Source organism: Mytilus edulis, chromosome 12 (genome assembly GCF_963676685.1).
Source record: "Mytilus edulis chromosome 12, xbMytEdul2.2, whole genome shotgun sequence".
In the NCBI taxonomy this organism is placed as follows: Eukaryota; Metazoa; Mollusca; class Bivalvia; order Mytilida; family Mytilidae; genus Mytilus; species Mytilus edulis.
In genome coordinates this window covers 50161706-50233794 of record NC_092355.1, presented here as the reverse complement: position 1 = coordinate 50233794, position 72089 = coordinate 50161706, and the positions used below count along the sequence as shown (strand labels likewise).

Genomic DNA, 72089 nt, shown 5'->3' with positions numbered 1-72089 from the left:
TTCTTTCATACTGACGATAGGTTATAATCCTAACAGTGTCGTAGTCACTTATAATAAGTATCTCATAATACTGATCCATTACAATAATTAATGATGGGTTGCACTGACATTCCTCTTTTATTATTTTCATGCTATAAAACATACACACAGTAGCTAAGCGTACCATAAACGGATGAAATTGTCCCCCAAAATAGAAACAAAATAACTTTAATCGTGTATCATTTTTGCACCTGAATGAATTCAGTGAAGGCATGTTGTTGTAATAAATTGAAATGTTACATCGGCGAAGATTATTTCTTTTGCATGTGTTGAACAAAATAATAAATTAATACTTGCGAGAAATGTCGTAGTTTATAAGGAACAATTCTCGTTTGAATTGTTTTACATTGTCATTTCGGGGCCTTTTATGGCTGACTTTGCGGTATGGGCTTTGCTTATTATTGAAAGCCGAACGGTGATCTATAATAGTTGTTAATTTCTGTGTGATTTTGATCTCTTGTGGAGAGTTGTCTAACTTGTCTCATTGGCAATCATACAACATCTTCTTTTATATATTAATTTATAGTATACAAGCTATAGTTAAGCAGCTTACCACACAAATCATTCAAATGGTGATACAAGCATGAAACTTTGTAAGAACATGCCTTTAGGTGTATGTAATCATATTAGGGGGGTAGCCACGAAAAACATTCATCCGATCATGGCGGCCATCTTGGATTTTCGAAATGACGTCTTCACAGGGAACAGACATCATATGTATGGCCCGTTTTGCTTGTATTGTATCCAAAATATTACAAAATGGAGTAAATCATTGTTATATAAGATAATGTATCACTTTCGGTCAAATATTGGTCGATAACCCACTCCTGATTTTTTAAATATCCCGAATATGACTGTTTTATAACCCAAATAATGTCAGTCGTTATATTCCACAAATCTTTGACTAATCTTCGATTGCTACATTAGGTTCAATAGGTAATGGACCAATAGAGGGAGTAATTTTATTCTAGTTAACCTTTTTGAGAGTGTGTGTTCTCATTGTTATAAGACGTGTCTTGGTACTTGTCTATCCCAAATTCATGTATTTGGTTTTGATGTTATATTTGTTATTCTCATAGGATTTTGCCTAATGCTTAGTTCGTTTCTGTGTGTGTGTGTGTGTGTGTGTTACATTTTAATGTTGTGTCGTTGTTCTCCTCTTATATTTAATGCGTTTCCCTCAGTTTTAATTTGTTACTCCGATTTTGTTTTTTGTTTATGGATTTATGAGTTTTGAACAGCGGTATTCTACTGTTGCCTTTATCTATCCACCGTTCATATTTTTAGTTACGAAGTGTTATTTGCACAATTATGATCGGATATTGATTTGAAGGAATTCTATTCCTATTACTAACACAGTTCTATAATAATACTGTTGTTAATACATCAATTAATGAATTAAATGCCCTCCCTATCCCTCTTAATATTCGGCGATTAAACCACGGAGAGGGTATTGAAAGCACAATGAAAAAAGAAAATGCCAAGTACCATAATTTGTGTAGGATAAAGTTCAACAATACTTGCATGATGAAAGATAGTTAGATTGTATGTACTTTCTTTGGATTTTTTAAGTATGCACATCTGATTCACGCCACCTCTAGAATAGGCAGTTTCACAATAACTTTGAAGCCCGGCTTTCATTGTTAATAAAATAGATCTTTAATTTAGAAAGAGGTTTCGTGGAGCACCCGGAAGACCCAGCAATATACCGTTGTTTATAAGGACAATTATGTAGTTTATGTATTCAATACAGTGAAGGAAGATCCAGTTATTAATCTTTGGTTGAAATTCAGTAGGAAAATAGAACAGACCTATGATTATCCAGGATTCGTCGTGAGGGTATAAGTTTCCAAGTGAATCGTCAATACCTAATTCGTTTATTAGACCTTTCTTACAAATTGACGAAAGGTACGTATGCTTGACGAATCCTACGTAAGACTCGTTTTAGGGATCCTTTATTTTGACATATTTAAAAAATAGTCGTGGAATTTCGGACAATTATCCTACATGCAACGACACTTATTAAATTGGACTTTTTTTTTAGATATATTTAGAATTTCGGGACGTACGATAGGTTAAAATTAATATCACCAGGTCGGAGGAGATAAATCTACAAAATATCCTGAATACATCTAGTAGTCAGACGAATAAAATGTCTCTAAAAGACTAAAAACCGACCCCTCCCCTACTCTTCAATATTACAATGTTGCACTGTTTAACCTCAGAAAATGCCAAAGCAAAGACATTGTCTTCTTCCCTTATATAAAAATAAGAAAAAATTAAAACACAAATACCTCCTTCATTCAAAATTTGCAACGCTCAAAAATAATAAAATGAAAATGAATAAAAAAGATGATCTTCATACTTTGCCATATGCTGGTGCTCGTTTAATAACTTTTGAATCATCGCCTCTCCTCTGGTAATATTCATTGCCCCCCCCCCCCCCCCCAATGTGTATATATGATACACCGCAGCAATGGAACGAATATTTTAGCGTATAATTGCGTTTTGCTTATAGTCCTGAACCGTGATTCATGAAATATTAGCCACTGGACGATAAGTGACAACTTCGCGTCTATCTTCCAAACTTGTACTGTTAAATCGTCATTATATTAAAATCTACAATGTATTTGGTGCAAAATTATAGATTTATTTTCTTGATATACAAAATCTGTTTTTCTAGATTTATTCAACATTACTTTTTAAAAACATTGTAGCATCATTTTTTTTAATCAAATCTCGATATTCCACTTTGCCAATTTGCTGAAAGTGTACTATACAAAATAAAAATAAATGTGTATCTTGTCGCTAAATTTAGACTAACGTACTTCAATAAAGCCATTGAAAAGTTAATCGTGAAACTCGTGCTTAAAAAATTCCCGCGGAAATGTGTGTACTTGTGGTTTACAGAAGTAACGTATCGGACGTAAGTGTATTTGACACTATTTTATTCTGTTTGATTATATTAAAATCGTTTATTATTTGCGATATTATAATTTTTGAAAAAATAAACTTGATTTAGAAAAGAATGCTGTTTTACTGGATAAAACAAAGACTCTTTAACTGTTATTGTGGAAATGAAATACGTGCTCCCTTTACGTTCGTTCGTACCTTTCGTCAATTTGTAAGAAAGCTCTATTAAGTAGTTAAAATAAATATAATGAGTTTAACACACAACATTGATGTTGTATAATTGTCATTGAGGTAGGATAAGTGTTTTCCAACATTTAGGTCTTTAAAGATTAATGAAGAATGGATATACCCATTCAGTTTCCTAATTCTTATTTTATCAACGTCCTCACAGCTTTATTCCATTCGGAAAGAATGTCCACGTCTTCTTTTTCGCGCTTAACCCATTGTCCGGCATAATCCGCGACTGAATCCATCAAGTTGTATTTCGATTTGATTGATTTAGGCTCACGATATTTCGGACTTTTCGATAACTCATTTCGCAGGGACAATGTTTAGGTCACCGGTAATGTTACACGATATTGATAAGACCATTGAAGTATTTGATATATCGTTGTCTATGTTTACAATGACAACATAATGGGTGTCTTGTTTAAACATTTTGATCTATGTTTTTATTGGGTTATATATAAACATGTAGTAGGGTAATATTGGAATGTCACGTCAAAAGATATTTTAATAAAAATGAACCCATATCATAAACGCGTTGAAGATCCTATCCTACCTGGTAGTAAACATTTAGTTAATTATCACTGATCTTTTATTTATTATTTCAATTTTTCGAATCCAGTGAAATAACTCTGGAGCAAAATTCATATGCATCTATCGTCTTTTGGTGGCACTGGATTGATATGATAATTTGTAAATGCAATCGTCGTTTATCATGACAAACGGTATGAAAAATAATACAGAAACAAATTGTATGTAAAAAATGTAAAAGACGAAATGTCAAAACGGGATGAGATTCATTTTATTTATGTCCATTTCGTGTAACCTTTGTCTTTGCATTTATGCAATATTTATACTTAATTATCAGATATAAGCACAAACCAGATATATATTCTAACTGTTAAGACATGTATCTATATACATTTGTAATCAAGCATTGTGTCAAATGATATTTTCTGAAATATATGTTTTGTCTGATGTTTATAAGGTAATTCCACTATTCTGTGGAAACAAGTTTTGATTTTATTGTAATCTAATTTTGTGTAAAAAAAATAGAAACTTAACATAATAAAGGACGGGGACCCTTGCATGAATATATGAATGTAGGTCCCGCCCTTCTTTTTAATGGGATACAGAGAGAGGCATCATTTAATATTTTTTATATCTTGTACATAAAACAATCTCCTAAGAGATAAAGACATATCCCTCACTGGGCGCTGTATCTTTTGTGCGTGTTTATTTGTGTGTTATTTTCGCTAATTGTATTACCCTCCGGAACTAAAACTAACGACACAACAGACACGGCTTCTTCCGCCTAATTCTGCAACTTGTACCTCAATTTTGATACAAGCGGTCACCATGTTTTGTGTCTATATGACCTTTTTGTGCTTCTTTGTTTAATATTTGTTTTTGTTTATCGTGATGAAGATTATAACACAATGTTAACTGTTGTACCCCTAATTTTGACGTGTTTACCCATTATGGCTGTTTGTTTTGTTTACACATAGTTTTCAATTTGATGCGTTATAAGACCAGGTTCAATCCACCATTTTCTGTAGAAGAAAATGCCTGTACCAAATCAGGTATATGACAGTTGTTTTTCATTCGTTTGATTTGTTGAAGCTTTTGATTCTGCCATTTGATAAGGAGCTTTTCGTTTTATTTTAGTTCTGTATTTTTTTATTTTACTTTTTTTCTCAAAAAATATTTTTCCTAAATAGTGAAAAATCTGTTCTCGGCAAGTGATTGGTTGAAATTTAATTGTGACCTTAAATTCTCTTTTTTTTCTCTTTTTTTCTTTTTGTGACGTCATAAAAAAAATGCGACCATGCCAGATGATGTCATATCAAAAGAACACAACTTTCCTTAAATCAATGAAAAGGAAGGATAAAACAGCGGGTCTCTACCACGGGTAGGTACGTGGTCGGCCTGTCGTGGGCTACCGCGGGTCTCTATCGAGGTAAGTACGAGGCCGACCCATCGATGACTACGCCGAAATTCTAGCAGGTCTCTACCGCGGGTAGGTACGTGGTCGGCCTGTCGTGGGCTAACGCGGGTCTTTATCGCGGTACGTACGAGGCCGACCAATCGATGACTACGGCGAGACTCTAGCAGGTCTCTTCTATGGGTATGTACGTGGTCGGCCTGTCGTGGGCCACCGCTAAACAGATTATACCACTGTAACTCGTGTATAACGATATTTCTCCGCTCTCAACAGTTAAATTTTAATTATTTAAAAACCTCGGCAAGCCCCGTGCTTTAGATATTAAAATTTAACTGTTGCGAGTGGAGACATATCGTAATACACTTGTTGCAGTTGTGGAATCTATATTTTTCAACTCATTCGGTATTCGAGAACCTGCTGCTACCCAAAAAATGTCATCGGAAATTACCAAGACCTTGTTGTTTAGTATTCTGCATCAACTGTACTAACGAATACTTCATGATATTAACCTTTACTGTTTAGTCTATTTTTTTTCCTTTTTGCGTGACTCGGTTCATCCCGCTTATGTTTCGTTGTTCTGTGGTATTTTATTGTATTCTGTCTTTTATTTTTACTGATTTACTGATTCTATATATATTTAAAATGAAGATTTGTTATGATCAGTTGTCAAAAGCCTGGTTTATCAAATGCATACAAAAGGAAATACTTTTACAAAAGCACAGAGTGGTCATGGCCGGGTACGTGTACTGCAGACTAACAACAGAAAGACAATATGCACAAATCTGAGAGTACTCGCTGTTACTGACAGCTAGTTCAAAGCCAATAAAACTAACAAAATTGTGTTTGCCTAAATGAATTATTTTTGCTTTGTCTATTAACTTTTTGTGCTTCTTTGTTTCACATGACAGATTCTGAATAGGTTTTGAAATTAATCACATCATTGGCTGAAAGTACCTAGTAGACATGATTATTTCAATGAAAAAAATAATCATTTCCCTGTACTGTAAATCTCCTTGACAAGCAGTTGTTATTGGCGCTCTATGGTCCGCACTGAATGACGTCAGCCTATTCCAATAGAAAATAAAATGTCACAAACACTTTCAAATGTATCACTTTACGTTATAGTTTTTTTTGTACATGAATGGTTGATCTTTCTTTAAATATATCAATTAAAAGCAAACCATCCAACTTTGAGCTTCACATATTTTATTTTTACTACCATCTGTAAAAACTTTGAGTCAACTTTTTAAATGGCGCTGTGTGACGATTCAAAATACTCAGTCATTTGTGAAAGCGTCTCACCGTTCAATCCTAAATGATATCACTAAGGAATTTAACACTCATACAACTGCAAAAGTATCCAGTCGAAATGTTCAATGAAAATCGTATGAATTAGTGTACACCACTCGATCTGTTCGGTAGACAGTTGGCATCAGGGTTGTAAATTAAAAGAAAAGAGTTGCTTATTGCGGGAGTAAACTGCATTTGAATGCTAACAATCAGTGGCAAAATGTTATATTTACAGACGAGATGATGATGATGATCAAACCTGAAGGTACACTTAAAATTTGGAGGAAGTCAAATGTTTGGAGACCTCATAGCCTAGGATTTTTTTGCACATCGACCATCCACCAATCTTACAATTATGGTCTGGGGATGCATAACATATTATGGAGTTGGTACTTTAGCTATGATAATGGTAATATGAACTCTGTCAAGTATATAGAAACACTGGACGATTATTTATGGCAAGTTGAAATCAACCATTTTGGCAATGAACCTTATCTTTTTCAAGATGATAATGCACTCTGTCATCGGTCAAGGGTTGTAGAAGAACCGAAAAGGCAAAATCAAATACCGCAACTTACCTTGCCTGCTCAATCACTAGACTTGAGCCCAATCGAAAATATCTGGCATCTGATAAAGAATAAAATTTTAAAAAGTGACTTTATCTGGTTCGTAACGTTGAATTACTACGTGCCTGATTAGAAGAGCCTTTATTTTATATTTAGAGACTTATTCAAGCCTTCCACGTCGCTGCAGACAAGTTCTAGTTCAATAGAGCGGCATACCAAAATATTAAAATTATAAAATTTGTTTTAGTTTTTATTCAAAGTTCATTCAACATTTAAATTCTTTTTGGCAGCCATTTAAAAAATTGACTCATTTAAGGCACTATGTATTTTTTCGACATGCATTGGTAAAGAATTTTAATTTATTACATTTAAATCGGATATTTTATATCAATGATCACCTTAATAATGTATTTTGCTGACAAATAGAAGTTTGGTGACTATGTTAACGGCATCTTTATAATAAAAACTAAAATTAATACAAAGGATACAATCAATACAGAATAGTCTGCCGCATATTTTGCATCTAGAAATTGACAATGAGGGTCAGTTGAGACACAAAAAATAAATATAGAGATGCTTTCACCTTTCAAATTGTGCACATCGTATTAATATGAAGCAACATTCAGGCAGATTATTGAGTAGATATCTCCCATTAAATACGATAAACCACCCCTTCGACAATTTAACGGAGTCTATCACGAGTTGGTTGATTGTCATCTTTGTTTACTCTGACTTTTATAACCTTAGACAACATTTTGGTAAACATTTAAACTGATAAAATCTTAAATAATGTAGGCTATGTATTTTTGACCCAGATCGAGTTTGACAAGTAAATAAAACAAATTTAAAGGTATACGTATATTTAATATCTACATTTACAACCTTTCATCTTTTCACCTGCATTTTAGATAATGATCGTTTGTTAATTAAAATTTAAACTTCTGCATAAGTGAATGAATATTGCTGGTATAAAGTTGAAATTTAAGGTTGACTGGGAAACTTGAAGTATACGTACATGATGTATTTGGTAAGTGCAATTTTATGTATAATTTATAATTGTTTTACTCCGCAACGAGATATAAATGGTTGTGTCCGACAACATATTTAAACTCATTTAAAGAAATATATCGACAATGCTTTTGATTAAGAAAACATATCAATGTCTGATATTATTCCTTATGATTTAATAAGTTATTTTATTTTACAGTATAATGAGGAAGGTTGGAGTAAAGGTCTAAAAACAAAAAGGTTTTTATTTTAAATCTCTATGTTAACGTTGCAGTAACAAAGGTATAATGAATGATTTGTTGAAACCGTAAACCACCTATAAATAAAAACAAACGAGTTTAATGTCATTTCCCTCCGGCCTTTTCTGTCAGAGGGACATGTACTAATAATCAATATCCTATTTGTAGAATTTGACTGTTAAGAGCATTATATTTTTCCAGAAGTGCTTTACATAAACAATTTTATATAGACAATAATGGTGCATTGACTTGACATATCAACGATACAAGGATGAGGTTTAGAAACTCAGAAATGCGAGGCTCTGCGTTCCGCTGATATTTCAAGTCAGATCACCATGCTCACCTTGACTTCATACTGTAATTTAAAAAATAAAATCTTACAAAAATATTCTCAATTGTTGTTTGTATTGTGTTATTGTTTTTTTATTTGATTTAGATTAGGGAAATAAAGGCATCAGTAGAATATCGCTGTTCGAAACTCATAAATCGATTGAGAAAAAAAACTAATCCTGGTTACAAACTAAAACTGAGGGAAATGCATTATATGTAGGAGGACAACATCAATCTTCAAAAGGCCTCATATCTTGCGAAGTAATATTATAGCACATTACAATGGGATCTGTTGAAACCATCCTATGCTGAACAAATAGGTTTGAGTATGGACCTCAATATCAACAATAGGAATAAAACAAAACATGTGGTTTAAAGGTTTTAAACAAATAATGTTAAGGCCACACCAATTTAATTCCTTGTTCGGCGGCGCGCCGGTACCGTTTTTTTATCAGAACATAATTTTTTTTCTTAATTTATGTTCCCGCTTCCCGCATCCGGAAATGTAATCATGTTAATTTCCCGAACCATTTGTTTTGTAAATATTATAAACAAATATCAATATATGTTTTTAAAATCACACTCTAACCTGTATGGCACGCGGGAACCACATAAATGAGATAATCACAATTTATCGGGGATAATGATAGATTATCGGTCGACCATTATAGATGTACACTTTATACTTTATACTTTTTTTTATGTGAAGTATACTTTACGGTTGTAAATGCATTTACGAAATTATTGTCGACAATCTATCATTATCGATCATAAATGCATTAACAGTCGACAATCTATAATAAAGGAACGAGGTAATCACATTATTGGATAATAACAGTTTAACGGGCGATTCGTAAATGCATTTACGCCATATTTTCAGTAGCAATTCATATGTACCCAATCACAATGGGTTATCGACAATGCTAAATAATTTCGTCCAATCATATCCATCGATTCAAATGACAAATTAACATATCTAATGTCTAAGTTATTTTATTATGCAAATAATTTTTTTTTCTTCATTTTTTAAGACAATAGAGTCATTTGCTCCACGTCTTGCGGTTCATCGATTTTTGGCAAAATCAAAGAAAAACCGACACGTTTAACATTGTTAAATACTTCATTTATTTTTTATTCTTTTTTGAAAAAAAAAATGAATTTATGCATTTAATATCAATCTCTAACCTGTATATAACGATTTTTAACCTATAAGCACCCAACCACACTGTGTAAATATTTGTTTCAGCATGAAACCAATTTATCTCAAGTGAGAGTGCTCCGATATAAATATATAACAACGGAAATACCTGTTCAGAACAAACCATTGGTTTCTTTCCCCCTTACTTATATTCCCTATCAAAAAATGTTTGTGTTAGAATAGGATACAAAGAACCTCTGAAGGATTTTCCTTCAACTGCAATCATATTGATATGCTGCAAAACAAAACTATCCATAGCCGCTGCATGTTTATGCACCTGTCTTGCCTGAATCAGGGGCCTGTCGTTCAGCAGTTATCGTTTGTCGATGTTGTTCATTGGTATTCTCTCATTTGGATATATACATTATATAGTTGGTTTTCCTGTTTGAATTGTGTACACTTATAATTTTGGGGTCCCTTATACATGTTATAGTTTGCTGTTTTGTCTGGATCAAAGCCCTGTGTAAAAGGCCGTACTTTGACCACTGTTTTTTTTTATTATCAAGTTGGGAACAACTCTTCCTCAGACAAGGGGTAATTTTACTGTAAGTTGTAGAAAAGAAAATAGAAATACCAAGGATTTGTATAGTGCTACTATACAAAACCTTTTTTCTAATTAGACTATTCACTATCTCATAAGCATCACGGCGAATGCCACATGTGGAGCAGGATCTGCTTACCCTCTTTCGGAGCACCTGAGATCACCCCTAGTTTTTGGTGGGGTTCGTGTTGTTTATTCCTTAGTTTTCTGTGTTGTGTCATGTGTACTATTGTTTGTCTGTTTAGCCATGTTGTTGTCAGTTTATTTTCGATTTATGAGTTTGACTGTCCCTCTGGTATCTTTCGTTTCTCTTTTAAAAGAGGGGTCCACTTATTTTGAATAATATTAAACTGTTAAAGTAAATGTGTTAACCATTTAATACCAGATAGATATATAGTTCTTTGGGAAAATATGAGCCCTTTTGTACGAAAAAGTATCTTTTACAAAAAATATATTATAACTTATATTGAACCCTCATAAAAGGGATATTTATAACATTAAGGGGTTGTTCCCAACCTGATTATGACTTGAATGGAGAATTGACGCATTGTCAGTCACACATACATTGACCAGATTTAATTATTTAATTAATTCTTGGTAAACAGGGAACTAATACTTCATAAATTAAAGAAATGTCAAAGTACAATTGATAAATCAAATTTTAATAATGTCAAAACCTACTGCTTTATATTAACAAAAGCAATTATGATTGCTCGCCTTTACTTTTCAAGCTACGACTCATAAATTTGCAAATTAAATATTTTTTATTAAAATTTTCAAATCGCTCGCTCGCCTAATTTTTTTGAGTCCAAAAGTCCGTAGAACAAGAATTTAAATTGGTGTGGCCAAACAATTGAAATATATTTGATGATGCTAATTGTAATTTTGGTACAGAAAGCTCTACAATGAAAAAAAAAAGAATTATTGCAAGCATCAGAAATCCCACAAAATATATTATGAATTATTAAAATGCTCTTTAATACAATTTGTACATTTTCGATAGTAATTTATTAGTGTCAAACCGTTGACTACTTTCTGCTTATACAAATGTATTTTTAGGAATTAAAAAACTCAATGATTTTAAAAAGTGGTTTATTAACGATAAATATAAGCAGACATTAATCATATTAATAGGGTAGGAAAATGTGAAATGTGCTTTGATTTGTTTTGTTCAATTCCTTGAGTACTGTCAAAAACCTCACACAAAAAAAATATTTCATTTTTAAAACTCAACTCGTTTGCACATGACATTTCGAATTACGAAAAATATATTGCTTGTGTTTGTGTCAAGCCTCATGGAGCTAAAGTTAAAGGCGATATTTGAATTTAAATATCGAAATATTACATAATGTTCAAATATTGAAACTCTCAAAGGGTCAAAACAGTTCAATTGTAACTGGCATATGTAGAAGAACAATTTTAACTTTACCATAATTGTCTGTTGGAAATCTGTACCACACTAATAAATAAAAAGTATGTTTTTTTGCATGATCTCCATGACTTAAATGTCTAATATTAGGCTTATTTTTTTCCAATCTGATAGTCTTTGGTGTTTAACTAATTCTGATTTGAAAAAAATGTAGTATTAACGAAATGGTTTTTAAAAAGTTTATTTTTTTACTTTCAGATTATTCCGACATTTGCATTATAGACATGATAGAGGAACCGTATTATGCAAACAAATAATTAGTATAATAATGAACATCGAGAAGGCAAACTATGTTCGTATACTACGACTCCTGCTTGACATTGGCACTAGTGTTTACCGTGAAATTTTCATAACAAGAATTCCATCAGTTTCCTCTTATGGAAGTTTTTTTAAACCTTTGAAAAGTAAGTTATGGGCATGGTTAAACGATAGTCAACGAGGTATACTTTTCCCATCGAACGGCACGTATGGAGGAGATTTGACAGATCTTGATATTTCAGTATTTTACGTACTTTTTAGAAATATATGCTACATTTCTCCTCCTACTAACGGTTGGGGAAAAGAACCAGATGATTCCGATAGAAGCATCGCCGCAAATATTGAACGAATTCGCATTATTAGAAATAAGTACGTCTCTCATAGTCCTTCTTCAAAAATAAGTTCGTGTGAATTCAATAAGGAGTGGGAAATTCTTAAAAAAAGTATTATAGAATTGTCAGGTAAAGATACCTATCAAACACAAATTGATGAGCTATTGACGACATCTTTGGATCCCGAGAGTGAACAGATATATAAATCTGCAGTGGAGTCCATGTACAAGAAAGAAAGAAGTGTGAAACAACTGCTACAGCTTTTTGAGGGTATTATTTTTTATTTTGTTTTATAATTCTTTTTTTTCATATTCATCATGGATTAACAGGCATTTACATAAATTATCTATAGTGGCACATAATAAAGCAAGCAAGAAAAATATGCATAATAAAGCAAATCAGAGTAAACAATAATAATAATAATAATACAATATGATATAACGGACTACAATATAAATGGATAAAGTATAACATTTTCATCAAACAATATATAGTGATAATGGAAATAATATTTTAAGCACATTTATACATAATAATTCACTATTAAATTAATTAATGACTTTATCCCAGTGGTTCCAGTACATGTTATAATTGTTCACTCTCATATTTTTTGAGGAAATATGTTTTTCTAAAAATAAAAAAATTGTATATAGTTTTTAAGTCCCTCTATTTTATACCCAATTGAATGTAGTGGTCTCTAATGAAGATTTATGAGAGAATGAAATACAATAGAAACAATCTGAGACACAGTTTTGGAGGTCACACTGTGTTGTGCAAGAATCTATAAATATTTTGGGATGCTATGAATAACAAAGAAGCTAAATACATTAAAGTATGGACATCACAATATAGCAACTAATAACATAACAATTAATTCATTAATTATTATGTCATAATGAAATTATAACAATTTAAAAAAATACTCCTTCTTTCGTTTGGTACCTCATTTATAAAATTCAAAGAAGGATGAGTGGAATTACATCAGTTTAAAGATGTCTGATTGGGGATGAAACATCTTTGTATTCTGATTCCTTAATTTTGCAATATAGCAGGGATTTTAATGAGTTTTTTTTATATCTGAAATCGAGATCTGTGGCGTCCTGGGTTTGTTTTGGTGAAATTATGAATTCTTGTATACATATCTAGTGTGTGAATTACGTTGTACGAAAAGACATATACATGTAGTAATATGGCAAAACACAGAAGCTGTTAATATTTTTATTGAAGTTGAAGTTTGAAGATTTATTGAACATTCTACATTTTATTTCATGAGAAAATAAAGCATTTCGTATATATTTTGTTTTATGTCTATGTTCTTTTTTTATGTATCTAAACTTTGTTTTCATTCTTGGTTATTTGCTATATGTGCGAATAAATTGTTTGATGTCATTGTCACTCCTTGCCAATTCTAGGTTTATGACACCTGTCATTGTTGTATCGTGTCGGTTCCGAGGAGTGTCTTATGATATCTGAAGAACTGGTGCGGAAGTAAAGTGCAGACCCTATTTACCAGTTACGTAATTGATTGAGCTACCGGTTTGTTCACGTGTACTTTGCATTAATATTTAAATATTAGTTGCTAGCACCCTCGACACTTTGAATGAAGCTTTAGATTAAACAATCATTTTTGAGTATGCACTTATTCAATTTTAGATGAGTGTTTTTTGTGATTATATAATAAAGGTAAAAATTGCAAAATTTGTTGTCGCATCAAAAAGTGGGTGCCAATATTCTAGTTGTTAGAATATTATACAGTGGCATTAAAATCTGTTCTTTTGTCCCTAAGAATAAATAGTTTTACACAAATCGAAAGCTCTCTCTATATATAAGTCTACGGTTATTAATGCTGATATAGATAACAACAACAAGCGACAATATTTCATTTTTGTTATTGTACATGCGTGATAATAGATTACTTTATACAACTAAGGATATTTGTTAAACATAAAAAAGAATAGAATTAAGTTTAACATTTGAAAATTTGTTGTCGCATCAAACACAAAACCTATAATACTCTTCATCTTGTTAGAATATTAAACAGTTATACTTACTTTCTGTATTTTTTTTTATTTTTGAGTTTTACAAAAAATAGGGTTTCTGTAAGTCTAAAGTACGAATAATTATTTCGATAAAAATAAAAAGTGACAATGTTTTACACTTTGCATACATGTATCACCCTCCAGGTTCAGTGATAATACTTTTTTCTTCAAAATGCAATACAACAATTAAAATAATTTTACTTTTTGATAAGCTGACTTTAATTACCAAATTTGAAACATGATCATTTATTTTGTAGTCATCAACTTTATGAGCAAAATCATAACTATGTTGGATTAATTAAATACTTAGATTTATGTTGAAAAAAGTAAAATCACAAAAATACTGAACTCCGAGGAAAATTCAAAACGGAAAGTCCCCAATCAAATGGCAAAATCAAATGACAAAACACAACTGTCATATTCCTGACATGGTACAGGCATTTTCAAATGTAAAATATGATCGAAAGATATCAAAGGTGTATTTAAACTACTAATAATAATAAAAAGAAAACCAAAGGGACAACGCCATAAGAAAACGAGAAAAACAGTATTTCAAACTCAACACAGAAAACTAAAGACAACGCGACATAAACTACTTTAAAAGACTCGGGAGAGATCTCATTTTCCCCGAAAATGTACGTAGACCCTGCTCCACATGTATCAAAAGTGGTTTTGATCATAAAAATACAAAACCGCTGCTCGAATGGTCACGTTAGTTGAAAAAGAGACGGGATTATGGTTTTAACAATTGCAATATATATTTGTCGTTAACGTGGTACAAATAATCTAAAACAGTTAATTAACTCGTTATTACATCCGTGAAATTAGTTTTTGCATTCTTGTATATCATTGTTGATTTTTGGTTTTTGTCTAACAAATGTATACATGCCATTTAAAAAAAACCAATTATTTACATATTTAATAATCTCTATAGCCATTTAAATTATCAAAGAATGTTGGCTGTTTTGTCAAAATTACTGACATTTTTACCTATCTATGTTTATTTTTCTCTCAAAGTGCTGTCAATGTAATGGAATTTGATGCAATTGTATTAAAAGTGAGAATTTTAACTTGTTATAAAACCAGGTTTAATCCCCCATTTTCTTAACAAGAAGTTAAATGTACCTAGTCAGAAATGTGACAGGTGTTTTTATTTTTGTTAGAAAAAAAGATTAGATTGCCATTTTATAACGTACCCTCATTGTAAATTTATGGCAGTATTTTTTGTTTTGTTATTTCACTTTGTAATAAATGTGTTTGTTGTTTGTTAATATAAATCTCTTTATTTTCTTGTTTTGCTCAGAAAAGTCTTCGGATATTGAGAAAGATACCAAGAATATAAGGAGGGAACAGAAAACAATTACAGGTATTCATCAGTTTTGATATCTTAAATATATATATATATATATATATATATATATATATATATATCATGTACTGTAGTACGACGCTAGATTAAAACTGACGAGGAAAGGTAACACACGGCCACCGAAAGCTTTATTATTGTGAAGCCCAGGTGGTCGTGTGGTCTAGCGGGAAGGCTGCAGTGCAGGCGATTTGGTATCAAAATATCTCAGTAGCATGGGTTCGAATTCCGGCGAGGGAAAACAAAAAAATTTGCGAAAGCAAATTTACACATCTAACATTGATTGGTTGATGTTTAGACGAGTTGTATATACATAATGTACATAGCCATGTATCACCATCATTGCTGGTGATCCGATGGATAAATCTGTTGTAGAGTTGTCACTGACTCAGACATCCTTATAAATATATTTATTTTCTATGACTGTATCTTGCATTAATTTGTAGGATCCTTTACTATAGACATTGGAGCTGATCTGTAACAATAACATCTCCATGCCTTATATATCATGTACTGTAGTACGCCGCTAGATTAAAACTGACGAGGAAAGGTAACACACGGCCACCGAAAGCTTTATTATTGTGAATCCCAGGTGGTCGTGTGGTCTAGCGGGACGGCTGCAGTGCAGGCGATTTGGTGTCACGATATCTCAGTAGCATGGGTTCGAATCCCGGCGAGGGAAGAACAAAAAATTTGCGAAAGCAAATTTACAGAGCTAACATTGTTGGGTTGATGTTTAGACGAAATCTATATACATTATGTACACAGCCATGTATCACCATCATTGCTGGTGACCCGATCGATAAATCTGTTGTAGAGTTGTCACTGACTTAGACGTACTTATAAATATAATTATTTTCTGTGACTGTATCTTGCATTAATTTGTAGGATCCTTTACTATAGATAATTGAGCTGATCTGTAACAATAACATCTCCATGCCTTATTAGTACTGCAACTAGAGTTCGTTTTTTAAAACTTTAATGGTCCGGAAGAACACACACCTAAATTATATATCGATGGAAAGAGGAAAACGTGTACAATAAGAAAAGTTGGGTCGTAAAAATCCAGAGTGGTCACAATTTTGTGAAATTGAGGTCAAAGGTCAGACCAAAAAATATCAATATTTCAACCACAAGGACAAAAAGGAGAAATATTCTGATTTTTATTCAAAAGAATGCTACAAAAACGATTCAATCATAAGCATATGCTATAAACGATGTTAAAACGACAAATTTGACTACTTATATGAAGAGCTGCCATTACAAAATGTCGTTGATTTCGAACCTTCTGATTTTTTTCCATTTAAGACATAGCAAAAGAAGAAGTGGCCTTGACCTTTTTACATCCATAAACTTTCATATTGTGTATAGTATTTCACTATAGTATATTACAGAATTATTTTCTAAAGTATAAAACACCAGTTTATCAAATTATTTCAATATTTTTTCTATCTTTGAAAAAAACAAAATTCAAGCGCTGAAACATTGTTTTTAATTTTGCATCTTAAAGGTTGTGTATTTTGTGAAAATTAGTATCTAGTTATAGATAAATACATATTGTGTATTTGCAAAGTCTGGACAGAGCAGTTATAACACAAAATATACTATAGTCACCCGAGGCGAATGCGAGGTTTAAAAACAAAATTGAGTGTAAAACAAAGTCAGTTTGGTGCATGAACATTCTTTTAGTGTGATAATCCTGGTAAAAAAGTTAACTCATTAATTTTTTAAGGGAAGGATGAAAAATTATACAATGCAATGCCAATTTTCTAATGTTGTAATTTAAAATCAGTCATGATCCTTATATAACTTTTAAAAGCGACACACAATAGCTCAAGTATTCATAAAATAGGGACATGAATCAATCTCGTAGTCTTCATATGCGGATTCAGTACGCGTATTAGCATTAAAAGACACTTCCCTTTTTTTATAAGAACAAGTTCGGCGCAGGACAGTTTGTGCAAAGCAAACACAGTTTTTGAGTACAAATGCTATCTGGAGCGTAATACCGTCATGATTTGGTCAAACTCGTCAGATATAGTCTAACCTTTGCATAGGAAACACAAAAGAAATGTGAGTACAAAGTTTCGATCAATGTTCGTGACCCATATTCCCATATTCATATGCATGATGTATCTGCACTGCCAAGCCCAAATATAATGGGGCGAATGTTGCAATAGAAACGATTGATTTTGTAATAGCCATCCATTTACGAATTTTTGTTATCTTTAGGGACAATATACGGTTCAGAAGCGCCTTTGTGTTATTTTTCATCAATTAACTAACAAATGGACTTTTGAGCCTAGGCTCCGTGTTGAAGACCGGACAGTGACCTGTAATGGTTTACTTTTATAAATTGTGACTGGGATGGTGTGTTGTATCATTGGCACTCATACCACATCTTCCTATATCTATTAACAAGCTATGCGGGCATCATTTCCATAGAAATACCAAAACGAGGACATAGCTCATAAGAGCACTGGTGACAGGGTGAAGTAATTGTTCTTCTTTTAATGTATCCTTGATATTTTCAGACACACCTTGGTGTAATTCTGAAAGTCTTAACATAGACTTCAATTTTCCTGCAGCAGATATGGCATCCCCTAAATTGAGTTCAGAGCTAAACTCTATATTTCATATCCCTTGGCCCCACTGTGTCTGAATTGTAAGGTGTCACAATATCTAGTTAGTTCTGGAGTTTGGCAGTTTGGTAAGCATCAGAGACAATCTTGGGTAAAATTAATCGGTATATATAGAGGATGTGCTACATGAAAAAGGCATTTTCTTATGGAAGAACAAATCACATCACTAACAATCGTTATTAATGAACTGACAGCAAGTTCAAATTCTAATTTTTCAGTAACTGTTTTACTTAATTGCACAGGTGTTGACTTCAATAAGTACTTGGTTATGCATGGATAAATGATTACTCACATTAATAAGCACAACTTAAAAGACTGTCAACACGTTTAGAGGACTCAGTTTTGCGTAGTTTTCTGTTTTTTTTTTAAAGGTTTTTCTTTTACACAAAAACTCTGTTTTCATATCAAACTATAAGGAAAAAACTGAGTGCGAGATCGTAAAAAAGTGTCAGGTTCAACCGTTGTGAGGATACATGTCGATCAGTTTGATCACATATATGGATTTCTGTTGTTTCTAATTCAAAGTTTCCCAAGGGTGACTGCGGAAACGAAATATGGTCACTTGGTCTTCCACCGACCGGCAGTAAAACGAGTGTGGGGCGTCCGTTTGGCTGTGCGGGATGTATCAAGTTCGCAGTCACGTCCGGTCAGAATTGGGACGTTAAATCCGATGCCTCGTGTAAAGGGAGTGTCACGTTCTTTGCACGTTAAAAACCCTTGCATCAACTCTTTGAGGGGTCCGTAGGTGGCATGTTGCAATGGAAAATTTCTGTCCCAATCCAATATACCATCATTTTCCAGTGGCAGTCTAAATTTTTCCGATCATCATCCCGAATGGCCTCTATTATGACAAAACCTACCTATTGTTTTTATTGTTAACTTGTTCTCGTCCTGAACATGCATGCAATATTTGTCACTGGATTTTAAGCAACCATCAATCAATCAATCAATCTAATTTAAAGACGCACCAATTTTGCCTTCTGGTGCAAGTCTCATAACATCACTGATGATTCGCCCACGGAAAGCAGAATATCAAGAGAAGTTGGTTTCAGCATCACCTTGTCACACACCAAATCTCTGCGAAACTTCAAAAGTACTTTTCCCCCGACCTCTTGCATGCATTTTAATTGCTCTGAGGTTAAACATTGACATACAATGTATTTTCACACAATGTCAACTATAGTCATTATCCGGAAAACCCTCTTATCCGAAGGATTTGGTTAACTTTTATATAAAGTCAAAATTTTATTAACAAAAATATAACTTATTTACAGAAAATACACGAAAGAACTACTATATATATTCAAATCACTCAAAAATAAATTAACTTCTCCTACAAAATATACATAATCACATCGAAACTATTAAATTCATTGTGAAGGAAAAAATAAATGGTGGAGCTGATTGACGGATAGGAAATTTCCGTAGGGGGGTTCGCGGGTCTAAATCATTTATATAGGATTTCTCTATATTTTTCTATAAATGAACTTTATCTTATAGATAACAGAAAAATAAAATAAAAAAGTGGGGTCACCGTTCATTTGCGCTCACAATCTGCCTTCGAAAGAAGCATACATTTTGGTAAAGGTGTTTTTTTTCTGTTGAAGTAATAGGAGAAATAAAGGTAATATCGAAAAAAAAGAAAGAAATTTATTACAGAAATCGCTCAAATTTTACAATAATTTAGTTTAAGTACAGCTTATATTGAAATTATATTAAAGAATATAGGTCACCGATGAGTTAAAAAAGATATTTCTATTTTAAAGCCAAAAAATGGCATTTTCCACCAAAGGGAGATAATTTGGAACTTTTTCAATGATGTATACATTTTAAAAGTCATCTGGGGCCAACACGAATTGTTTGTTTTGAATGATTTTTGTACCATATGATAAGTAACAACTACAAAAGGTAACAAATAAAATTTGAAATGAAAAACAAATATTTATTTTTTTTCTGAAATTTTTATACCCTCGAGCCTCCTTAAAAAGGTACAAATGATGTTTTTATTTTTGAGTTTTTGACAAAATTGTTTGGAATTTGCCCAACAAAATTTGCATGCAGTATCGCAATAATACGGTTTGTCCTCTCAAATGTCAAATACTGTTTTTGAATCATATGTTTTCTCGTTTTCAAAGAAAAACGCGTTAAATTTCTATCTAAAAAACATCCAACTTTAAGTTTGAAAGTTTTACCTGGAGATGGTATTATATTTATGTCTTCATCATTCCGATGATCCTTGATGATATGTGCATAGAAAATATTTACGAAACAAGCGGGAAATTTAACCAAAAATTTTTTTTTTTTATTTTAAGGTAGTTACCCAAAACCGTAACTTGAGAGGTACCCCCATTAAAGGAATAAAATACAAAAATGTGACCATAGAAACGTTTTACGACCCGACGGAAATTAAAATATAGATATTATTCTATCATTTAAAACAATTTGCAGCCGTGTGTTATTCCGGACCATTAAACTCGTTAACTAAGCGTCTTTTTCGATGTCAGTTGCAGTACTATATATATCATGTACTGTAGTACGACGCTAGATTAAAACTGACGAGGAAAGGTAGCACGCGGCCACCGAAAGCTTTATTATTGTGAAGCCTAGATGGTCGTGTGGTCTAGCGGGACGGCTGCAGTGCAGGCGATTTGGTGTCACGATATCTCAGTAGCATGGGTTCGAATCCCGGCGAGGGAAGAAAAAAAAATTGGCGAAAGCAAATTTACAGATCTAACATTGTTGGGTTGATGTTAAGACGAGTTGTATATATATATATATATAAACATATATAATTCGTCTAAATAACAGCTCAACAATGTTAGTTCTGTAAATTTCACAGTAAATGATATATAAGTCTCGAAGATGGCATATTTCAGATCAGCTGAAGTATCTATCGATCGTAGAGGATCTTACAAAAGCACGTCTGAACCAGTGACAACTCTATAACAGATTTATCCACCGGATCACCAGAAGCTGTGTGCATTATGTATATACAACTCGTTTAAACATCAACCAAACACTGTTAGATCTGTACATTTGCTTTCGCAAATTTTTAGTTCTTCCCTCATATAACTCGCATAAACATCAGGCCAACAATGTTAGACTAACAACTAGAGAAATAACAAAAACCCTTTTAGACATATTGAGACAAACTTATCCTAGAAATATAATATTATTGTTTATGTTTTGGCATAATCATATCCTTGTTATCATATGCTTAATTTATTTAATGACGTAAGCGTTACAACAATACATGATGCAAACGATAAATACAGTTCCGTATTTTTCCTACATTTTCATAATTTGGTACTGTGGCCATCCTTAACAAGATGAAAAGCAAAAGTTGGAAACTCCGAATAGCATGGTACCTGAAAAGAAATGTTCCGGTCGCTACCTTAGACTCGGATGCTTTATTTTCGGGACATTGCCCCTTTTGATTGCATTATTCTGAGGTCGTTATCCATAGTTTTAACAACATTTGTTATATCAATTTCGGGTTTCTTAGACATTAAAATGATGCGTAACAGTTTGGAACAATGAGGTTAACCGGTAGACATACTGAGCTTTACTAACTTGACGGGATAGTTTTACTTACCGATATAATATATGTCCCTATAGATATCCTCTTATGATTCAATTAGAGAACTGACGAGTTGTAGAGTTGTGGGAAGTCTGCAGACATTCCAGCGAGAAAAAAAACCTTGATTTGATTTGATATTTGAACTTCTTTAGTATACAGGTGTCTCGACTTGTTTCGTCAACTTGAATTAAATACATCGTTTGTGCTATTCGCTAAACAATTTATCAACATTGCACACTTTGTGATGGTCCCTTTAAATTTAATTATTACTGTCATCATCAATGTAAACATAACAATTTTAAACAGTTTTCGAATATGTCTTTTATGTGAACTTGAGAGTTACAGGAATTATACAACGATAATGCTATACGAAAGTAAATTACGAAAATGAAAATTATATCAAATGATTATATGCCTCGCAAATGGCCCCTTCGTTCCAATAATTTTTTTTTCAAAATGCAATACAGCAATACACATTGTATAGTTTTATGAGAATCCAAGTTTGTTTGAAAACGTCAAAACAAAATCAAAAGGTGAATATGAGTCTTCAGTCTGAACTGAAAGTTCTAGCTTTTTTACCTTCTAAAAAAATCCTTAATTTTGACAACAATACACCAGACTTACAAGTAACCTTGCATTCTGTAAGATTAATTTATAGTTAAGATAGCTGTATAGATTTTTTTAATTGAAGTTCATTTGAAAAAGTTAAAGAAATAATTAGAGGTGACTATTTGAATTTTGACCATAACTGAAGATTCCTGTTAACCTATTAGTTAAATCTTTATACCCCCGCTTTAAAAAAGGGGGTATACTGTTTTACCTCTGTCTGTCAGTCCGTCCGTCAGTCCGTCCATCCGTCCATCAGTCCGTCCGTCAGTCAGTCCGTCCCATGAAACTTTCGTCACATTTTTCTCAGGAACTACACATCCACCCTTTCTGTAATTTGGTATCAACATTTATATATGTCAGCCATACCGTGTGATGCCTTTTCAGATTCATCACTTGACAACTTCCTGTTTACCGAACACTTGTTTGATTTTACACATGATAGCCAAGTTGAAAATTTCCATCACATTTTTCTCAGGAACTACAATACAAGGATTTCTGAAATTTGGTTTCAGGATTTATATAAGTCAGCTATACCGTGTGATGCGTTTTCAGATTCATCACTCGACAACTTCCTGTTTACCGAACACTTGCATATTTTTACACTATTAATATTATCCACTTGCGGCGGGGGTATCATCCGTGAGCAGTAGCTCGCAGTTTCACTTGTTTAATTTGACAGCAGTAAACCAAACTACCAAACACCCTGGATTTTTTGTAAGATCAATAAATAATTGAGATAGATTGTTTGATTCAGATCAGTCTAAACTAAATGTAAGGGTAAAGACTGAGTCGAGATAGGTCGCGAATTGCCAAGGCTGGTCAAGATAGATCGAAATAGGTCGAGACTGATCAAGCTTGAGTCGAGTCTGGTCGAGACCATATTCAGAAGGACTCAACCATCCGTATCAACTTCCTGAAAAAAAAAACGATGGTCTTGACGTTGTTTATCATCTTGATAACGTGATATAGTATTCTTTTATTTGTCTTTATGAATACTATCTTTACGGTTTAGTCTGTTGTTTGTTGTATTCATTTGACATGGCTCAGTACTCCCGTCATTGTGTTTTTGTGTAATTCTTCAATGATATTTTTTATATTATTATCATTCATTTTTGCTAATATTCTTTGTCTATATGCCTTTTGTGTTTCCTTGTTACTCATGACGTGACTCAGTACATCCCGTACTTTTGGAAGAGGAAAAAGAATTGTGCAATATTTTTTAACTTTGTTTTCCGTTATAAACACGATGGTCTCTCGCTTAATTATTAAAAGTTTGGTGACTAGGTTTAGCCCAGCGGTTGCATATATCTTCCAATTGATACGATGTTCCCGTGCTTGTATTTCTGATTAGGATTTCCTTGATATAGGGTTGCTGCTCACAAGGTAGCTATTAAACACCAAGGTCCAAATGGTAAAGGTGAAATCATCCCTTTGTAAATTTTACGGACCCCATAACGAGCTGGTTGATCGTTATGAAATATCCGTTTCATAGATGATATCGGATATGTTCCTGATGTCGTTACTACAATCCCCTTCCCTTTTCGCGAATGTGACCTACACAATTAGACTATTTACCGGTTTTTTAATAACCTGCTCAATACGACCGGTGCCACATGTGGAGCAGGATATGCTAACAATTCCGGAGCATCGAGTTAAGTTAAGTACTGTCGAGGTAATGTTGAGTCATGTCAAGAAAAATCTGTGCTCGAGCACAAAATTTGGTCTTTTCCGACTCCGAACATTTTACAGTGCATGTTACAAATGTGTTAGAACCAACCCGTTGATCGAGGGTCACATTAGTAGAAAAAAGAGGACTGGATTAAAGTCACAACAATTGTTATTAATATGTTGTTATATGTGGAACAAATATTCCAAAGCAGTTAACTAAATCGTTATTATATCCCTTGTTTTGTCTTGAAAATGTATACATGTAACATGTGTAATTTTTTTTTTTTTTTGTTGTTGAGATATTTTTTATTTTTATAGGAAATTGTAGTATACATGTTATAACACAATGGTGATTATTGCGAACTCCAAAACCCCAATTGATTTCTGACTTTTGAACACGGGTATACTACTATTGACTCTATGTATACTTATTTTTTTCCCTTATTATGTGTGTTTGTTTTGCTCACTCGTTGCTGTCAATATAATGAATTCGGTGCGACTGTATTAAAAGTGAGACTTTTCTCGAGATAAAAACCAGATTTATTTTCAATGCAAGAAAATTGTCCGTTTAGGTCATGTAAGAACAAACCTGGCAATAATCTTATTTCAGAGGATTGTATTCGTTAAAAAGGAGGAAGAGATTATGGTTATAACAATTTCAATATATCTATCAATATACATGATATATGTGTAACAAATATTTCAAAACAGTGTCTAGTAACTAACTCGTTATAACATCTACCTAATTAGATTTTGTATTCTTATCATTTGTTTTTGCGTACGGATTGTGTATTAAAGATAACTATACATGCCATTTTGTTCTTCTTTATTTGGGTATTTGTTTTGTATCTTTATACTGTTTTAATAAATAAAGCAATGTTCACTTTGTAAAAAAAAATGTGTAGACATTAACACCTATTATGTATTTTATGAAATATGACAGTTGTTTTCATTTCGTTTGAGGATAATTAATTTTGCCATTTGAGAAGGTACCTTCATTGTAAATTTTTAGAGGTAGGCTTTTTTGTTAACTCACTTTGTAATGCATGTTTATGTTTTTTGTTATCGCTTTCTTTTTGTCAGAAAGGTCATTGGCTATTGAGAAAGATACCAATGATAGATATATATATATATATATCATCATGATCATGTATATCTAATATAAGTAGACAGTTGAATGATTTTTGCAACGATATAAATATACGAAGGAAACTTACGAAAAAACAAATAATTCTATTAACCATTTATGCCTTACAAGTAGCCCTCTTTAGTGGTTATACTTTTGTCTTCAAAATTCAATACAACAATATATCTAATTGTGGTGTTAAAAGAGCTGACTGTTTTTATTATGCGCACACATTGCTTTCAATGTTATGAGGTTTGTTACGACTGAATCACAAGTAAGTGGTTAACCGAGTAGTACTAAGTTTAAAACACCATTGTCTACACCAGACAATGCATTTACCAAATCAGAAATATGATAGGTTTTTCATTTTGTTAAAAAAGCATTAGTTTTGCCATTTGATAAGGTACCTTTATTGTAAGCTCTTGAATGTCAGTATTTTTGTTGTTTTACTTTGTAATGAATATGTATGCTTTCTGAAAGAATCAATCTTATTTTTTTTTGTTATTTTTTTATCAGAAAAGTCATTGGCTATTGAGAAAGATAGCAAGGATATTAGGAGAGAACAGAAAACAATTACAGGTATTCTTCAGTTTAAAAATCTACTATATACATTTTATACTCATTAGTAAAACAAACTGACAACGCCATGGAACTAGAGGTAATAGGGGAACAATAGTATACAAAACGCAACGCTGTAAACTAAAGACTGAGCAACACAAAACCCAAATAAAATATGGGGGACATCTCATGCGTTCCAGAATGTTACGTAAATCCTGCTGCACAAAAGGCAAAAGTCGTTTAAATCATGTAAGTACAAACCTGGCAATAAGCTTATTTCGGAGGATCGTATTCGTTGAAAGAGAGAGGGCAAAATAAGGGTTTCGACAATTTCAATATGCCTGTCGATTTATTGAACACATATTTTAAAACAGTTAAATAACTCGTTATAACTTCTGTTTGATTAGTTCTGGTATTCAAATCTCTCATGTTAAAATATAAAATATAAAATTTTATCCGCAGTCTTTCATTCCATGAACAAAATCATTACTATGTAAGACTTTTTCAATACTTAGATTTACGAATATTTCCCGTTTGTTTAGAAGAGGGTTGAAAGATACTAAATAAACATTCAAACTCATATTAAAACACACTGACAACGCCATGAAAAAAGAGAAAACAGAGAAACAAGAGTATACACAACGCAACGCAGTAAATTGAAGACTGAGCAACACAAAACCCATAAAAAATATGGGGGACATTTAGGCGAGTGACTTATTTCAAAAAGACGCTTAGTTAACGACTTTAATGCACCCACCTAACACACGGCTGTATGATATATCATTCGAAAGCTAATAATCTGTACTTTCTGTTTTGTCCGGTCTTAAAAAAAACGTACGGCGTTTCTGTCAAATCAAGGTCAAAGGTCATGAATAAACATTCAATTTTTTGCGATTACTATACAAAAGTTATTTTCTAATTCCTGTACCATAAAATTTTCTAAAAGATCATACAAACTTTATATAACATGATACATTATTTCTAAATCAAACAAGAACAAAATAGAGGTTAGATGCGCAATATTTTCCGAAAATTGAAATTCATCACAAATCCTAAAAAATGAAATTGTTCCAAAAGCAAGATATAAGATGCAATTATTTATTATTGTTCATAGAACAGCCTTCGATCGAAGTGTCTGCAGTTGCCCAAAAATCTGCCATTAGCAAAAAGCGATCATTTTGTTATTCTATGTTAGGATAGCACATCGCCAATTGTCAATGTCAGGGAGAAGAATGATTTTCCATAATAATATAAGGGGTATTTAAAGTTCAAAAAATATATACGAGCTATTTCAGGTAAAAATGTGTTTTCTACGAAGTAAACTTATTTACTTTTTGTAATCATGTTTAAAAGCAAACATGTCTTTGCAACTAAATCGTAGGCATCATTAACATAAGTAACCGTGTTTAGAAACACTTGGTTGTTTAATATGTGTATATGCTGGGATTCGAACTCAAGACCTTAAGCATATCAAGCCACGACACATACTACTACACCAGGACGACTAGATACTAACAGTCAGTAATTTAACATACTTAAAGGAAGCAAGATATTTTTATAATGGGGCGAGTTGGCAGACCTTTATTCAGTGGGGTTTAAACCCTTTTCTTGAATAAGTGAGTTGTCAGACTGATTGTTCTTTTTGATTTTACACTTTTTTTATAAAGTGGCGATAAAGTGTGGGCCGATTGGTCAGTGGGGCGAGTTGACATTGTTTGGTATCTACTCATCGTGTTTTGGGGTCATACATGGTATACATCATGTAATATATAAAGTATATTATAACGGTTGTGTGGCGTTCTAAACAGATTTTATGAATCGTCTAATCTTAAACAGCTGGGACGTAAAATAGTTATCCCATTCGGACTTGGTGTGTCAGTGTTAGATCACCCTCTGGCCTCCGGCCACCGCGTCCTACGGACTACCTATTACGTAATTTTGGAGTCCTTTATAGCGTGTTGTTCGGTGTGAGCTCAGTGTTGAAGGTCATACATTGACCTATACTTGTTTACTTTATATAAATTGTTATTTGGATTGAGAGATGTCTCATTGTCACTCATATCACATCTTCTTATATCTATAAGAAGTTTTATCTCTTTAATTATTTGAATAACAGATGCTCTGAGTATTTTCAACATAAGAATTTAAAATACAAATGCAGGTCATTGTGTATGTAAAACACTATTAGCAGTTGTGAAATAAAAATAATGAAAAGTTGAATACCCTTCCTGACCTCATAAGATCATTCGCTGATTTGAGCAGTGCTCTATTTCGTTCTGTGCTGTGTTTTGTGGACTATTGTTCGTCTCTTAAACTTTAATTTTATTTTGTTCATGGTTCTAATTAAGTGAATCTGATTCATGGTTTGAGATGATGATTGTCCCTTTGGTTTATTTTACTTTAAAGACATTAACTTGCAGTAATTAAAATCTGCAAACAAATCGCCTTTAAGTAGAGTAAAGAAGATTAACGCAATAAGACTAATATCCGCGAAAATAACTTTTAATTTGCTCACGGTGAGTAGCATCGGTTCGAATCCCGGCGAGGGAAGAACAAAAAATTTGCGAAAGCAAATTTACAGATCTTACATTGTTGGGTTGATGTTTAGCCGAGTTGTATATACATAATGTACAAAGCCATGTATCACCATTGTTGTTGGTGATCCGATGGATAAATCTGTTGTAGAGGTGTCACTGACTCAGACGTACTTATAAATATAATTATTTTCTCTGACTGTATCTTGCATTAATTTGTAGGATCCTTTACTATAGATATTTGAGCTGATCTGTAACAATAACATCTCCATGCCTTATATATCATGTACTGTAGTACGCCGCTAGATATAAACTGACAAGGAAAGGTAACACACGGCCACCGAAAGCTTTATTATTGTGAAGCCCAGATGGTCGTGTGGTCTAGCGGGACGGCTGCAGTGCAGGCGATTTGGTGTCACGATATCTCAGTAGCATGGGTTCGAATCCCGGCGAGGGAAGAAAAAAAAATTTTCGAAAGCAAATTTACAGATCTTACATTGTTTGGTTGATGTTTAGACGAGTTGTATATATATATATTGTATATATATTGTATATATATATATATAGGACCAAATCGTTATCAAACCGTCGGTCTTACGTCAAATCGTTTGTTTTTGACCGTTTCGTAAACAATCTAAAGTAAAAAAAAAAAGTGTGATCGTAAACTTACGAATGTTAACAGGCAGTCGTAAGTCAAATCGTAGTGATTTAACCTGCTGATATTTTGTTAAAATCAACAACATTACATTTTTTTATTTAAATCTTTGAAATTTCGATTTTCATCACTTTATTTTTTATTTATTTTTGTCTAAACTTTCAATTTCTTTTTTAATGGTTCCGTCAAATAAATAAAAGGTCTTTTCACTACATCAATATTTATAATGAAGCTACAAATCAATCAATTAGAATGTGACCTACCGAATTAGATTATTTACCGGATTTGTTATCACATAAGCAACACGACGAGTGCCACATGTGGAGCAGAATTCTGCTTACCCTTCCGGAGCACCTGAGATCACCCCTAGCTTTTGGTGGGGTTCGTGGTGTTTATTCTTTAGTTTTCTATGTTATATCATGTGTACTATTGTTTGTCTGTTTGTCGTTTCATTTTTAGCCATAGCATTGTCAGTTTATTTTAGATTTATGAGTTTGACTGTCTCTTTGGTATCTTTCGTTCCTCTTTTATAAGCACTAGGTTTCTGCTGGTGGTAATTTTGTCCCCGAGGACATCATCCGCCTATTAGCAAAACTACAATTGAATGAATTTACAAAGATCAAATATGAAGCTGGCTCGGACGTGGTCCAGTATAAAAATGTCCGAAACAGACGTCACCATGGACACGATATCGTATGATACGGTAGGTGTCCCCTCATCACCAGACATGACAAATATCTCAAACATGACTCATTCAGATCATCGTCCTAGTGACAAAAGCAATATTACACATATACAGCCATGTTCTGCTTAAAGACATTTTGGTTTTTGATGACACAGTACAACACTGTCGCATTTCGAAATGTGAGACCAAAGCCTGCAAAACTTGTGCAATTTTAATTACAGATGCTGAATTCACTAACAATTTGACCAAGAAGTCATATTTTACCAGAAGTTACGGTGATCTGAATTCTAAATCCTTTTCGGATTGGTATACCTCGGTGAAACGAAAGGAAGACTGAACAAACGTATGTGCGGTCATAGATCAGACATTAACATCAATGCTAACTAGATTCTATACCAACATTTTAATCAGCCCGATCATTCCATCGTTTATATGACAGTTCGCATTATCGAAAAGATATACCATAGCTCTAACAATCATAATCTTTCAACGACTCTCCGTAGACAAAAAGAGAACTACTGGATTAGACAATTGGGAACTGCAACATCTTATGGTTGCAAATGACAAAATTGATGGTATAGGTATTCTATCTAGTCCTTCGTGTAACTCGGTGAATGTGATGAATATTTTCAACTCGACTCCTCGATGTAGACGCAGTCATGGTCATCGTCATTATACATCACCTTCTCTGCATGATGTCTCTATTAATGACTTGCTGCCATTTATACAAAAGCCGTTAGGTATTCATCACATTCACACGACACTTAATTCATTACCACTTTCAAAACTTAATTCTCTGTTCAATTTATGTTTTGAATCCACTGTTACAAACCCTCATTCAAACCAATACAAACTTGAAGCTATATTTTCGGATATTGCAAGTCACAGACTTTTCAAGCCAGTCTGCATTTTAGTCCGGCGGCTACAAGCATATTTCAGACGAATTGTGCACAATCTGCTACAAGCATGATATTTTGCATAGACCTTTCTCAACTATTACTCTTTCATTTCAGATAGGGAGGCATTTGAAAAAAATGTCTCACTTCCGGTTAAATTCAAAATGGCGGATAGCGTACTTAAATCAGCCCAATATTGAAGGGTAGCATGTGAATAGGTGTTATTATCATCCTACTATCATAATATATGGTGCATACCTTTGTTTTTTACTACTTTTGGATATATTATATAGATTAGTGGTGTTAAAACCCCCTACTTACGGTAAAATCCAACATGGCGGACACTGTACTAAAATCAGCTTATTTTTTAGGGAGGGTAATTGAATTGTGTTTTGACGTATTGCTACTATCATTACATTGTGCAGGAACCTTTCTTTGGTGCTTTCATTGATGCAATGTATAAGGCATATTTCTTTAAAACACTTACTTCCGGTAATATCCAAAATGGCGGACATAGAAATATCAATTTATTATTTAAATATTCAACTTTTTTTTAAATTGTTCATTGTGCTGGTCATTCAACTTATGGCTTTAAGTTATCCCCAACACCTCTAATTCTATACTGTTGTAAATGTTTAAATACAAATTTGACATTTCCGGTAAAAAATATGGGGTAAATTTCAAAGATGAGTCCTTAATCCATTTCTTCAATATATGGTTTTGGATAGATTGATTAAAACACAATAAATTCACTATAGTACTAAAACATTTATAAAATTACTACTATTTGACCAAAAATTCATGTTTATTCACCGCCAACCAACATTCACACAAAGCAGTGCACGAGAGACCCGATTTTCCACATTAACATCGACCACGACATCCTTTCTTTCATCCCCAATGTACAAGCTTCTGACAAAATGATGAGAACGAGTTTTTTTAAAAAGGATCCTCTTTGTCCCTACGCCATCCATTAACGCCTGGGCTGGGTAGCATAAGAGCCAATCCCACGCTTGTCCCCCTTACACCCGCATTCGTTTATTGCACGTTTTACATGCTGGAAAAGACTATACCAAGTTGAGGGAATAGCCTCAATTAGTCCTCCACATTGTACAAATAGTTATTTTCTTGCTTCGATAACCATGTTAGCTTCATCAGATAAAGTTGTGCGATCTTACAGTAAACTCCGATGATTTAGGCTGATCAATCATCATTCTTTATGTTAAAGTCACATTTTCACATGCCATCAATGTCTCCCAAGCATTCTTTTTCCCTTTTCAAGCAAACAGAGAACCGTATCACCACCGGTAAGGGCATGGATCACAATAAGTGTGTGAGATCACTCATTGCCTAGTGCATTTAAAGCCATCGATAATAATCCAAAGTTAACTGCCCTCCTAAACCCAATCAATAGTTCGTCTACCCCCATGTCACGGAATAGAGAAACAGTAACATGAGTAATGACAACAACATCAGTAACTGTTCGAGCCATGACTCTGTTAAGTCTGTGTTTCACTGCATCAGACACATGCATCATGATTCTTGTGTCAGCTTCTAAATGTGCACATGATGATAAACTTGAAATACATCACGTTGTGGATAACACTGGGAACATTAATAAAAAATTAATAAAATACCTTGAAACTGTAACAAGAATTGATAAAGTATTGGATGAGTATGGTAGTTGTAGCAACAAATACTCAGGATGTTCAGTGTTATTCACCACGTGATGATGTTTCACGTTGATCACCATATGCATGTTTACATTAAGAGACTGACACTAAAATCAAGATGGATGTCTCTGATGCAGGGAAACACAGACTTAACTGAGTCATGACTCGAACAGTCTATGCTGATGTCTTTGTTGTTTCCCTATACTGTGACATAGGGGCAGACGAACTTTGGTTTGCATTTGCAAGTGGCAAAAGCTTTAGAAATATATCTATCCATGACCTTTCAAATGCACTAGGCATTGAGAGATTACACGTTTGTCGGAAAAGGAACTGCGTTGGTCACGTGGATAGCGTTTGGAAATGTGACTTTAGCATTTAGAATGATGATTGATCACCCAACACAATCAGCTATGGATTTGATAATGTCATTGATAAAACGGTATGTGGTTTTGTTGTAAGATCGAAAAAACTTATCAGATGGGGTTAACCAAGCAGGAAAACATGTGTTTTTTGAAGAGAAAAGACTTACTGAGGCTATTCCCACGACTCGGTCTAGTCCAGACGCTTATGCATGGCGAAGGAAAAAATATGAACCATGGTAATCCTTTTGGACAACTCTTTGTAAGACCTCTTCATCTTATCAAGAGCTTGTACATTATGAATGTAAGAAACAATATCACAGTCTTTGTAAATGTGGAAAATCAGCTCTCCGATTATGAATAAACATGTATTTGCGGACTAACGAGTATGCTGATTGGGTATTATGTCCTTACCTTAATAAAATACCTTGAAACTGTAACACGAGGAGGTGAAGTCTTGGATGCGTATGGTAGTTGTAGCAACAAATGCTCAGGATATTCTATCTCATCCACCACATGATGTATTTTAAGTTAAGCACTAAGTTCTGTTCACATTAAGCATGTTAAGAGGCAGACACTATAATCATGGTGCATGTGTCTGATGCAGTGAAACACGAATTTAAACGAGTCATGATTCGAACAGTCGTTACTGATGATGCGGTCATTATTTTTTCCCTATTTCGTGACATAGGGGTAGACGAACTATGGATTGTGTTTGGGAGGGCAAAACATTTGGGACTAATATCTATCAATGGCCTTTCAAATGCACTAGGCAATGAGTGATCACACACACATATTGTGATCTATACCTTTATCGGTTGTGATAGGGTTCTCTCTTCGCTTGTAAAAGGACAAAAAGGACGGCTTATTTAGGCTATTCCCTCAACATGGTCTAGTCATTCCAGCATGTAAAACGTGCAACATACTAAGGCAGGTGTTTAGGGGGACGAGCCTGGAATTGGCCCTTATGGTACCAAGTCGAGGCGCTAATAGTAATAGATGGCAAAGGGACAAAGAGGATCCCTTTTAAAAAACTCTGAGGCCTCATCATTTTGTCAGAAGCTTGTACATTGTGGATGAAAGAAGGATGCCGCGGTCGTTGTTAATGGGAGAAAATCGGGTCTCCCCTGCACTGCCTTCTGTGCATGTGGGGTGACCGTGAACAAACATGTATTTTGGCCAAATAGGAGTTATTTTAAAAATGTTTTAGTACTTAAGTTATTTTATATTGTTTTAATCGGTCTATCCAAAACTCTTTATGGAAGATATGGATTGAGGACTCATCTTTGAAATTGACACAATATTTGTTTTTTAACCGGAAGAGTTAAGTTTTTATTTGACTCTTTACAACACAATAGAACTAGTGGTTTTGGGAATAGCCTAAAGCCAAAACTGAAATGACCATCACCAAAAAAAAAAATTTCTTTACATTAAGAAAAAAAATGAAGGTTAAAATAAGAAACTGATATTTCTATGTCCGCCATTTTGGATTATACCGGAAGTAAAGGTTTTAAAGAAATATGTCTTATACATTATAACCATGAGAAGCACCAAAGAAAGGTTCCTGCACAATGTTATGATAGTAGCAATACGTTAAAACAGATTTCAATTACCCTCCCTAAAAAATAAGCTTATTTTAGTACAATGTCCGCCATATTGGATTTTACCGGAAGTAGGGAGTTATAAGACCACTAATCTATATAACATATCCAAAAGTAGTAAAAAACAAAGGTTTGTACCAAATATTATTATAGTAGGATGATAATAACACCTATTTACATGCTAGCCTTCAATATGGGGCTGATTTTAGTGCGATGTCCGCCATTTTGAATTAAACCGGAAGTGATAATTTTTTTTCAAATGCCTCTCTATCTGAAATGAATGAGTTATAATTGAGGAAGGCCTATGCCAAGTTTCATGCTTGTAGCAGGATGTGCACAATTTTTCACCAAGCCGCCGTACTATTTGAAAAGATGAAAAAGAAAAAAGATCTTTCCTTAATCTTTCCTTTGCCAACAAAGGTCCCGAAAGCGCCAACTTAGGCAATATCCTTCATCATTAATTAGTTCAAACGAAAATACCTCCTTATTTCAAAGACCAGTATGTACCAATCATTTCGTATACCTATATCAAACCTATTGCAACTAAAATTGTCAATTATAAACACGTATTGCAGGATCTCGATATTGACGACTTCAAGTCTAAACCTCCTGATTGCACTTGTGCTATTTCCCAATTCACATATAATCCTTCTATTCACGTTATTACCGGTGACCTCAACATTGTTAATAACACCTCTCTACGAAATGTGTTATCGAAAGGTCCGAAATATTGTGAGCCTAAACCAATCAATTGGAAATACAACTTTAATATTTTGATGGATTCAGTAGAGGATTATGCCAGGCAATTGGCTTAGCGCGAGAAGGAAGACGTATAAACTCTTTCCGAATGGATTAAGGCAGTGAGGTCGTTGATACAAATGAGAATTAAGAAACTTAATGGGTTTATAAATATCCAGGCTTCGTCAATCTTTAAAGACCCAAATGTTGCAAAACACCTATCCTACCTCCATGACAAATATGTTGTTGTACCCGCAGATAAAGTCACAAACAACATCGATTTTGTGTGTAAAACTCATTACATTAAATGCTTGATAAACGAATTAGGTATTGACAATTCACTTGGAAACTCAACATATACCCTCTTGACACTTACCAAAGAGGAAATCCTGAATAATCATAGGTCTGTTCTATGTTCCTTTGGAATTTCAACCAAAGATGAAGAACTGGATCTTCCATCACTGTATTGGATACCTAAACTACATAAGTGTCCTTACAAACAACGGTATATTGCTGGGTCTTCCAAGTGCTCCACGAAACCTCTTTCTAAATTATTAACATCTATTTTATCAGAAATCAAGGACAGGCGTCAAAGTTATTGTGAAACTGCCTATTCTAGAGGTGGCGTGAATCTGATGTGGATACTTAAAAATTCAAAAGATATTTTAGAGTACATACAAACTAACTCTCTTTTATCTTGTAAAAGTATTAAACCACTTGACTGTTCTACTCTTTACACCAGTATTCCACATTCCAAACTAAAAGACAAATTGAAAGAGTTGGTATTGCTTTGCTTCATAAAAAAGAATGGCCAACGTAGATACAAGTATCTTGTCTTAAGGAGGGGTAAATCTTACTTTTAAAGTATCTCTCTGATTCAAACAAATAATTCTCTGAAACTGATATTATCAAGATGATTGATTTCTTGATTGACAACATAATTGTTACGTTCGGAAGACATGTTTTTCAACAGACTGTCGGCATTCCAATAGGAACAAATTGTTCCCCTCTACTTGCCAACTTGTTTCTTTATTATTATGAGACTAACTTCATGCAGGAACTTCTTAGGAAGAAAAATAAGAAGTTAGCAATATCCTTTAACTCTACTTTCCGCTATATAGATGATGTTCTTTAACTAAATAATTCAAAATTTGGTGACTATGTGGAATGCATCTTTCCCATCGAACTAGATATAAAGGATACTACAGATACAGTTAAGTCAACCTCATAACTTGACTTACATTTAGAAATTGACAATGAGGGTCTGTTGAAAACAAAACTTTACGACGAAAGAGATGATTTCAGCTTTCCAATTGTGAACTTTCCATTTCTAAGTAGCAACATTCCAGCAGCACCTGCATACGTATATATCTCCCAATTGATGAGATATTTTCGTGCTTGCATTTCCTATCATGATTTTCTTGATAGAGGGTTGCTGCTCACAAGGACGCTATTAAACCAAGAGTTCCAAATGGTGAAGTTGAAATCATCCCTTTGTAAATTATACGGACGCCATCACGAGTTGGTTGACCGTTATGGAATAACTGTTTCACAAATGATATCGGTAATGTTCCTTACGACGGAACTACATTCCCCTTCCCTTTGATGAATGTGACCTTGAGACTATTTACCGGATTTGTTATCACATAAGCAACAAGACGGGTTCCACATGTGGAGCAGGATCTGCTTACCCTTGCGGAGGACCTGAGATCACCCCTAGTTTTTGGTGGGGTTCGTGTTGTTTATTCTTTAGTTTTCTATCCTATGTAATGTGTACTATTGTTTGTCTGTTTGTCTTTTTCATATTTAGCCATGGCGTTGTCAGTTTATTTTAAATTTATGTGTAATTCAGTCTGGTAGTTACAATGTAGATTGCAATTGCAAATTTTATTTTTTAGATTTTTTAAGAATTTGTTTATTAAATCTTATATTGACAACGTACAAGGTTTAAATACGAAGATGTGCTTAATTAAAAGCTGTTTTTTCGAAGATGGCGATATTTTGGGCAACTGTATAAGTTGTTATAATTTACGGTCTGATTAGAAGTAAGCATAATTTAAGGAAATTTATGGTGTCAAAAACTTCTTTGATAGTTATTACAGGATTTTACTTAGCTTAGTGATAAGCAGTTGCATCAGAAACAACAAAATTGTGTTTTGCACATTTTGTTAACTTGTGCTCGAATTTCTGAAAACTTGCTGTCTATCAAAAACCCGCTTTAAATATTTAAAAATGCATTTGATTAATGACTGTTAATCACTCTGCTGAAAGTTTAAATTGTTTGCATATGTGAATTTAGTATACAAAAAGTTATAGTATGCGATGAAGCTGAAATCTTAGAAAATATGCACTTATTCGACCTTGGCCTTTGATCTTGATTTGACGGAAATTGAAGCGTACATTTTTTTTACGACCAAGCAAAACAAACTTTTCAGATGTGTAGCTTTCAAATTAAATATAATTTAGCCGTGTGTTAGGTGGGTGCATTAAAAATTTAATTTTATGGTTTAAGTCAGTCGTCTTATTTCATGTTTTCCACAATATTATGTAAATTATGTTGCACATAGAACAAAAGTCGTTTAGATCATGCAAGTAAAAACCTGGTAGTTGGCTTATTTCGGAGGATCGCATTTTTAAAGAAAGAGGACGAAATTAGGGTTTAGACAATTTCAATATGTCTGTCGATATCTATTGAGCAAATATTTTAAAACAGTTAAGTAACTCGTTATAACTTCTGTTTAATTAGTTTTGGTATTCTTATCTTTTATTTCTGCGGACGGGTTTTGCACTTAAAATTTATATATGTCATTTTGTTTCTGCTTTGTTTCTGCTTTGTTTTTGCTTTGTTTAGGTATTTGTTTATTTTGATACTGATTCAAATTATACTGCAATGTTTACTGTTGTACTTATATGCATAGACATTTCCCCCTAATATTTATTTTGTTTTGCTTACACATTGCTGTCAATGTACATGATGTAATGCAATTTGTTACAACTGAATTAAAAGTAATTGATTAATCTAGTTATAGTACTAGGTTTAATACACCATTGTCTTCACGAGAAAATGCATTACCAAATCAAAAATATGACAGTTGTTTTCATATCGTTTTAGGAGTATTAATTTTTCCATTTGATAAGGTACCTTCATTGTAAATTATTGGAGGTAGACATTTTTGTTATTTCACTTAGTAATGCATGTGTTTGTCATTCGTTAAAATTAATCTGAATTTTTTTAACTTTTTTTTTTTATCAGAAAAGTCATTGGCTATTGAGATTGATGCCAAGGATATAAGAAGAGAACAGAGAACAATTACAGGTATTCATCAGTTTTAAAATTGTCTATATACATTTTTGCAGCGATAATGATATACGAAGGAAAATTATAACAATGATGAATTATATCATCGATTCTTGCCTTGCAAAGGCTTTTCTTCAGTGGCAATGCTTTTATATTCTCTTCGAAATGCATTACAACAATACAAATAATTGTGGTATTTATTTAGATGACTATATAACCATCATTGAAACATGAAAGTTTTATCCCCGGTCTTCCATTTAATGAACAAAATCATTACTATGTAAGATTTCCTAAATACTTAGATTTAAAAAATAATTCATGGAAGCCATAGATTGTTGGAAATTGACACATTGCCTGGGCAGTGATATTCGAATTTCATCCTGAGCGTTAGCGATGGATACAATTAACGAATGTCACGGCCCGGGCCATGTGTAAATTTCCAACAATTTATGACTTCTATGATTCATTTCGATTCTAATAGGACAAATACGGTCTTTAAAAAACTGAAGCGAGAGTAGGTATGCTGTGTGTGTGGCTGTTCTTTATTATTCCCCGTTAGATACAGCTCAAGCATTCTTATAAATCTATAGCTTGCATAGATTATTTCGTGAATAACCGCTAGAAAAAAAATCTGTTTGATTCTTTTAATTCTCCCACCCAAAATTTGCCATTTTTTTTTTTTATTTAAATATAGTCAAATCCAAAGTTGACATTTCGTAACTAAGGAGCCATTTGCTGAAACCAGTTATATGCAAATGATGCAAAATAATAGAAAATTAAACAAAACCTACCTAAAAAATCAATTTAAATACAATGCTATACGAATTTTAATGGCTAATATAACAGTAAACGTAGAACTCTGGCATTTTAATTTGAAAAAAAGTAAATAAAAAAACCAACAACAATATTTTACAAAACGCTTCTCAGTAAACTAAAGACTGAGCAACAGAAACCAATAAAAGATCTTGGGGACATCTCATGTGTTCCGAAATATTACTTGAATTTAACTGCACATGTGGCAACAGTCGTTTAGATCATGTAGGTACAAACCTTGCAATTAGCTTTTTTCGGAAGATATCAATCGTTGACAAGAGGACGGTATCATGGTTACAATAAATTAAATATATCTGCCGATATATAGTGAACAAAAAAATTTAAAACAGTTAACTAACTCGTTATGACATATGTTTAATAAGTTCTGGTATTCTTATCTTTTATTTTTGCTCACGGCTTTTGCATGAAGAAGCGCGTGACGTTTAGCGCGGTGAATAACACTTCCTCAGGTGAATATGCTTTTTTATTCAAAATCCAATTCATATAGAGAAACCTACTAAAATAATACCAATATGGAATAAATTTGTTTATTTTGATGCTGATTTAAATTTTAACACAATATTGAATACTGTACATGGATGTGTATACATTAAAACCTATTATTTCTTTTGTTTTGCTCCCACATTGCTGTCAATGTAATGAAATTTGTTGCAACTATTTTACCAATAAGTGTTGATCTCGGTGAAAAACCAGGTTTAATACGCCTTTGTGTACAAAATAAATTGCATTTACCAAATCAGAAACATAACAGCTGTTTTCGTTGTGTTTGAGGAGTACTAATTTTGCCGTTAAGCATTTTGCCACTTTGTAATGAATGTTTTTGTTTTTTGTAAATATCAATCTTATTTTTATTATTGTTATTGTCAGAAAAGTCATTGGCTATTGAGAAAGATACCAAGGATATTAGGCGAGAACAGAAAATAATTACAGGTATTCATCAGTTTTAAAATCTTCTTAAAGTTTATACAATTTATGTAAAGTAGGAAGTTTGAGTATTTTTGCAGCGATAATGTTACACGAAGGAAGATTAAGAAAGTGATGAATCATATCATCTATACATGCCTTGTAAATGACTTTCTTTAGTGGCAATTATTTTTTTCCTTTAAAATGCAATACAATAGAACACATTATCTTCTATAACCAATATTAACATTTTATCCGCAGTCTTCCATTTAATGAACAAAATCATTACAATGTAAGATTTTCTAAATACTCAGATTAAAGAAAATTACCCGTTTGTGTAGAAGTGAGTTGAAATCTACGAAATTGACATTAAAATTCATAAGTAAAACTGACAACGCCATGGAACGAAAGGAAATAGAGAAACAATATTATACAAAATGCAACACAAAAAACTAAAGACTGATCAACACAAACCCCATTAAAACGTTGGGGACATCTCAGGCTGCACGTGTGATACAAGTCGTTTAGATCATGTAAATACAAACCTGGTAAAAAGCTTATTTCGGAGGATCGCATTCGTTGAAAGGGAGGACGGGACAGTAGTTACAACATGTTCAATATATCTGTCGATATCTGCGGAACAAGTATTTTAAAACAATTAACTAGCTCGTTATAACATCCGTAGAATTTGTTTTTGCATTATTGTCTTTCATTGTGAATCCGGGCTTGTCTTCAAAATGTATACATAAACTCATCATATATATCAGGACAACACATTGTATAAACGCCAGGCGCGCGTTTCGTCTAAAAGAGACTTATCAGTGACGCTCGAATCCCAAAAAATTTAAAAGGCCAAATAAAGTACGAAGTTAAAGAGCATTGAGGACCAAAATACCTAAAAGTTTTGCCAACTCCAGCTAAGGTAATCTATTCCTGAGGTAGAAAGCCTTAGTATTTCAAAAATTCAAAATTTTGTACACAGTTAATTCATAAATATAACATATCAATGATAATTCATGTAAGCACAAAACGTGATGACTACTGGGCTGGTGATACCCTCGGGGAAACAAAATCTCCACCAGCAGTGGCATCGACCCAGTGGTTGTAAATAAACTCATCATAGATATCAGGACAACACTGTGTATATACGCCAGACGCGCGTTTCGTCTACAAAAGACTCTTCAGTGACGCTCGAATCCCAAAAAGTTAAAAAGGGCAAATAAAGATCGAAGTTAAAGAGCATTGAGGACCAAAATACCTATAAGTTTTGCCAAATCCAGCTAAAGTAATCCATGCATGTAATTTTTGTGCTTTGTAAAGAATATTACCATCCAAGATTTGATCTGAAATACCTGAACGTATGAGATGTATGTATGTAGATTCATATTGATGAATGATGTCCTTGAACCGATGTTAAAATTTAGTAAATGTATTGACTAATTTGTGAGGTCGAAAACCCTGGTATAATAATTTCTTTATTAAAACGCAGATTTCTATCATTAAAATCAATGACAAATGAGGGGCGAAAGATACCAGAGGAACATATTACAACCTACAAATGGGAAGATTAAATGGTCTCTTTGGCCATAAAGTTTTGTTTTCAACCGACCCTCATTGTCAATTTTGAGATTTAAGTCAATATATGATGACAAACTTAACTGTATTTGTTTTATCCTTTACCTCTAGTTCTATGGGATAAATGCTTTCAACGTAGTCGTCGAATTTTGAATTATTTAGTGAGAGAGCATCAGCTATATAGCGGAAAGTACATTAACAGATATGGCTTACCTATTTGTTACATACACGAGCGAATCAAACAAGTATAGATATATAAACCCCATAAGATGGTGACAAAGGAACATCACCATCTAAAATTGGATAATTAACAATAGAAAATGAAAAATCATTTTTTGCCCTTTCATTTTTGTATTAAGCTTCCAATTACACATATAGGTATCAAGATCTTGAATAGAACAGTGTTCATTGTCAGTATTATATTTACAGTCAGTTCAGCCGGATAAATTTCTTAAGTGTACATACTGAATTCATCAATTTAAAGAGCCAATATATCTTCTAAAATCTAAAAGTGTTATTAGGTATTTGATTCAGATGTTGTTTCGGTGGGTCTTTGGTTATTTTAGTCATACATTGTAACTCAGAACAATATAGTAACAGGTCTGAAATAAGTGGTGAACAGTTAGTTTCCATATGTATTCCGTTAACACTACGATATAAGTAGTTGCAATAGCAAACAAAAACGTTAGTAAAAAGTCAAGGGCAGTTATAATAGAAAATTTGCCAATGCAGGTCCAGTTGACAGATTCTTTGGTTTGTTGTTTTTTTTAAACTGACTAATGCATCTTAACAAAAAATAAGTATAAACTGTAATGTCAGTTGAACGAGTAACTGGAACCTTTTACCTTAACTCTGTCGTAATAAATGACCTTACCTGAAAATGGTGAACATAGTGGATTGATCTAACTATAACATGTATAAGTGGAGTCATGACTTACAAAAGTATTTAAGATACAGTACATCTTAAACAGATTTTTACTTGGTAAACATCAGAGTTGACACATGAACTTGAAAAAGTTTTTAAACGTTTGAAAATTGTTTAGTTTAAAATCAATGTATTAGACACTACAAATATGCATTATCTATCTTTTAACGTATTGCATTAAATGAGAACGTGATTGAATTAAAGAGTGTATATAGTTATCAAAGGTACCAGGATTATAATTTTGTACGCCAGACGCGCGTTTCGTCTACATAAGACTCATCAGTGACGCTCATATCAAAATATTTATAAAGCCAAACAAGTACAAAGTTGAAGAGCATTGAGGATCCAAAATTATAAATTTTCGTTTGTATTTCTTTAAGATACCGTTGAGGCTTTACAACAACATACCAAAAGACTTCAAGAACACCATACCAAACGACATCAAGAAAACCGCACAACATTAGCAGGTACTAGTTATTTTTGGATTTCTTTAAATGTATTCAAACAAATCTTTAAAAAAACACATTGCATCGTATCTTAATTTTGATTTCCTATCTGATCCACCAATTACTATTGAGATTAGCTCGTTTTATATATTTCAATATAGTGTTTATAAAAAATTAGTGTACAAAAAATGCATTCTGTTAAATGTTAATCTTATCAAATTTATTTTATAGAGCTTCAATCAATCTTGTGAGTTTAATTTGTTTGCTTTTCTAATAATAGATTACTAGATGGCGAGTGACATTTTTTTAGTAAGACGCTTAGTTAACGACTTAAATGCATACGACTAATATACGGCGAAATTATATTTCATTAAAAGCGTTTTGCCTCTGCTGTCTGTTTGGCTCGGTCGATAATAGTTCGTACGGTACGATTTTTGTTTAATCAAGGTAAAAAGACAATACTGAACATTCCCAAACTTTGCTAGAATTAAACAAAAGTGTATTTCTTGTTAAAACTTAAAATAATAAATAAAACACAGTTTATTGTTTCTTGAGGTTGAATATGTATATGTCAAAATTAGAAAAGATTTATAATTTATAGGGCAAGAGATTTTTTTTCATCATTTTAGACTGCGATTAATATGATATAAGTCATGATTCAGGCTTCAAATGATGCTTTTACGGTAAGACTATGTACAGGGTAAACGAAATACTGTAAGGAACAAATAATAGAATATGTTTCCTATGTCGAATGACATGTTTCGATGGTTTTCCATGTTCAATATTCGAATGAAAACTGTATCATTCACTTGTCAATGAAATAGTCGGCGAATTCCGTAAATGATAGTTAATGTTTAAATACTTTATTAGTTGTTTGATCATTATGACTTGGGTCGTGTTTACACCAAAAACCATGTACATTCATGTTTAAAATAAGTGTAATATAATGTACACTGGTTTCACATTCAATGTGTTCACATCTATACCCCTGGTTTAATTACCTGTGCATTAGATTTCTTCACATTTGTAAAATATGTGTCATTTCGGAGCAACTGAGATCACCCCTAATTTTTGGTGGGGTTCGTGTTGCTTATTCTTTAGTTTTCTATGTTGTGCCATGTGTTTAATTGTTTGTCTGATTGTCTTCTTTTATTTTTAGCCAGGCGTTGTCAGGTTGCTTTCGAATTATGAGTTTGACTGTCCCTCTGGTATCTTTCGTCTCCCTTTTAAATTATCATTACATAGAATCGACAACTTTTTAGACCTTTTGAAAGCCATTTTGATAATTTGCATTGCTTTAAAAATACTCAAGACGCCTCGATATTTAGGTTCACGGATCCAGGCATATTAAAAGGGGGTCCCGACCATGGATTAAAAGAGGGTCCAACCATATGTCCCCATTCTAAAGCATTGATCGTCACCAAACAAAGGCGTTCCAACAGCCGAACCTCCACCCCCTTGGATCCGCCACTGATTACGCAACGAAAAACGTAGCTCACAGTAGCGTACATTCTTTCAGACGAAGAAGGAGTGAGATGTAAAGAATATTGCAGTAACAAAGGATTGCTGAATTTCTATCTTTTCTGTTTGTTTTACATGGAATTTATGCTTCAAGGAGTATTTGGCAAAGACAAAGGAGTGTTAACGGTTTGGTACATGTTGTGAATGGGAGTGAGATTGAGTTTCGGTATATTTTCATTTTTAATGCTTTTTTTTTATATTTCCAAGTGCATTTTATCGCATCTGAGATACTAGCCAAACAATGCAATGTATCGCATACTCTTTTTAGTAATACATTCATGGGTGAATGGTTTATTTGTTAACGACTAATGGCAAATATTTCTCAGTTGATTCGGGAAGACATTTTTATACGAATAATGTGTTTGGCAATGATGATGTTTTGAATCTAGATAAGGGGTTACTAAAGCTATCTATGTTTTTTGTATTTATAACAAAGCAATATATCGAGTTTTGACAAATAATTCGGAAAAGGACTTTGTCCATAATTTTCATAACTATCAATTTTTTTCTACATTAAATATACATTGTAAAATGAAAGTTTGCCTACTTTGACAAGAGACTATTGCGGCTGATTGGTAGCGTTTTGGATGTTGTGACACCTACACACTAATTTCGTCCCTTGATCATGTTAATACTTATTGATATAAACTAGTGTATTGTTGACATGCACTAGTAGCCAGATTTTGGTCTGAAACGGTCATTTTGGTCTGATCAAGTCTTAATCGACTTAATTTACCGCTAGAGAAAAACGTTCAGACCTGTTTAGACACTCAGACTCTGTTAAGATATACCGTGTTCAGTCAGATTAGTCGTGTCAAGATAAATAAGACAGATTCATCTAGCATCCAAATAAGACTTGATTAGATCACGTTCAGATCAAATAAGACCAAAGGTGAAAAACCTGTTTTGTTGCTGTAAGATCGTGTTCAGTTGTGTTAAGATTTTAAATATTTTGAATAAAACGGGCGACACTTTATCTCTTTTTATCAGGGGTTACTCCCCCTTTATGAATAAAATCTCTATATCTTGGATGATATGCTTTTGTGGTCTTTTAATATGACTGTATATCTATTTCATTAAATAAAGTATGCAAACTTTAAAAACAATTCATTTATTTCCGATAGAATCTTTAACATTTCATTGGTTATATGAGAAAAGATTAATTGTTGTAACCGGAAAATGTGTCATAAAAGCTTTGCAGTCATGCTTTCTGACATAAAGTAGTCCTGTATGTATGCATTACGCCTCTAAAGATATAATGATCAGTATTAAATATATCTCAAAGATGTTCTTTACCATTTTTTGTTTCTAATGTAGAGTAATAGTTCTTATCTATATTTGGTCAAGAAACGTATATTTTAAGTTTATAATTTACTTTATATTTTAAAATTTTACACAGATGACAGGTGCTTGGTGAAAGTTATTTACATTTTAATAAACGGATTATTTAAGCTGTCAACCGAAACGGATGATCATAAACTAACTAAATAATTACCCATTCGTGGACGTATGATGAATGAAGTTCCATGTTTTATCTTTTATATAAAATATTTAAGGTTAAACCGGGTTAAATTATTACATTTACAAATAAAACAATATTTTTTCAAATAAATGCAACAACAATATAAGCATATTTAAAATATTCAATTGACAGTTTATATTGACCATTATATACATATAAAGACCGATGTCGATAACTCCCTTGAATTTTTTTTTATCGTCATTTTTTTTTAGCACGAACTAAATACAGGAGTAAATCATATCATAGAAAAAATATCAAACAACGTTAGTTAAGACACGATTGATAAAATCTAATGTACGGTTTATATTTCAGTTTCGTATCAGATTTTTTTAGGCACCAGTGGTACTACTCATTTGAAAAACAGTGAGACGCTTACTTGCTATTTCGGAATGGACCAAAAAGCTATAAAATAACGTAGCGAAATGAGCGACGCGTACTTATAGATTAGACTTGTTTTTCATTTTAATTGTTTTACACTAGTCATTTTAGGGACCGTTATAGTTTGCTGTTCGATGAGGACCAAAGCTCCGTGTTGAGGCCGTACTTTTGACCTCTAATTAAATTATATCATGTGACGTGATGGAGAGTTGTTTCATTGGCTCACATCCCACATCTTCTTATTTATATTAACCCGGGCAGTTTATATCATTTTCATTCAGATAAAACAAAAATATAAAAATTCAGTGAATCAAATGAATTTGTAGCATATTGTTACATTCAAAAGTATTTAATTTTGATTGATAGTATACACTATTTGTATTGCATTGGTCCACAAATAATGTACAGTGTCAAATATTACACAACGATGACCACTAAGATTATTTACTTTATAGAAACTCATTTCCTTGGATGGTAGTACACGCTTGTATTTTGTCCTTTAAAGTTAGTCTGTCTGTCTAATAATTCACAGTTTAAGGAGAATTCTTCGTCATTTGCAAATAGATATAAAAAAAAAGTGTAAAAATTTGCTTATGATTGAATCCATACAGAGCGTTCCGGAAAACACAAGTTGCTATATAAAATGCTTGTAAAATTCCGTTACATGTGGTACCCTCATATTTAAATACCTTCCTGTTTATTAAATAAGAAAGTGAAAAAACAGTTATTGAAATTCACCTGGGCCAGGGACTTGCCGGTACGTCTAAAAACCACCTAGGCCGCTTTGGTGCACATATGCTCTCGAACCTACACTAAGACATTGATGGAACACATATAGAGAACTTTCTAGACTAATGAAAAGTCCATGTGTTTAAAAGTTAATAGAAACAAATAAAATAGCAATTTTCTTATAATTACGAAGAGTTTTATTTTAAAAACACCATTTGCATAAGTTTTCACTTTATCTAGTACATAGTTGAGCAGAACAATTAGATATCAAGTCAACGACATGGGTATCTTTCAAGTTGGATGTAGAAATTGCATAACCTCCGATTTAATTTTTTTTACCACGGACGGAAAACATATCAATCTATTAGTTCAGTAATTTTCGTGTCTGCCTTTCCATTATGTTACTCAAGAAAAATTTCCAAAACATATATCAATGTGCTTTGAAATGTGTTATGAAGCTATATATTTTTTTAAAAACTTTTTATCATAAAGAACAATATGACTTTAACTCTTCAAGGTCAAACCTGTCGGTCCCTAGACCGGATAAAAGGGAAGGGTAGTCATAACAATCAAATATTGCCAAAGCGGAAATGTCCTATGTAAAAAGCGGAAATGTCCTTTTTTAAAAAGCGCAAATGTCCTATGATTTGAAGCGCAAGTGTCCAAAATAAAAAGCGCAAATGTCCTATGAAATAGCGTAAACGTCCCGTGCCGGTGTGGACTTGTCAGATAAAAATAGCCAACGCTTATAGTTAAGAATAAACAAGTCATGAAAAGAAATATTACTATACATTGTACGGACATTTTGACTAATTGACTAGCTTTGATACAGCGGCAGCAATAAAATCGAGTGTAGCAAAGATTAAAAAAAAAAGATTTTAATAATGCTAAAATTATATATTTTCAAATTAAAGGGCAAAGCGTACGCAATGTCGCCCGGAATCCGACACTGACTGACTAGCAAATTATGACAAATTAAAACAATTTAAACTAGGAATATTATGATACTTTGTAAACATAATGTATCTTAAATCAGTGTTTTAAAGTCATATCAGATAAAAAAAAAAAAAAAAGAAGAAAAAAACTGTTACAACGTATTTTAGAATCACGAAATAATTAAATTGGATTTAAATTAGATTTAGATTTAGATTAGATTTGTGATCATTGGAATTTATTAAGACTTTCTAAAATATCTTTTTTTTTTTATAGGAACTGTTTTTGATCGAAATTAATAAAGTTCATATGTAAAGCTCACACCGATTAATATATTAGCATATTCATAGAATTGATCTATACTCATGCAAATAACCCTTTCAATTTTGAATTCTTATAAGCTGATTTTAAAGCACATAATATAGGAGATATTGGATATACTTCAATTTGACGGCAACCGAACGACAAAAACACCACAGGTAAATCAAGACCGCATGTTTATTCTTCATCAAGAAACAGGGATGGTGTTCTCGAAAGTATCCTAAGATTCGTCCTAAGTCATAGATAAGACCAATTTTAGGATGGACTTAGGATCAATTTAGGACACTCTTAAGTTGTGTCTCGAAGCTATCTCAGACGTATCTTATGTTAGGACGTCATAAACATATCCTAAGTCGAAATTTTAAATCGTCAAATTTAATTTTTGATAAAACATTTAATAATGACTAAACCAATTAATAAAATTATTTAGGAATTTTATAATTACAATTAAAGAATTAAATCCATGATTTTAAATGCAATACTAAAATTATACCAAAAAGGATTGTAATTTAAACTGGAAAACAACTTGTTTTGAAATGAGAATTGAATTGGTAGTGTAATCGTAAAAACGAAGTTCAAAGTTTAAAATCATGCATTATTTCTTTATATACGAGTCAAAACCGATGGTGCGTTTCATTTCATGTTAATTTTCAAGTAAAAAAGTGAACAAAAAGCGAAATCAAAATTTTATTATGTTAGGACGAAGATAGGATGATCCTAAGACACCTAATTAGGTGTCCTAAAATTAGGACGAAAACTGCGATAAATTAAGAGAGCTTCGAGAACACGACTTAGGATAAATACCTGTCATAAGATGGACTTAGGACACGTCCTAGTCCTAAGATAGCTTCGAGAACACCACCCCAGGTGTCTACACGAAATGCCAAGGTCTAAATCGTCATGAATTTGTATAATACAATATTCAAAAAACAACAATATGAAAGTCTAAATAATATAAATATTCATTATTTACACATATTCTACATTTTCTATATCGTTAGAGACACGTATACAAAGCTCATTTTCCGTTCACATACGGTTTAACGGTTTTCCTTTTTTATTTATAACCTACAAACATTGCTCAGACTAGACAGCATGAAAGACTAAAACACTTTTATAAGTCAGTGTACACACGGTGTTTTTAACAAACCGATAATTTCGTCGCCCAGGGATGTGAATTTGACATTAAAAGTCCCTCAAAAGCTTTACAATACCCGGCCGTGTCATTTCCGTTTATTGTAGATGGAACGTGTGATATACATACACCAGACATACCAAAACTTGTGAATTTTACCTTTCTGGAGGACTTCAAATTAAAGAGGGGTGCATTGCATATGTGCTAATTTTGAAAAAATCCAATCTTTTATTTGCGCCAAAAAATAAAAACTTCAATAATATAAAACGTTATTCCAAAAGCAATACAGATTATAGGATACAGCAAGGATTTACTATACAAATCCTTGAGTTATTCAATTCTTCAATATTTCTGACAGATAATTTGTATGTAATTGGTTGCAACATATGACAATTTTCCAAAAAGCAAAGTTTTACACTTTTTCACGTCGCCAAGAAGAGTCTGTAGTTTAGCATCGGTATAATATGAATTTTGTCTCTTGCTCATATGCATGCACACATATGTTATTTGAAGTAATAAAATAGTTGAACAGGTCGAGAACACTACCTTTTAGGGATATGCACGAATTACCATACGTATGTCCGAGCATTTGTTATAATGTATTTACGTGTGACGTAATTTGTTTTGACCTTTTTTTTTTTTTTACCAATTCACTAAACAAGAAACAATGCATAATGGACTACAACATGTTTACAATCAAACAAAAACACGTGTTATTTACTGAAATACAACACATTTTTTCATGCTTTGCGGTATTATCAATATCGCTCAGATTTTCATTATTTTTGTATCTATATTTATAGCTTGTGATATGAAGTATTCTTTCAATTCTCAGATTAACGAAGAATAATTTCTATGCAAAGAACAGAGTATTGAATAACCCGATATAAAACCATTACTATATGATTGATGATGACACGGAGATTTAGGGTATTCGTCCGCAAGACAGCAACGAAACGACAGTTTTAACAGAAAGTCAATTACCTTTAAGACAAACTTACTAGTGCAAAGCTAACCGTCGGTGTTTTTTTTATGATGTAAAAATAATTTAAATCGATTATTTTTTTCTCTATAGGAAACAACAACGTATAATCATCAAGCGGGGCAATTTATAGCCGATTATACGTTATGTATTCTTCTCATGTTGAAGGCATTACGGTTGCCTATCATTACTTACATCCATGCACTTCATTTGAACTTGAGTTGAAAGTTGTCCCATTGGCAATCATACCACATCTCTTTATTTTGTATACATGAACATACATCTTTCTGAAAGATCGTTATTCCATTATAAGATATTTACTGTAGAATACTAAGTAATATTTTCATGTTCCCTATTTGACCGGCACAGAACATGCATGAAGCTATATCATCCATCATATTCCATCAAAACTGCCCAAGAAATTTCTAATTCTTTTCTGACAATGTTAACAAAATCTATAAGTATTGATTTAGACATATTTCAGTAGATTGGACTATTTTTAAACTGTTCACTTTTTTTCTGAAGGTTATGAAGCAAGCAGTTGTAGTTTCATTTTGTTTTCTTCTTTGTAGAGTTCGTTTTGTTTTTCGTTCTGATGGAGATATTGGATATTTTTAATAAAATTTAAAGGACTCGTACAATTGCCAACCCCAATAAAATCATAAAGATGTTAGCCATGTTAGGGACGTGAACTCTAATGTGTTTAGCGAAAATTGCAGCGTTGGGTCTAAATCTATTATATTTCTTTTATTTATTAGATATTTTTTCTTCTCATTTTGTTTGGTTTGGTTTAAATTGTTTACACTAGTAAATTGTGGTCCCTTTATAGCTTACTTTTCAGCGTTGAAATTATGACTGCTTACTTTAACAGATTGTGTCTTAGGTGGAAATATATTGCATTTGGCACTCATACATGTACCTCCTCTTTTTTTTTTCTTCTTCTTCATATATATGTCTGCTGTATAGTTCACCTACTTCTATTATACAAAACTGAAAACGGTCCGTACAGATCAAGTATCGATTTGCGTATTTGTAAAATGTCATGTCGTTGGTACACACAGTGGCGGATTTTAGGGGGTATGGGGGTTTTGCCCCCTTTTTTAAATAGGAACATAAGATTGGATCGTTTCCCTTTATCCTTGGTTGGGAACCCCTTTTAGAAAATGACTGGATTCGCCTCTGTACAGAGAACTAGTACGCATTGATTTCCGGGCGGTACAGACCAATACTGTCACTCTTTTTTGTAGATGGAATTATAACGTTAAATTTTGTTCATAAAGATTGGTGCACATACAATTGTGTATTAATAGATTTCCTAAAATAAAATCTGAATCCATATAGCATGTGGCATGACATAATTATGGTGAATTTGTGAAATCACAAATTTAAAAGCTTATTTGTTTTTTTATTATATTTTTAAATTTTCGATATATGACCGTGAATAGTGGAAAAAGTAACAAATTAAGAGAAAAAAAATACTGTAGCTGTAAAGGGACCTTCTATAAGAGCTGTAATAATAATCTAATTAAAATACAGATCTCTGATTTCATTATACTACATATAAACCTGCATTTTCGTCCTTCCTTCTTATTTAAGAATTGAATGCTTCTTTTTGTAAATTCATTGGGGTGTAAAAGCGTTGACCGAAGTACATTTTGTATGAAGCGCGGAAGCGCTTCATTCTAAAAATGTGCGCACGGTCAACGCTTTTACAACCCTATGAAGTTACAAAAAGAAGCTTTCAATACTTATAATTACATTTTTTAGCTATGATCAAGAAAACACGAATTTTATATTGTTTTTATTTAATTCACCTGTGCACTTTATTGTGGGACCACGTGTTATCATGAATGAAAAGTTTTATTGAGTGATGCAATTGCTTACGGAATAACACGCAATGCGCAGTTAGCCAATCAGAATAAAGTATTATAATGAAACATACATCTAATGTAATTATTCATATATATATAGTTTGAGTTCTGTAAACTACGTTTAAAACATAAGGAGTAACTGTTGTTGGTTTTATTGACGTCAAAATATAATAAAGCAAACAAACAAACAAAACAAAAACGAAACAAATGACATCCAGAGAGCAAATTGAATTTGTCGGCTTGCAGTTGAATTATAAGTATAAAGAACAGTTATATTATAACTATACCCCTCAAAAAGTTTTCTAGTTCCATGCCATAGTAGAGTGAAAATGGCTAACTTTCATTTGACCTTTAAAGAGGCAAGATTAGTTGACGCAGCTTTTGAAACATATGATAAACAATATATAGCAAAATAAACTTTTCATAAAAAAATAATTCAAACAGAAATCACAGCTTTTTAGTGTGGGTGTAAGGGAAACGAATGTAGCAACCTATTTGGGAAGTTATATAAAATACAAAACTATTAAACCGTTGGTTTTCCCGATGAATGGTTTAACACTAGCAATTTTGGGGCCCTTTATAGCTTGTTGTTCGGTGCGAGCCAAGGCTCCGTGTTGAAGGCTGTATATTAGCCAATAATGGTTCACTTTTATTAATTGTTATTTGAACGGATAGTTGTCTCATTGGCACTCACACCACATCTTCCTATATCTATATTCTATACACCGTAAGGGCGTTAGCCTGAATGTGTGCGTCTTTCTTACACCAAATTAATGCAGAACGACAAATAGAATTATTAAGGAAGGGGATTTCAATACTAACGGATTCCTGTTTAATACATTTAGGAGATCTTTCAGCAATTTGATAATATGCTATTGAAATGCAGGGTATCCAATTTATTCATCGACAACTTTGTGTAAAAAAAAGGTAAATTATTTTGCGAGAAAGCAAAGACACTTTTCCTTGCATACTTTAAACTTAAATAATTGAAAATTATTATAATTTATGGGTATTTTTTTAACATTTTACACCACAGCCAAATTTTGTATGGTGTGTAGAAATACCGCAAAGGACTTCTTAATGCACTGCAGGACTATACAAATCCTTGGTGCACTAAGAGCAAAGTTTTTGCTCTAAGGACATTAAAACGATGTTATGAGACCACAAACATGGATATGAGAAGATTTAAGTATATAACTCATAAATATAAAATTGGGTATCAATATATATCATAATTTTGAAGTTGACTTACTTTTTTTATCAGCGCGTGCCATGTGGCAGGCACGTGACCGAAGGCTTATTGCAAATCCCCAAACATCAATGTTCAATCAACCTTATCCAATAAACAATTGTCCTTTGATTGTTACTAATTGATAAGTTTATGATAGTTGTAGAATAAAGTTAATGGTTTAGCGTAGTTTATTTTCAACTTGATGAATGAATAATTTAAAAAATGATTTAGTGTTTATCAGAGTTTTTATTTTGTTTTAAGGGAAATTGTAAGATTACTTTTTTCTAAAGAAGCAAATTTTGATTTATTATAATTAGAGGAAAAAATTACTTCCGATATTTCATTTCCTTCTTAACAATACAGGTACATACTTTCATAAGACATTGAAAGACATTAAGATTGGAAAATGTGGCATCCGTGGGGATCTTAAAAACCCTATTACATCATTATTATATTGTGTGGGAACGGAACTGTACGGTTTCTACATTTTCGACATTCGAAAATATAACAAGTTGCAAGATGGAAAGTTTTCCAATGATAAACGCAAATGGTACTATATAACGTTCTAGAAGCTTTAGTAATCAAAACAATTTATATGTATATATGAACCAATCAAATAATAAAGGACGTATGCATACACAAGTTTTTCGTCGAATGGAGGAGCTTTTAATAAATCGATCAGAACTGTCACACAACAGCGATAAAAATGTCAATAAACCAGAAATTCCAAAAGTACCATTTCTGTTATATAGTCTTACCTGTCTACAAGTTAAAAAGCCATTGCATCAGTAGAGATTCACAAATAATATTTTTTCAATATCGGATAAATTAATTGACTGTACAATGGCTTGCGAGTTTACTGTACTATCACTTGGGCCTTTCCTGTACAATCGCTTGTCCAATTTATCAAAGCTCATTTTCAATAAAAAAATAAATAAGGAGAAGTGATATGATTTGCAATTAGACAACTATCCATTAAATTAATTGGATGTACACATGTAAGCTATATTAGGCGACCATACCTTATAGTTACACAATCTTTCAGACTCATATATATATATACTAGTATATATATATATATATATATAACTCGTCTAAACATCAACCCAACAATGTTAGATCTGTAAATTTGCTTTCGCAAATTTTTGGTTCTTCCCTCGCTGGGATTCGAACTCATGCTATTGTGATATCGTGACACCAAAATCGCCTGCACTGCAGCCGTCCCGCTAGACCACACGACCACCTGGGCTCTCAAAAAAAGAGCTTTCGCTGGCCGTGTGTTACCTTTCCTCGTCAGTTTTAATCTAGCGGCGTACTACAGTACATGATATATAAGGCATAAAGATGTTATTGTTACAGATCAGCTAAATTATCTATAGTAAAGGATCCTACAAATTAATGTAATATACAGTCACAGAAAATAATTATATTTATTAGTACGTCTGAGTCAGTGACAACTCTACAACAGATGTATCCATCGGATCGCCATCAATGATGGTGATACATGGCTGTGTACATAAGGTATATAATGTATATACAACTCGTCTAAACATCAACCCAAAAATGTTAGATCTGTAAATTTGCTTTCGCAAATTTTTGGTTCTTCCCTCGCTGGGATTCGAACCCATGCTATTGTGATATCGTGACACCAAATCGCCTGCACTGCAGCCGTCCCGCTAGACCACATAACCACCTGGGCTCTCAAAAAAAGAGCTTTCGCTGGCCGTGTGTTACCTTTCCTCGTCAGTTTTAATCTAGCGGCGTACTACAGTTCATGATATATAAGGCATAAAGATGTTATTGTTACAGATCAGCTAAACTATCTATAGTAAAGGATCCTACAAATTAATGTAATATACAGTCACAGAAAATAATTATATTTATTAGTACGTCTGAGTCAGTGACAACTCTAGAACAGATGTATCGATCGGATCGCCATCAATGATGGTGATACATGGCTGTGTACATAAGGTATATAATGTATATACAACTCGTCTAAACATCAACCCAAAAATGTTAGATCTGTAAATTTGCTTTCGCAAATTTTTGGTTCTTCCCTCGCTGGGATTCGAACCCATGCTATTGTGATATCGTGACACCAAATCGCCTGCACTGCAGCCGTCCCGCTAGACCGCACGACCACCTGGGCTCTCTAAAAAAGAGCTTTCGCTGGCCGTGTGTTACCTTTCCTCGTCAGTTTTAATCTAGCGGCGTACTACAGTACATGATATATAAGTAATAAAGATGTTATTGTTACAGATCAGTTTGAACAATGTCGTCAATAGTGTTAGAAAGAAGCTATAAAAAAATGATTTAGAACCTTATACATTTTGTACTACACTTACGGAGGTACATGTATGATACCATTACGGGTAAACGTATGATATAACTGTGAAATGGCCATTGTAATTGCCACGTTATTTTATGGATCGTTGATTTTATTACCTTTAGATTATTGACACGTGCCATCGAACTAAATCTTTATAGACCGAATATAAACGCATTTCTATATATACGTTACTTTTACGGTTTAGAGGAAGAAGACGAAGATTAATTATTTATAATAGTGCAATCTGAACAAACAAATAAATACATATTTATATTAAATAAGTTTTTTTATTCAAATGAAAGAAAGGATAAGCGCATTTACAAACAGATGTACTAAGACATATATACTCAATGCTGAACTTAAAATTAGGTTTTTTAATCTATATGAGGATCTGGAAGGGGTCCTTTATTTCTGTATTCTTTAATGTTTAGGCCGGGTTTTTTTCTTCTATTCTTTATACTTTATGTCTATTATTATCAATTCTTTATATTCAAGCACCTTATCATTCTCGATTCTTTATTTTTTTGTTCCATTTTCTCTTTTATTCATATTTATAGCCGATCATTCTCTATTCTGTAAAACCCCATCGACAACCATTTCTTTCCGATGGTATGTTATTCATAGTTTTAACACTCTCACTTTACGGCCTAAGAGCAGTTTCAGAAGCTTAGTTCAAACAGAGACACGGTTCCCCAATGCGGCCTAAAGAGGATAACGAAATTAACTATATAAATGATCTTACATATAAAATATTTGTATTTTGCGTTGATCGTTCCTGATGAATTAAATCCAGAAACGTGATTTGGACCGGTATGAAATTTATAAGATGTTGTTGTCACTCTTTTGTTAGTGTTACGTTTGAAATTTGCAATTCCTTTTTTTAAATAATAAGTAGATAAATAAATAAATTAACACCAGAAAATAAAAAATCATATCAAATCAAAAACAGTTATTGGCGAATAATTTATTTTCCCAATAAAACAAGCTAACAAAACTATATGTATATTTTATCAATTCTCTAATCCCTTAAAAAAAGACCAACAGAAATAAAAAGTCAACAAATGATTTTATGTTTAATAATTAAAAATAATATACGTTTTTTTATTCTAGCATTTATAATACAATGTATCATCCACATGAAGGGGCGTAACTGCTAATACCATTCTGACACACTAAACGGATCTTAACCCGATCTGAAAGTTTTGAAAGTTACTTTTTATGATTGGTCTAAATTTGTCCAAAACAGTCTTAACAGACTTGATTGAACGCTAGAGCCTTCCATCTTGATTAAATTGACATGACTTAATGGACTAAACACAACATATTTGAACAGTGTCTTAAAATCTGAAAAGTGTTAACGTTTTTCTCTAGCGGTAAATTAAGTCGATCAAGACTTGATCAGACCAAAATGACCGTTTCAGACTTTAATCTGGCTACTAGTGATGGATGCCAACTTTTAATTTTTCTAAAAATATGGTGTGTTTGATAAGGTCAAAAGCCTTACTGAAATCTAAAAAACGCAGTATCAAATATTTCTCCATTATCTGAATATTTTAACCATTAGTCAATAATTTTAGTCGATGCCACAGCTGGTGGACGTTTTATCCCCGAGGGTATCACTAGCCCAGTAGTCAGCACTTCGGTGTTGATATGAATATCAATTATATGGTCATTTTAATAAATTTCCTTTGACAATAGTTTATTTTTTTCGAAAAACTAAGGATTTTCTATCCCCGGAATAGATTACCTTAGCCGTATTTGGCACAACTTTTTGGAATTTCGGGTCATCAATGCTCTTCAACTTTGTTCTTGTTTGGTATTATAACTATAACTATGAGTCTTATGTAGACGAAACGTGCATCTGGTGTATTAAATTATTATCCTGGTACCTTTGATAACAAATTATCTTTCAAGAATTTATATACTGTGTACATACATGTCTGTCAAATGTTTTAGATATGGTATTTGTAATAAAAAACGGACGATAATTAGAGGGAACATCTATTTTACTTGCATGTTTTAATATTTGCAGAAAAAGATACGATGATTTACTATTGTTTATTAGAAAAGGTAGTGATGTTATATTATCTCTGCACTTGGCATTAAAAATTTGAGACCAATTACATCTAAACTTGCTGATTTATTAATAATAATGTGTTAAAGTTGTGTACATACCTCCCCATCTGAATTAAAGATTATCAAAACTGAAACCATAACGGAAACATTTAAAGACAAATAAACGAATCTTGGATGAAAAAAGTACTGAGACACGTCCAACATCAACGCAAATTCAAACTCGGTATAACAGTCATATTCAATAATAGGTCACGTTCGATACTTACAATGTAGCAAACTGACGACCTAGATGGTCAACCACTATATCTATAATACTAAAATTACGAGGTCCAATTTGTTAGCCGTCATCACGTAAAAACGATGAATCAAAGAATTCAACTTTATATACAACTAATATAGTACAAAGGTGTAGATTAAAAATTACACCACTCCAGGCCCTTTTGTTTTCCACGTAATTAATATCGCCAATAATTAGGAAGTTCCGGGTCGAGTCCGATATCGATACCAATAGTATAATCACCTGTTACCTATTACCTTATCTGTACGTTCCGCATCTGACAGGTGCACCACCAAACGATGTATTCAGGATTAATATGCTATATAAACGGGTCATAATCACAGGGTTGACACTACTAAATTGTCAAATTGTTACCTATTGTAGTATTTTAATCCGTAAGACTGTCTAAGATAATAATACGAATACTAAAAATCTGGACTAAAAATAAGTTTCATTTTGTTAGCGGGCATGACGTAAAACAGCGAAACAAAGAATTCAAGTTTATTTATAACTAATATAGGACAATGCTGTTGATTAAAAAATACTCCATTCCAGGACCTTTTGTTTTCCAAATATTTAATATTACCAATAATTGATAAGTTCTAGTTCGACGGGTTCAAACAGAAAGATTTGAAAGCAGAGAAAATTGTGTATCTTATAGTCGGCATGACTTTATCAGATGACAGTACTAATACTAAGATAAGGCTTGCGCATAGTTATATACTTTAATTCAGTCACGGACCCGCGATGTCACGGGTGTGTTCTAGTATATATATATCTCACACGTGGAAAAAATGTCATTATTAAGTTTATCGTATTAACCAATTCGTGATGGGATACATAAAATTCCGAAGTGTCATTTTTAATATTTCCTCCTCTGAACTCTGTCGGGGCGGTTTATTCGTAAGGTACGCACCCCGGTAGATATAGTCAGTATAATGTTAACATGCATTTGCATAACGTGTCAATGAAGATATGTAAACAAAATTCGGCGAGGCAGATAGTATGTTACTATAAGACATAATAGCCAAATCTTTGTAATTCGATAATTGTTTTAACCTCTCAAAATATATAATTGAAACTGTTTTTTAAAGCAGTTCACTGTACAAATTGCTTGACAACAAACTTATTTTGTGCACGGCTCTGAAGAGTATTTTGATGATTCATATTTTGCATTGACAAATTGTATCAAATAAATTTGCAAAAAGCTATATTACATGGTAAAACAACATAAATCATTTAACTTACAATTTTATATTTGGTATTTTGAAACTTTTGACTGTCTTGTCCAAGTTTGTAGGATTTCAATCGTAGTGTATATAACGGGGGCGAAACACTCTAGTAGTATAGGATTACACAGGTTATTGAAATGTAGACCAGGGCTATTAACTCAAAAACTGAAAAAAAAGTCCAAAGAAAAAATGTGTTTTATCCTCTAATACTAGAGTGGCCTGTCCCCGTTATACACACTACGATCAAAATCATACATTGTGGAATTATTATGCATTATTCGTGTTATTATAACAGTTAAACAACTAAAACAATATTAAAAGTAAGGAAAGACAGTTTTTCTTTAGCATTACATCTTCTATCATCAACTATTGCCATCTTGAAATATGGTCATTGTTGTGATTGTAGAGGTAGCCGACCACTTAAACACGTTATTTAAAAAAATGAATTAAGCGCTCGTAAAGAAAAAAGTGTGATTCCGCTTTAACAAAAACTGAAAGTCAAATTGTGTACAAAACATACATTTTAATGTTGCATATGTGTGCATTATTATGCCAGCAAAACAACTTGAACAATGTTAAAATTACAGGAATTACAGTTTTCCTTTCGAAATACAATTACAACTAGATTTGCTCTTGCAAGCAATAGCGGAGGAGGTCACCCTGTATTGGACATTGTCACTTTAGTAGCAATCATTTTGAGTGTAACAAAGTCAAATGGCACATACATTATACATGTCTTTGATCCCCCCTTTTTTCTCTTCTCGTAGATAAGGATTAATGTCTATATACAGTTTTGGACTCTTCTGGATCTTAAATTAATCACACGCCCGAGAAGAAAGGTCGCGTCACGTGAAGCGCAAGTATATTATCGTGGACGTCAATAGTCTTTCTATAGAGGACCTTGGAACAGACAACATGTGTATATATTGACTGAGAGGCATACTAACTGTTCATTTTGTTCTTCGTTAGCTCGCGTATCACACGATGCATGTATCTTGTCTTGTACAATTTAATTACACGCTCAGCGATTGATTTCAGATAATGTGTGTATACTAGCAGGTGTTCGATTAACGGATGTGTGATTTAATGCAAGTGCAGAAATGTCACTTATGTGTACTCTTCGTGTTTCTTTTTCTTTCAGTTGCGATTTTCTCTTCAATGCATGGTTTTTGTATAGAATAGAAGCACATTAAATTATATATTCGATTTCTTCTGACATATTCGAGAAGATGTTTTGCAGTACAGATTTGTATTTGATCGTATGCACATCCTTTTGATTACAGAATTTTGCCTCAAATTTGCGAGGTGTTTTATGTTGTTTTTTTTCTTGCTGTTTCCATGGAAACGGCGGCCAGTTTGAAAGTTCTTAAGATGGATGGCATGCTTTCGTATGATGAATTAGAACGTTTGATTCACTGTTAATATTCTAACATTAAATATGAAGTATCTGCTCGTATCGAACACTATCACTACAAACCATTAAAGTCTGAAATGGCCTATATCTGTACTCGACTGTACTGATTTTTACTCGACCAGTCTGAATTGGTCTGACTTTTACTTGACATTACTCGACCTCAGTCTGAACCATACTTGACTGTACTGAATCGTACTTGACCCTTATCTTTGCCGTTGAAAATAGTCTGAACTATTACTCGACCAGTCTGAAACAGTCTTAACCCATTCTCGACATGTACTCGACCTATTTTTCCATTTCTTAACTAAAGGTCTGAACAATACTCGACCAGTCTGAACCATACTAGACCAGTCTGAACCATACTAGACCAAAAAAACTCTACTTTTTTAACTGTTAAAATAAAAAAAATTTGACTGATATATATAACAACAGCCAACAAAATTTATAAAAAAATTTAACTTTATAAAAGAAATATATCTCTGATTATATTTAGGATAAAATATATATATATATATATATATATATTATATATAGCTTAATATATAAAAAAGGGATAAAATTAAATAAATAAATAAAATTGTTTTTCTGATTAGTGGTGAAATATAAAGTATAACCTCTGCTTGGGGGCAAACTCATAAATAAGATCACACCTGGCAAGAGGTATTAAATTCTAAATAACATTGATTCAAAATTGCAACATCCTGTTTAAATTAAATAACAAGGCCTTTCGAATATACATGTATGTACTAGATAAGTAATACACGAATTAAAGAAAATAGGGCTTTCTTTTTACCTGTAAAACACACATGTACTGAGGTAATAAAAACATATTAAAGTGCTTTATGTATGCCATGTTAATTTGACAAAAAAATACTTAAATTAATTGAAATATTTTTTTTACTGTTACTTTGGAATACATTTCCTTTTTTAAAAAGGTTATCAAGGATTGCTATGGAAATTCTATTATCATGATTATATTAAATTCTTGGTTTAATAAAACAAAACAATCAAGCTCTAATTTTTTTTAAAATTTATTAAGATGTTTTATATCATATTTTATATATATATCTTAATAAAAAACAATCACTGCATTATTACCTGAACTCAACTGACACCAAAAATCTATACTAGGCTTAAGTTAATGGTGAAAATAGTCCAGTTACCATAAAATACTTCCGAAATATTTATAAAATTTGAATACTATTGAAAATATTAGTCACAACTAATTTTTTTAGATTATTTGATCAGCTTGTTTTATTTATATTTTAAAAGTTGATATACATTATTATGTAAGCGTTGATTAATATTGAGTTGAAGTTATATTATGGTTGATTATTGTGAAATTTTAATTTCAATACTGTATTGAATACATTTTTAATTTCAAGTTGTTGTTCAAATTTCATTTTTATTAAAAGAACTCCTAAATTGATAAAATTCAGTTGATAGATACAAAGAATAGGTCTAAGTTGGTTAAGACTTGGTGGAGTATGGTTCAGACTAGGTCGAGTATGGTTCAGACTAGGTCGAGTATGGTTCAGACTAGGTCGAGTACGGTTCAGACTCGTATAAAATGGTTAAGTACTGGTCAAGTACACATTCAGACTATTAAGTATGGTTCAGACTACAGTCGAGTATTATCAAGTAAATCTCAGACGACTTCAGACTGGTCGAGTAAAAATCAGTACAGTCGAGTACAGATATAGGCCATTTCAGACTTTTAATGGTTTGTAGTGTATGGTACATGTACAACTTTTCTGCAGTGTTTGTTTTGGTTTTGTGTTAGATTTCGATGGAAATAGCAATAGTATGTCACCCCTTTGAAAATATTAGAATATAAACAGTGAATCAAAACTTTTCATTTTATTAACAAAACAATAAGTTTTGATAAAATGAGAAAAGAATCTGATTATATCATGAGTAGCAACAATCTTATTTTCTCTCCGTACATATGCGTCAAGGTATGTTTATTTTACCACTTAGGAAACAGCAAACTTATTCATAAATATGAATTATATTACAGCATCAATGTTTATTTTCATTATTTTACCCCTCTATGTTCTACGGTCACGTATTCGTCCAGGCCTTGAAGGCATAAAACTTTGCTCAGTGCTCGGAGCACAAAAATCATGCTCGAAACATGAAATCCAGCAATTTGAATGGTTCATTTTCGAGTCGGAGTACAAAAATCACGCTCGAAAGTTTTATGACCATGAGGCCTGTGGTTGTGAGACCAAAGACTTGACAATCGGTGTTTACTACTGCTTTTCCATGTAGAAAGAAGTTTAAGGGAAAATGCAAAGTCTAATTGTCCTGCGGTCAGCATAATTTTTCTCGGACCGATAATGCATCAATCCATCCTCATCATTAACTTCATATTTAAAGAACGCTATGTGAAAACAAGAATGTTTTAATACTTGAATAATGGTTGTGTCTTTATAATAAACAAGAACCTTACAATATCGCTATCAATTTAATAACGATTGTTATAGATTCTTAATTCACAATTTGAACACAGTGAATTTGCAGATGTCTTGAGGTTCCATATGCCTTTGAAATCGGTCACTTAACCGTAGTAATGCAAGCTTTGTTTTTGAATTGTAATTATACATATTTTATTTCCTTTCTTATGAGAAACTTGCATAAATGGAAAAAAAAACAAGTATGAAAAACCTATTCATGTGTTTTTATAATATCGATATGAAAAGTTATGTAATTGAAAATATATCATTTCACAGTTTAGTTAACCAGATGCTCGCTACATCTTTAAACTACTCAAAGTGGCTTGAAGAAAATAAAATAAAACAAAATTCAAAAGCAAAAGCAAAGACCTTTTATCGAAAATTTATAATTTTGGTGCTATATATGACTTAAACATTCTATCCATTGGATTTAACAACCCAAATGGTATACAGCATTACAAGTACGAAAGAGATGGCAACATAAAAAAGCTTTTGTTGTATCGTTTTCACTGAATGTTCAAACTATAAGTTTTCTTCAATTGAAATTCCTACATAAAACTTATTTATGGATTATAATAAGACTCTACGTACTTGTCTACGTACTAGTAAATGAACTAGCTTTACAATGCGTTGATAGTTGTACCAGAGTGCTGACTTACGCTGTCTTATTCCCGATTTAGAACATGTTAATTCGCATGGCGGATGACTTATTTATTAAAAGAAACGCTTGTTATGATGATGCGGCCGGACTCGTCGTCTCGACTGTTCATGCAACTCAGTACGTATCAGTTTGTTGACATAATTTATTTCCTCCTATTCGATTTGAATACCGGTAATATGAACTAAAGTCGACTAAATTTTAAATTTGAGCATTGTCATATAAATGGCGGATTCATGCGCAATTCCGGAAATACATACATCTAGGTCAAACAAAACGGTAGGCATTACAGAAAAAAATGATAGAAGAAAATTGATGGCCTGAAAAAAGAAAAAAAAACGAATAGACAAACAAGTCCACAATACACAATATTAATTAATGCATGTTATGGTAAATTATTAAGACTATATTGTTTTTTCTCCAGAAATGGCATCGGCGTTAAAAAAATATAGAAAACCTAATACGACAGAAAACAATATGGCAGGTAAATCAATTATGTATTCAAAATATTGCTATTAGATATACACTATATCATAGTAATCCTAAATGTGTTTTTATACGAATCGTTATTGTGCTTTCTCATAAAGGCATACTCAAATCAACTTTAAAAATATCTCAAAACAGTACATATCTTGATATTTTCCTAGACTCACAGATTGATTCCTTCAAATATAGAATACATGACATAAGTGACGATTTCTACTACCCATTTCTAAACAGAATCGCAACCTCTTCTATTTATTCTATAGTGTTGACTAATTCTTTGCGATCAAATATCTTCACATTATTCGGAATTCATAAACGGGGTTCTGGTCATTGCACCGAAGCTCCCCCAATAGATTATATTAATTAGAACGACTGAAATCAACACTACATAATTCTTATGGTCACCTTCACGAATAAGTAGAATGTTTCGATGAGTCTTATCTCAAAAGCGACATATCTTAACGGTCTTTGAAATTTAAATACCAGTATAGCAGTCTCAAATGCAATGATATTGATTGTGTTTTATTCCGATTTTGACAGTTTAATTTGATTGAGATGGGATTTGCATGACGTTTGATGCATGCATTCTTTATGACATAAACTTGTTCATTTGTCAATAAAACAAATTATTTTTGGAATAGTTGATTATATTATCTATCTTTGGTATTTCAAGCTATTAGCTCTCATCATACATTTTTCTTATGCTCTGATTGTGTTGCTACCAATTTTTGAGGATTGTTTAACATATTTCTTCATTTCTGCATTTATTGGCAATTCTATTCAGTGGTGACGGTAGTATATATGTTTTCCTTAAATCTATTTTATTTTGATATTTGACTGAACGATCAACTATTAATTTCGTTAGTTATTGCTAAAATAATTATGTTTTAATAACGTTTCATTATTTCTAGTTATAAAAGACAAGACAATACAACAATGGAAGATTAAATTAGAAAAATTTGTTGAGACTTCATTTTGCATGGAAGTTTTCAATGCGCTTTTCATCAACCAAATTGTGTTATTAATTGGTAGTTCTGGATCGGGAAAAACAGCAACAGCGTTTTATTTGGCACAAGTGATGGATGATCTGGGATATAATATACACATAGCAAGAAGCCCAATCGACATTAGAACAATGTCTTCTAATGAGAAAGAAATCTTCATATTTGACGATTTTCTTGGAAGGGTTTACCTAAATCGAACAAGTGCCGATTTATGGGAGCTATATGATACAGATACCAAATGCCTGTTAAAACAATACACAAAGGTAAAATTACTGTTAATTACCCGTCCTGAAATTGACTTCAAGAATGCTCTGAAGGATTACAGCTCGTTGCATATATCAGAACACACATTAAAACTTTCATTAGAAGAAAGAAGACGTATTGCCTTAAATTATATGCCGGAGTCAGATTCACAAAAAATTGACGATACTACTATTCTTATGCATCCATTTTTCCCGTTTATTTGCACACTTTACGAAGAGAAAAAGCATACAAATATTCTAGATTTTTTCTCAAATCCTTACAAAAGTGTATATGAAGAGCTACAAAAAATGTCACTAATAGACAAGCTCTCGATTTTAGCTTTAAAGTTTCTGGTGATTTACAATAATAGAGTGAACATAGAACATCCTAAACATTTTGATCGTATCTTGAATTCAATTTGTGAGGAATTTGAAGGCGAAATAGACTTTACACCAACAAGGACAACAATATTGTCTCAACTTGAAAAGATGGAAAATATCTATACCTCCAAAGTAAATGGCAGTTTTCAAGCGATCCATGAGAAAATGTTCGATATTATTTCTGCATATTTGGGACCAAAAATAGTACAAAGTATTTTAAAATATGGATCCATTAATTTCATTGCTGACAGAATGTTATTGGAATCATTAAATGATCGACAAGAACAGGTCATTCTTGTTCCTAGGGTTATCGAAAATTTGTACATAAAACGCATGTTGAGAGGCTCAAATGAAAGTGAATACTGGGAGAGTTTTGGCAATATTCAATCAAGCAATTCAATTTACAGACGTAAATTTCTTTACTTTTTGAAGTTAAACAAGCAAACAAAATTTCCACAGAAGGACGGACTTCATCCATTATACGTGTCGTCATTTCTAGGCTACACAGATTTTGTACAGTATTTGTTAAATCATCAAATAAGGCTGATCAATTATCCCGATTCAATTGGAAGAACCCCTTTGTATGCCGCAAGCAGAAACGGTTTCATAGATATAGTGCAAAGACTTATTTCAAACGGTGCAGATGTTAATTTTTGTGCTCAATACGAGTGGTCACCTCTAATAATTGCAACTTATAAAGGGCATTCAAAGATAGTGAAAATCCTTCTTCAAAGCGGTGCTTATGCAAATATGGCTAGAAAATTATCCCCCTTATATATCGCGTGTCAAAAAGGATTTCTAGATATAGTTCAATATTTACTTAAATACAACGCTTCAACGTCCTACAAAAATGAACTTGGATGGACAGCATTACATATTGCATGCCAAAACGGTCACACTAAAATTGTCAAAGAGCTTGTAAAAGCGGGCTGTAATATTAATGTTACTGAACACAAGCAATGGTCAGCATTACATGTTGCTTGTGCGAATGGTCATACGACAATAGTGAAAATACTACTACAATGCAAAAATATCATGATTGATCAAGAAGTGGAAAAGGGAGGAAAAGCAATTGACATAGCTAAACAATATAACCATACTGAAATAGTAAATATGCTGACATTTGTTTCATCGGCATTTAATCCGCAACCTTTAAACAGGAGAAGAATAATATTGTCACAGGATCATTCGACGGTGTCGTCTATAGAGTCAAATATGAGACGTATTCCTTCAAATGCATATAGGCATCAGAACGCAACACCACATGGTCATACGACTCCATATAATTTTAAGCTATACAGAGAACCTTTGAGTCGTAAATGAAGCTTGAAAAACAAGAAAATTAACTTGCGCATTGTATTAACAGACTGTATTCATGATATGCATGTAACATGTGTAATACGGTACAATTTAAACCTCCGCAACCAGGATGTGCACAAACTCTTGAAACCATATGTCACTACAATTGTAAAAATATAACTACCGTAATGCAATGATTTATCTCAGAAAATTTTCTTAGTCGATCAATAGCGTACTTTATTGATCGGTTAGATTTTTTTATGAAATTCAAGGAGATTCATTGTGGTTTTTAAGAGCACTCCAATTAAAATTCAAAACAAAAAGTCTATTATCAAATGACAACATCAAAAGTTCAAACACATCAAACGGTCACATTCTTGACTAGTTACAGACATTTTCAAATGTAGGAAATTGTGGACAAATTCTGGGTGTATAGCAAGCTAAACCTTTCTTGTGTATGACAGTAGCATAAAATTACATTGTATTGACAAACAAGTGTGTATAAAATAATAATTTCACTCAAAACAGATCTTATGCATAGCAGTACCTTAACATAAGTAAACATTATGATTCATTTTAGTATCAAACGTGTCAAATGGAGGATTAATGATTTGAAAATGCCTTAGAACCTTATTTTAATGATTCTGTTGAATAATAAAAAAACACTAATATTTTTATGAATATATTTTTGAGAGCTAATTCTTCCATACAATTAAAAATAGTACGGTGACCGAGTATGGAAAAGTAGCTTATTTAAAGAGTTTAATTGTCATTCGAACTATACGGCTATACAAATTTGAAAACAACACGTTTAATAATTGCATGAGTCCAAAGCGTTTTTTTCTGGATTTACCTTCATCAGGAACGCTCAAAGCAAAACATTTGAAATCCTAAGTTGTATAAGTACCGAACCCGTTGAAGAGCTATGTCACAAAAAAAACTAAAATAAATAGCCAAATTCATCCAAAGTCAACTTTGCCTGAGGGAGTTGAAACCTTAGTTTCTTAATAATTTCAAATTTATAAACGAATAATTTTAGAAAAGTTTGTAAAATCATGTCAGTACCGAAGTACGGACTACTGAGCTGATGATACCCTCGGTGACTGATAGTCCACCAGCAGGGGTATCGACCCAGTGATGTAAAATTTGAAAACAACACATTTAAGTATTTCATACGTCCAAAGCGCTGTTCTGGATTTACCTTAATCATGCACGCTCAAAGCCAAACATTTGAAACCCGAAGATGTATAAGTACCGATATATAAATCACACTATTGGTAGTTCAAAGGTTAAACTTTCATTCTTTTATATAAATAAGACCGTTAGTTTTCGTGTTTGAGTTGTTTTACATTGTCATTTCGGGGCCTTTTATAGCCGACTATGCGGTATGGGCTTTGCTCTTTGTTAAGGCCGTGCGGTGATATATAGTTGTTAATGTCTGTGTCATTTTGGTCTCTTGTGGACAGTTGTCTCATTGGCAATCATACCACATCTTCTTTTTTATTTCTATATTAATATTTTGACTTGTAGTCATTAATCGTACCATGAAATTTTTGTAAAATTAGCTTTGAAGTAAATCAGTTTATTTGAAAGTAAATCGACTTTGAAAAGTTTTGAGGTCTACAATGTAAAAGAACATTCGTGGTAGCATTTCTGTTGTCATAAACATTGTTGTTACACCTTATTATAATGATTTCAAAAAGAGTTTAGCAAACTGAATCCGTTATCAAAGAGTTTTTGTAAAAGTTTAACACTACGAATATTTTGCATTTAATAGAGTATGTTTCAATTCAATTTTACCATGTGTTCTTACGCAATGTAAAATAATCAACATTTATATGATACTTCATAATTTTATTAATCAATAATATCAAAATCATTTATCTAAGAAGCTAAATTTTGGCAATTCAAGTCAGACATCAGTCCCAACGCTCATATGACGGAGCTATTCAAAGTTCATATACAGCCACTTATAGGTAATCTAATGGGGATGTGCTGTATCACTTACATTAAAATACTCGGATATATTCCTAAAAGCAGTAGACTCGGTATACTCTATGTATTTTAAAGGGCATATATCAGCAGAACTCTTGCAGGATCTTGTGTTTTCATATTAGGGAAAATCTCCATGTAACAGGTCATGTTTGTGCACAACAAAAACAAGCTTTGCTCTTGTAAAGGGTCATAATTGTGTAGAAATTTCTAATCATGTTCCTTGACAGATGAACCAGAAAATACTCCTGACTTGATTCTGTTGTGTGGATCTCTTTGGTTGGATTTTTGAATTGTAACTATTTTCGGGGTATTGAGTGGTTTAAATGAAGTTAAAGAATGAGCGTTTGCAAATTATTTGGTGCTAAGGTTGAACATGTTGAATATCAGCCGGCAAGGTTACTGCTGTAACTTTTACAGAATATGTGTTGTTCTTGTATAATAGAACAAAAGTTTGTGTTTAAAAATTGAAAAATGTCTTTATCTGAAATTTAACCTAAATTGTTGTATATATCTTCAAATTTTGAAAATATGGAAGAAACGTTATGCGTTTTATCATCGTTGAAGGCTGTCGGTTGTCTATTATTGCATAGATTCATTTCATTTGAACATGGGTGGATAGTGTTTTCCTTGGCAATTATACCGCATCTCTATATTTTTATAACGTTTGCAATTAATTTGAGAACGCATGTCTGAATTGTCGGATAAAGGGTCAAACCCATTTAGAAGACAAATACATATATCTTGTAGAAACAGCGAGGATTAATCATTCCTTGACATGTGAATAAACAAGAACGCTTTTAAAAATATACTTAATTGATATCTTTTATTCATACTCGCACAAAAACTAATAATAACAAACAACAGTCTTACAGAACATTGTATGTAGCATCAGGACATTACTTATGAACATATAAATTGATAGATATAGCTGGTATGGAATATGTTGTTTCCGAATCTAATGCATTATGGGTAATATATTCAAAAGCGTGGAACGAAACGTTGTGATAGGTTTAACAATTTTGACTTATTTTTAATTCTCTTTACCTCTAATTATTATCGATTCTATTTTTAATTTTTGATTGATATAAATGAAAAAAAATGTTCTAAAAAATGATATAAAAGACATATTTGTAACAGGAATTTGATACAGATTTTAGTGTTATTATTATATTTAAAACAGCATTACAAGCTTGTCAGCATTATAGCCAGACAGTTGTTGAAAAGTTTTATAAGTGCGAAATTGACGTATATGAATCGGACATATTTGAATAAAATAATTATTTCGCCCCGACCTCAATTAAAACTGAATTAAAATGAAATGCACTATAACATATCTTCATCAAGACCAACTTGACTTAATTAATCTTTTCCTTATATACATGTTGTACGATGCGTCGATACGGATACACCAGCAAATACGTGAATAATACAAATGCTCTACTACTAAGGAAAAGGAATCAATATACATCTGTACGCGTAAAAACCAAAAATACAACACTAATAAGTAAAGGAGATCGACCGAATGTTATACGTAATCAATAAACAACACCAATAGGTAAAGGGAATTCATATCAAGTTCATATGTAAACAATACACAACACTTAACATTATGATATAATGTGTCTTTGAAAGACAAAACAATTTTCAATAGAAAAGGAGATTATGACTACCAATTTTTTTATTCATTATCGCCATTGTAACTCTAATCTAAGTTAAGTAGTTTGTAATTCTTTTCAGCTGTGTTTGTGTACTGTCCTTAATTACTTTCAACAACTACTTTATTCAAATATTGTGTAAAAACGTTCATTTTGAGCTATGAAAGTCAAGTAGGTCGAGTATTTTTCTGAGGAAGTTTTAAAAAATTGCAAAGAAATATTTTTACATGTGGTTAGCTTTCATTAGTCTTAACTATCTATAGATTAACAACTTTTGGTTATATTTATAATTTAGAATCATCATTGAAGGTGGGGGACGATTTCGCAGATAATTAATTATATTGATGTGCCATTTGTATGCAAGAGTGACATTTCGTTGTATTATGTGCCAATTCGAAAAAGTTATGCGAGTATTCTCTCCCCTTAACAGGTTCATTATTTTATAATTAAGTTTAGGTTTCTGATATAATTTTGAATAATTACAAAATGTATCAATTCAATATATTTCACTGTTTGTTATTGGTGTATCAAAAACATTGATGTACGAATATAATTTCATAAATTTGAAACGTTTAAAATGATTACATACCAATATAAAGAACCGTTCATCATTTTTGAAAAAGACTATGAACAAAAATTGATTTATTTATCTTCCCTTGGTGACAGATTGATTGGGAAATGAACCAGCGTAATATAATGGTAATCACAGAGAGAGACCAGCAAGCAATTTTTAATTGTAGCTTATTCAACGTTAAAACAATTTTCCACTATAAACAAATGTTACTTTATACAAATATAAGGACTTTGTTAGCTAAATCTACAAATTTTATTAGATATTATGATTTTTTATTGCAATAGATTAATATGCTACATACATGTAATAAAATACTTATATCGTGTATGTCACCTAATCGACAACGTCGTCAATTGGTTTTG

General features: G+C 32.5%; 1 protein-coding gene across 1 annotated transcript; it reads left to right on the top strand.

Annotated features, from left to right (window-relative positions):
- Window positions 1-11991: 11991 nt before the first annotated feature.
- On the top strand, window positions 11992-67527 carry LOC139497672 (uncharacterized). Its single transcript, XM_071285905.1, has 6 exons — window positions 11992-12583; window positions 25860-25922; window positions 38296-38358; window positions 40042-40104; window positions 64516-64575; window positions 65489-67527. Exons 1-6 carry the CDS (start codon window positions 11992-11994, stop codon window positions 67525-67527), a joined length of 2880 nt encoding a protein of 959 aa, XP_071142006.1.
- The last annotated feature ends 4562 nt before the right edge of the window (window positions 67528-72089 follow it).

Coding starts and splice junctions, on each gene's coding strand:
- LOC139497672 (XM_071285905.1), top strand. CDS start 11,992: ATGAACATCGAGAAGGCAAACTATGTTCGTATACTACGACTCCTGCTT. Junction 12,584..25,859: donor ACTGCTACAGCTTTTTGAGG/GTATTATTTTTT, acceptor TTTTTTTATCAG/AAAAGTCATTGGCTATTGAG. Junction 38,359..40,041: donor AGAACAGAGAACAATTACAG/GTATTCATCAGT, acceptor TGTTATTGTCAG/AAAAGTCATTGGCTATTGAG.